Source organism: Haliotis rubra, unplaced genomic scaffold, assembly GCF_003918875.1.
Source record: "Haliotis rubra isolate DU_JTF1 unplaced genomic scaffold, ASM391887v1 Scf1103, whole genome shotgun sequence".
NCBI lineage: Eukaryota > Metazoa > Mollusca > Gastropoda > Lepetellida > Haliotidae > Haliotis > Haliotis rubra.
Genome location: NW_025765008.1, coordinates 173,223 through 245,311, shown reverse-complemented (window position 1 = coordinate 245,311; position 72,089 = coordinate 173,223). Strand labels below are relative to the sequence as shown.

General features: G+C 41.6%; 2 protein-coding genes and 1 long non-coding RNA gene across 5 annotated transcripts; 1 reads left to right on the top strand and 2 right to left on the bottom strand.

The window, feature by feature from the left end:
* The first annotated feature begins 27,302 nt into the window (after nucleotides 1-27,302).
* Nucleotides 27,303-31,501, top strand: LOC124286884. Of its 3 annotated transcripts, none has more exons than XM_046723332.1 (3): nucleotides 27,303-27,452; nucleotides 29,619-29,811; nucleotides 31,104-31,495. In XM_046723332.1, exons 1-3 carry the CDS (start codon nucleotides 27,423-27,425, stop codon nucleotides 31,187-31,189), a joined length of 309 nt encoding a protein of 102 aa, XP_046579288.1. In that variant the 5' UTR covers nucleotides 27,303-27,422; the 3' UTR covers nucleotides 31,190-31,495. The 3 variants fall into 3 exon arrangements, 2 of the variants coding, with proteins under 2 accessions (XP_046579288.1, XP_046579281.1); XM_046723325.1 differs by lacking the exon at nucleotides 27,303-27,452 and adding an exon at nucleotides 28,790-28,972 and having other exon boundaries at nucleotides 31,104-31,501; XR_006901144.1 differs by lacking the exons at nucleotides 29,619-29,811; nucleotides 31,104-31,495 and adding an exon at nucleotides 28,158-28,195.
* A 1,418-nt stretch (nucleotides 31,502-32,919) lies between these two features.
* On the bottom strand, nucleotides 32,920-34,393 carry LOC124286913. Its single transcript, XR_006901148.1, has 2 exons — nucleotides 34,326-34,393; nucleotides 32,920-33,408 (listed from the first exon to the last, which is right to left on the bottom strand). It is a non-coding gene; the product is annotated as an uncharacterized LOC124286913 (long non-coding RNA).
* Nucleotides 34,394-34,436: 43 nt separating this feature from the next.
* LOC124286903 (probable inactive 1-aminocyclopropane-1-carboxylate synthase-like protein 2) lies at nucleotides 34,437-65,584 on the bottom strand. Its single transcript, XM_046723345.1, is given in 10 exon segments — nucleotides 34,437-34,517; nucleotides 35,650-35,792; nucleotides 37,426-37,567; nucleotides 41,175-41,307; nucleotides 44,060-44,070; nucleotides 44,072-44,161; nucleotides 49,841-49,900; nucleotides 60,772-60,869; nucleotides 61,453-61,519; nucleotides 65,522-65,584. Coding segments are annotated over 8 exon segments (657 nt in total). The 5' UTR covers nucleotides 60,820-60,869; nucleotides 61,453-61,519; nucleotides 65,522-65,584; the 3' UTR covers nucleotides 34,437-34,487.
* Between the last annotated feature and the right edge of the window lie 6,505 nt (nucleotides 65,585-72,089).

The window sequence follows — 72,089 nt, the reverse complement described above, 5'->3', positions numbered from 1 at the left end:
GAGCCTTCAACCCTCATGAAGTTAGAGCTCTGGCATCAACACTCGCTCTACTTAGGAATCGCTCTATCAGGTCGATAATGGTGTGCTGCTTCTGGAAATGGAACATGGTGTTTGCCAACCACTACCTGAGGGACATCGCCACTGAGGACGGCTCTGACATTCACCATTTCGGCCCTCTTATTGTAGCACAACAATTGACAGTCCCACAAAGGCGCTGAGACAGAGTCTCGCCCTTTTATCACATGACTTACTGAGCTGACACTCGCAATGCACGTCTAACGACTAGCATAAGTGATATGACCCAGTACTTGTAAGGATACTTTTACAAGAATGGGTCGCTTCTCCACTTGGTGCTTGCATCAAGAAATGGAGTCACAAAATCCACATAAAATGTTAACAGAAGAAGGACCCAAAGTTAACTATTGTGGTCCCCCCATATAAAGGCAGCTGGAGCAGCAGAGATTAGCAGTTAATTACAGTGCCAACTCGAAGTTCCCATAGGGGGGTATAGAAGACGTAAATCACTACATGGAATCCAAAGTATCTTCCCCGCCGCCTTATCTGTCGGATTCTACAAGCAAATAAGCATGAGTCAGGATAAGGAAAAATATGTAATTTTCTGAATAAAATTGATATTTTATACTTATCCTGACTCATGAGGTAAGCCCTCCCAGCCTCCCCATTAGACACTTTGGATTTCCCTGACCGGTTCAGATGAAAGAGGAAGGTTCTTAAGGAGTGATATAGCCTCAAAACACGATTCGGCGAAAGTCCTATTTTGACCTCCTGGAGGCCGAAAGAGGGTACACCATGAGGTGAGAATAGGTGAAAAGGTGAAAATGGAGCTAGAGATGTTTCGACCGGTTCAAATGAAAGAGGAAGGTTCATGACGGAGTGCTATAGCCTCAAAACACGATTCGGCGAAAGTCCTATTTTGACCTCCCGGAGGCCGAAAGAGGGTACACCATGAGGTGAGAATAGGTGAAAAGGTGAAAATGGAGCTAGAGATGTTGAGGAGGAAGGTTCGCGACGGAGTGCTATAGCCTCAAAACGCGATTCAGCGAAAGTCCTATTTTGAACTCCCGGAGGCCGAAAGAGGGTACACCATGAGGTGAGAATAGGTGAAAAGGTGAAAATGGAGCTAGAGATGTTTTGCCCGGTTCAAATGAAAGAGGAAGGTTCGTGACGGAGTGCTATAGCCTCAAAAAGCGATTCGGCGAAAGTCCTATTTTGACCTCCTGGAGGCCGAAAGAGGGTACACCATGAGGTGAGAATAGGTGAAAATGGAGCTAGAGATGTTTTGACCGGTTCAAATGAAAGAGGAAGGTTGGTGACGGAGTGTTATAGCCTCAAAACACGATTCGGCGAAAGTCCTATTTTGACCTCCCGTAGGCCGGAAGAGGGTACACCATGAGGTGAGAATAGGTGAAAAGGTGAAAATGGAGCTAGGGATGTTTTGCCCGGTTCAAATGAAAGAGGAAGGTTCGTGACGGAGTGCTATCGCCTCAAAAAGCGATTCGGCGAAAGTCCTATTTGGACCTCTCGGAGGCCGAAAGAGGGTACACCATGAGGTGAGAATAGGTGAAAAGGTGAAAATGGAGCTAGAGATGTTTTGACCATTTCAAATGAAAGAGGAAGGTTCATGACGGATGGCTATAGCCTCAAAACGCGATTCGGCGAAAGTCCTATTTTGACCTCCTGGAGGCCGAAAGAGGGTACACCATGAGGTGAGAATAGGTGAAAAGGTGAAAATGGAGCTAGAGATGTTTCGACCGGTTCAAATGAAAGAGGAAGGTTCATGACGGAGTGCTATAGCCTCAAAACGCGATTCGGCGAAAAGTCCTATTTTGAACTCCGGAGGTCGAAAGAGGGTACACCATGAGGTGAGAATAGGTGAAAAGGTGAAAATGGAGCTAGAGATGTTTTGCCCGGTTCAAATGAAAGAGGAAGGTTCATGACGGAGTGCTATAGCCTCAAAACACGATTCGGCGAAAGTCCTATTTTGACCTCCCGGAGGCCGAAAGAGGGTACACCATGAGGTGAGAATAGGTGAAATTGGAGCTAGAGATGTTTTGCCCGGTTCAAATGAAAGAGGAAGGTTACGTGACGGAGTGCTATCGCCTCAAAACACAATTCGGCGAAAGTCCTATTTTGACCTCCCGGAGGCCGGAAGAGGGTACACCATGAGGTGAGAATAGGTGAAAAGGTAAGAATGCAGAGACATGTTTATAACAAATACCCAGGGCATGTTGGATATACACCTCGCCCATGTTGTATGTTGTAGCTACACGTCAACATGTGCATGTTGGATGCCTTGGCGCCACTTTGCCTGCATTATTTCCCCCCTTCCTGTTTCAGGAATTTTCAGAGATACGATATTATGAGATATCCCATGCCTTTTACAGTAGACAGTCATGAACATGTACGATACATATTCAAGTAACCGCGGTACTCATGTCCTGTCAAAAACAAGGGAGTACTTGTAGGGTTCGAGGGATTTATTTGGATAAATGGTAGTGCAGATCTGCCCTAAAACACATAATTCAATCATAAACATCGTGGCAGTACATTATAGACACAAGATAACGATATTACTTATAACGCTTTATAAGATTTACAGTTCATTTCTGTATACTTTACAAATCCCTTTAGATAAAACCTGTTACACTTTATATAGAGATGATGCACATGCAAGTAAACATAACTATACTGAGTCAAAAAAGAAACTTCACAAATGTAATTTGAAAAATAATGAATAGTTTTTCTCTGATGATACATCTATGTATTCCAAATGGGATCCCTATCTTTTGACTCTAGAAAAACGTTAGCAAAACCCACTCAAACCCATTCATTTGTCGTGCAAATGACGTTAGTGCCAAATCAGGTTTTGCACGTGAAGTCGATCACGTGATCTTCGCATCGAAGTTTTCTTCATATGCACGTGTTTGCATTGGAACTCAAGAATTGAAAAAACACTTTTAAACCATAGTTCTAACGGTACTTGAAATGCCACGATTGTCAAATGTGCAACGTGAACGTCCCTTTGGCATGTTGCAAGCGGGAAGATCAGTTATTGACGTCGCAAGAGCAATGGGATGCAGCCGTCGTACTGTGTATGACTTGCGAGGTCGTCTACAACAAACTGGCACCACTTCTGATCACCCAAGGTTGGGTCGTCCACATGTGACGTCACGAGCAGACGACCGTCAAATCGTCCTACGTCACCTACGTGACAGATTTCTCCCGGCTACACGAACCAGGACTGAGATGTTTAGAGGTCGACTGTCCTCACAGACCATTCGAAATCGGTTGCGGGCTGCCAATCTCCATTTTCGACGTCCATATCGTGGGCCAATATTGACGCCGTTTCATCAACGTCAACGTCTGCTGTGGGCCCAACGTCACCTTCGATGGACCCAGAGAGACTGGAATCAAGTCGTCTTTAGCGATGAATCCAGGTTTACTCTCAGATTCGCGGACAGCAGGCATAGAGTCTGGAGACGACGTCGTGAACGGTATGCCCAATGTTGTGTACAGGAAGGCGACAGATTCGGGGGCGGAAGTTGCATGGTGTGGGGTGCTTTCTGTGGGAACAACCGTTCCCGATTCTGGTCATCCGTGGGAACCTCACAGCTGCTGCTTACCGCGACCAGTAGCTCACCCCTGAACTCGTTCCTTTCATGGCGGCTCGTGGCCCAGGTCTACAGTTCCAGCATGATAATGCTCGGCCGCATACCGCGATGTTGACACGAAATTTCCTTCAAAACGCTGGAATCAACGTAATGGACTGGCCATCGAGGTCCCCTGACCTTAATCCAATAGAGCACGTTTGGGATGCACTTGGGAGAAGGCTTCGTGGTCTTAGGAACCAACCTCAGAATTTGTAGGAACTTGGCGCTGCCTTTGCAAGAGCAATGGCGCAGAATCCCCAACCACGTGTACACAAGCATCAGGCAGTCGATGAGGAGACGGTGTTTGGCAGTGGTGAATGCGCGGGGCCATACACGATATAGAACTGAGAAATTTCGCATTTTTATTCTTGTGACTTGACATTCTATATACCCATGTTTTGGAACTGATTATGGCACTGTCAGTGTATCGAGTACATCACACAGATCTCAGCAATGAAATAATAACAATTAAATCATCATGCCATCTCTTGTTCTTGTAGAAAGAATGTGAAGTTTCTTTTTTGACTCAGTATATATATTATCTCGTCTCAGGGATGCAGGCTGGAATACCTCATAGATGTACAGTGATAAGTAGTAGTAGAGGGAATGATTGTACGGGACCAAGTCCAACAAAAGCCTCTGCAAAGCCTTATTCCCCAAATAAGGCTTTGGTCGGACCCTTAGCTCTTGCTACCATTACCCCTACTATAAAAAAGTTTGGGACGCTAGCGGGATGCGAACGCACCTCTTAGCCGCACCACTAAACCGACTGAGCCACCGGGGACATTACTGAAAGTATGTTGGTATCCTGGGATTGCATCATCGTGCCGCTATGCCATGTTTACCTCGACGAAACAGTTTAATGTGAATCGCCTATGATCTCTTTGGTGTTCGTAATAAAGGCTTGCTGGGCTTTTTTCACCCCTTGTTCTATGTACTTTTTTTTCTCGTCCTCGCTTATAGCAGACTTACGAGACTTGGATCGAATCTCTTGTTTCATTCTATGATATTTTGCGAGTTCAGAGAGGACTAAACGAAACTCCTCCTCTGAGATCTTACTGTCAGTGAGTGCGGTGGAAATAAGATCGCTTATAGTGTTAAGCTTTGCTTCAGCTAGAACCCCGATCTCATTATGCTTCAATGCTTTCACGATGCAGTCTGCGGGATACAAGCTTAAGCACCACCCCAACACCCCTGTCACCCCAGCTGTTATTTCGAGCCCCATCACTATAGGTGCGGCCACGATGGTAGCTAACAACCCAACACCTGCCACCCCTAGGCCCATGCTGGCTACCATAAGGGTAGTATCAGTCCCGTCCACGGCATTGAAAGCTCTATGGTACTTCTTATATAGTGCTTTCCGCTTGTCGCCGGTCTTGTTCTAGTTGGCGTTTTACATCGCGATAACTGCCTCAAGCGGAACCCGTCACGGTTTCCAGGGTCTTCGCTACTTCCTCTCACGACTGGGTACAGCCCCATCCTGTGTGCCTATAATATATATTACAAAAGATATTTTAATTGGGTTTCAGTTAATAGCCGATCCGGTATACTATTATGATATAGTTTCCAACTAGTAGTTTGCTGGTATTAGTTTAGGGTATAGCTCAATCCTATAATATATTTTAATTGGGTTTTATTTAACCTTCGATTAATGTACTTAAGGCTGATAACACTTAGATTAACGTGCGTGTAAAAGCCGGGTCTTAGCTCTACTTCCATTAAGGAGACGAACCCCATCAAGGCTTGCTAAAGGTCTGTGTCCCTGTACCTTAATAATGTAACAACGTTGGTTATTACACCTGTCTTCCCAATGTATCACCATATCATCTATAATGTAAAGATACTTACCAGGCGACGGTCTATGTCCGAGATAGACGTCTATGATAATTGTGTAGTTTTCCGCGACATTTCTAAAGACTTCTTGGTCTTCGAGTAATTTGATCTCTATCTTCACCTTCCCACTGGAAGCTAACATGTTGCCCGAGTGGTCTGGTATTGGTACGACTTGTACACTAGATTCCGGAACGAATGATCCTATAATCATGCCGTTGTTCCTAATCTCGGAGATAGTATTATTTTGTTTCAGGGAGATATAAGGTGCGGTGAGAGTTAAGTTTAGTAACCATTCAGGCTCTTTAAAATCTGATAACGACACCCTCCTATACACGTTGTCTTTCAAGTGTAGGATGTATAAGGTGCCTTCCTCACCAGGCTGATCGAATCCCTCCGTGTCCCCTAGATCGTTAAGTGTAGTGTTGGGACGAAGCCAAGACATTGCTATAATACTATTACGATATAATTTCCAACTGGTTTTCTGATAATAGTTCAGGGGTGCACTTCACCCCCATGAAGTGTATGTTGTCGGTAGGAAGATCTTGGTTAGTGATATCGTGTCTTCCACGATCACGGTGACACCCTGCAGACTGGTTTTGGAGTCGACACCCACCCATGCGTAAACGTTGCAAACGTGATACTGTTGTTGTTTCCCCACCGGAGTTTGACCCTTCACGATTTCGACATCATCCCGCGATGGTTCCCCAAGGTAGACTTGGATGATAAGTGTTGAGTTCGCCGGTAGACTCTCTAGGATCTTGACCACGCCTTCGAATTCAGACACCAACTGCAATACCACGTTTTGCATCCGGGTTTACCCGATAGCATGTGGGCTGCCATACTGGCGAGTGGGCTGATGACTACGCTTACGTCTCTGAGTCGGGACGTAAGCCACGAGCAGGGTTCCGTTGTTCCGCGACTTTGTTTAGGTGGTTGTCTTTGTTATCCCGTGAACACGAGGGGGAGCCGAGCCTAATATTGAGAAACCAGTCGGCTTTATCGGGTAACAACACCCACTTATCATCATCGGTGAAGACGAGTGTATATGGCTTATTTTTGGTGATAGCCGTCACGTTGCTCTCAACATCGGTTAAGTCGAACAGTTTGCCTCCGAACGATGGGTATATTATCCAGTTATCGCCGGTGTTGACAAGGGTGTACTTAGTGTTGACTGCCGCTCTTGTGGTATCTACTATATCACTTAGGTTGCTAGTACCACCGGAGGGGACTTCAACGCGTTTGTAAATGCTGTTTTTCAGTTGCAAGGCGTACAATTTACCATCTACTCGGGTCGTCGAATCGCGCGGTGTCCCCGAGGTCGGAGATCCCCACATTGATGCATTTTTTCAACTTCATTCCGGGACCTTGTGCGCTGGTCATTTTATGTGCAGCGTTATGCTAAGGTATCCTATATTCACGGGATTATGATTTATATCTAACACCGATATTATCAGCTCAGGGATGTTGCCCTGGGTTAACCTCTTATACTGCCGAGGTGAAAACGATTCAGTTCTACCGTCGTTGTATTTCTCCGCTTTCACCGGTACAGCTCTCAGTATAGTGGAAGGGTGACCCCTTGAATGTTGTCAGTTGTGCTAACCTGGCTGAGATGAATGCACAGCTCTCGATACGGTACTAGGTCGGGTAACTTAGTGCCTTTGGTGGTAGTCGTTGGTTTTATCTCATCAGGCTGCATACCGAGTGTCCTCGCCAATGGTCGGCCAAGTCTCAAGGAGTTTCTCCGTTGTTGATTAACACCACTGTGCCGTTTGAGTCGTTCATCTTGAGTTCGGCTCCTAGGGGTTTGAAGACCTCGCCGCTTAGAGAACACACGCTGTAGTAGCCGGCAGTTATCTGGTTTGCGAGCACCACCTACGAACAGTTTATTGTTGCTAGCGCTGATGTTAGTCCATCGCGTAGGTAGGTTATATCGCACAGTGTGCTACCGAGTTGACCCGACGTATTATCGATCGCGTAAGGCCAGCTGAACGGCCTCACCGCCGTTATTCCTGGAAGTGTTATGTACATGTTAGAGTATATATGCTCATTATATAATAGTTTTAAAATGTACTCCCCTGGAGTGTTTTACCCTAAACTGGACGTAGATTTCCCCACATGAAGATCGTTGTCGCTGCCGGGTTGTATTTCGAGGCCCAGTTCATAGATGTGTTTGATAAGTATAAGTTTTCGGTGACTAACTCTAAGGTAGTTCACGCTTGGTTCAACAAACCGATGCAGTTCTGGCAGAATCAACTCAACCGCCGTGTGGTGCGCTACAACGGGTGTGGTGTGACATTGACCGACACTCGGCGTGGATCGCTGAGTCAGTCTGTGTTCACGTTTCACGTGTACTACCAGGTCAGGCGTATCCTCAAAGAGATCAGCCCGCCCCACAGGAAAAGGCGTGGAATGCAGTAAACAACCAATACGATAGACGGGCCTACGAACGTATTTGCAACGAATTCGAACTAAACACGAAGACGGATTGGCGTTTGCCGGGACCGAACCATGGGTTGGGTATCCCCATCGTTCACAATATGCCCCTCGTGGAAGCCAGCGAGAAGTTGAAAGAATGGGATTACGAGTCGTATCATCACCTCACAACCAACGAGTGGGATGACCGTTACATGGCTTTCGACAACAGTAAGGATTACAGAGTCTGGAGGTTTGAGCAGGGGCAGCGGATGACTGGAAAAAGTTCATGCTGGACACATCGAAAGGTTTTACTTCGTGCGGGTAATCAGGTTAAACGACTCGATTCGAACGCACGTGTGGGGCTGTTGGCGCGCAGACGCAAACGCGTCCAATATCCTCGGTAAGGGGACTGCTTACGACGCTCAGAAACAGTTCGTTGTAAACGTTGAGGATGCTATCAATGCTCCAGTTGATCTACCGAGTGCCATCAAACGCTACCAAAACGTGTTGGAATATGCCAGGTCGAAAGTCGACTACGTCTTCGACGTGGGGTTGTACATGGCTCCGAGCGATATACAACTGAGAGTAAAAAGTGGTGGGCTACAACAACGAAATAGTCATAGCCACGGCGGGTCAAAAGTTGGCGCCAACCTCGATGTCAATCGCCCCCACGCCCCACCACCCACGACCGGGTGAAACGGGTATAGTAGCGCCACCCCCGGAGCCTAGGATTCAAACACACCCCTGTGGGGTCACCCACTGTGGGTTCACAGCACATCAATCGTAAAACAGCCCTGGTGGTTGGTGGGGTAGCTTTGGGGCTTATTTGGTTAAAAATTCCTTAGCCGCTACGCATTACACCAGACCCACCACGGCGGCGATGGCTGCCCACAGGTTTTGACTGAGCCACGCGTGGCAGTTTTAGCCAGAGCCGCCCAACAACCACGCAGACGATGCTACCCAGGATGCCAGGCAGGGCTTCGGCAGCCTTACCAGCCAGTTTAGCCAGGGCCTCCCCGAAGTTTTTATCCAGTTCCCACCACTTGGTGGTGTGTGCCGCCACTTGGGGGTGTGGGGTACCCCCACTCAATGACACTACCAGGGTTGATATGATGAACCCCAATGCGTCAGAATGCTGGCGATGGTGATCCCTTGCTCCCGGAACAGGATCCGAATCCTGTCAGCTAACGTGGTGTCTTGGTGGAGGACTCGATCAACGGTTTCCGCATTAACGGCTGACCTGGGATCGAAGCTGGTCTCGGAAGGAGGATGCCGTTTCTAGCCGGTCTTCTTTCATCTTCCAAACTACATATTCGTTCCTCGATGGTGGCTTTCAGAGACTCGTCCTCCGTTTCACCGAAGTTTGGCCTTTTCATGGGCGATGTGGTCGTCTATCGCGTCCAGTTTGGCCGTGTTGTTCACGAGATGTCCGCGAATGGTTTGCATGGCCTTGTCCAGCCCCGTAGTTCCCCGAAAGCGGTAAATTCGAACCCGGGTAAGGGTTTGTTATGGTATGTGGTCAACAGCTTTTCAATGTTATCAGTCATATCTTGATCCGATGTGGCCCTGATGTCTTGCAGATCTTGAAGGGGAAGGGCTTTAGGTCGTGCGCCCGTGAATCTATGAAGCCTAGTTTATCGCGAATAAAGTTACCCCCATGGCGACTGGTGAGTGTTGATAAGGCAAGCGGTTCTCGCGGTGCTTATTCATGAGATCAATCTCCGGCGACCCCTCAGTCGCGAGCGTGCCATTGCCATCAACAAAAACTTGGAATAGTCTCGCCCCAACGGCTCTAACGTAATTTTTATCCCCTTTAAACCATCATAAAACCCGTTTGACGGCCTGCTGCACGAGTTCGTTGCCTTTGCGAGAATGAGGTTTCATCATCCTCGAATGCCTGGGTATTATCCCACATATTATCCATAGGTATGTCTTCATGACCGCCTTCAGCCATTATTTAGTATTAAAACTTATATATTTCATTTATATAACAATGTACGGTAGAAAACTAGATCCTTTCAGAAGATCAAGAGAGCCTCTAGGCGCCAGAGCCGCCAGTCGGTGACCATCACCAACAATCCCAGCAAGATAGACCAGAACCAAACGCTGCTGGTTAGATTTCCAAACCTTGGCGAGAATGACCTCATTGTACCAGGCACTGTTCGACTGGCGCTCAACCTCACGTTGACCTCCGACAACGACAAACGTGAGCTAGTGCGGGAACGAGGTCGAGCCATTATCAAGAAAACCACCATCAAGATCAGCGTAACGAGGTGCTGAGCATCGACGACAGCGGCGTGTTTCACTGCTACGGGGATCTCTGGAAAAGCGAGGGAGAACGCGTCAATGACGTGTACCAGGGTATCAGCAAATCGACCCGGTTGCGCATTGGGTATGCCTTCACGGCAGACCAGTTATCCAAGATCACGGACGGTGAAAAGGCCATCGCTCAAGCGTACGGGAACCGGTTCTGCGTGCCGCCGACTTCGAAGTTGCTTCACGGGACACGCCGCCGTTTTACCAGGGCGCGCTGGGTGATAGGCTTGAATAATGAGCTAACGTTTAACGACTACAGCAAAGTAGTGCGCATCGCCCGAACGGTGATGAGGCCAGTTACGCCATAGACAACATCTCTCTGGAGTTCGACATGGTCACTAGCCCGGAGCTGGCCAGGCAGGTTCGAAGCCAGTACTCTGGGAAGATGGCCATCCTGTACGACCGCATACTGAGGCATAGATCAGTCGTGCAAGATAAGAGCGACACTGTGTGGAATATCAACCTGAACGTGCCGGCGCGATCGATGAAAGGCATCCTGGTCGTCCCCGTGGAGGATTACGAGCCGTTCCGGAGGGACAGCGAGAAGTTTTTCAACCCCGAGATTGAAAAGGTGGAAGTGACCATAGAGGGCGTGCCCAACCAGCTGTTCAGTCATGGTATGAGGCCATACCAGCAGTGGGATGAGATAAAAAAGCTGCCGAGCAAACATCCATACATAACCAAGGACCTGGACCTATCCTCCGTGCAAATCGGTGAATACCTGGCCACCAAGTACGCGCTGTGGTTGGACATGCGATCCACGGATGACGATAAACTGCACGGTAGCGGACGCCGCATAGACAATGGCAGCGAAGGGATTACTATCCAGATTACCAAGAAGGCTCAACCCGCTGGCAAGTTGAAATTATATCTGTACGTGATTATGGACGCGCAACTTAATATAGACAATGGGAGATTCGTGCAAGCCATCTACTGATTTGCCCCGCGACCCACACTGTGCCATAGTGTGTGGGCAGACTGGCTGTGGGAAGACCGTTTTCGTGTTGGATATGTTGGAGGGGTACTACAGGGATGTGTTCGACCACATCGTTATCATGTGCCCTACTCTGAGCATGAATAAAACGTACATGGAAAGACCTTGGGTGATGACGGATCGGACGTACACAGAGTCGACCCGGGACCACGTCTGCAGGACTGGTTGAAAGCTTACCATATGAAATTTAAAGGGGAGTCGACGTTGTTCATACTGGATGACTGCAGCGCTAATCGTGAGATAACAAAAAAGAGAGACATGCTATCGTACCTGGCCTTCTCCGGCCGACACGCAAATCACAGCGTATGGGTGCTGACGCAGAAGTTCAACTCGGTGTTGAAAGACCTCAGGGAGCAGACGCGATGGGTGGCCTTATTTCACTGCAAGGACAGGGATTCGTTCGAGGAGTGTTTGAGAGAGAACGATGTGATGAGTAAATTAGAACGGGAACGTGTGAAGAAACAGCTCGCTGAAACTAAACACGCTAAGCTCGTGCTCAAGACCGACCAACCAGTAGCCTATAGGGTGTTTTAGCTTAGCAATGCTTAGCAATGCTTAGCAATGCTTAGCAATGCTTAGCAAATGCTTAGCAAAGCTAAGCAAAGCTTAGCAATGCTTAGTATAAATACTTAGCATTTAGTTATAGCTATGGTATTTGAAGTGTTTGTCGTGTGCAACTTAACCTTCATTTCCCTGTGTTTTGCCTGCATCGGGTATTATATTATTAAAACTAAAACTTACTTGTTACATTATAAGATGGAGTGTGATGAACTGCTCGAACAATTGTTGGTACCCCAATCACCACAGGTGGACGATGATAAGCGAGAGAAACTGGTGGCGTTGGCTGTTGGTGGCAAAGCCAAACATTACTTTGGGGAGTACACTCCAGATAAAATTCACAAAATGTCAGCCGAAGAAATCGATAAACTGTACGCTAGATACGAGGCTAGACTAGGTTCAGAAATGACAAAAACAATAGGATCGGCTATGACCCAGATATACACTGGTATTGCGTCATACTTTCTTCCCATCCCCCCGGAGCGCCGACTTTACCTGTGGGAAGACCTTGAGAAAGACCCTTTTATCGAACACGCCTTGAGCTCTATTAGCTGCGAGCTGTACCACAAATACGGTATGTTGTTAGCCCCGGTGACGGCGGCGATTATTACGGCAAAGCATTGTCAATTTGAGAGGAAAAATAATAATAATAGTATAGATGGATGCTGCACAGGAGACCCCCAAGGAGGAGACCCCACCTTCAGAGGAGACCCCACCCCAACAACTGGAGGAAACCTCCAGGGAGGTGACCCCTCCCACAGTAACCAGGCAGAAGAATCCTAAGAGAGTAGCTGCCGGTAAAAAACGGTGGTGTAACCAACATAAAATTATCAGGGTGACTCACCCGGAGCGACTCTTGTTAGTTGTATGCGCAACTGCTGCCGTGGCTATCTCGTGGTTATATACACGACACAGGGATCCCAGGGAGGGAAACCCTCCCCCCACAATTAGAGGTCAACCCACATATCATGTTATAATTTAATATATTTATATCATATACATAATGTCTGAGGGGAAAACGTTCGTCAACGACGCATACCACGCCACAGTGGTCGCCAGTCTAGCCGTAGGATACGCTCGGTTGACTAAAATGGTGCTTAAACAACCGACTATCAAGCTAGATTTCAACCTGCAGGATATGGGTATGCTCATAATGAACCTTGGTATGGCGATGGCTACAAAAGATATCCTAGTAAAACAAGGGATACTACCTGAAAATATTATGAAGTAAATATAGGATGGCTACGATTGCCATGATGGTTGGTGGGGCGTTAGTGAATGCCCTGGCATTTTCCGGGAGTAATTTCCTCTTCTCGAAACTCACGAGTCACTGCGCGGCTGAAATACAGGAAGAGAGGAAGCGCACGATCTCGCTATTGAGAAATTACAAACAGCACAGGCTGAGTACGCTAAAAAACGCCTCCAGAGGATCGATTACATTAACGAACAACTCAGGCGTGAAAACCATGCCGTTCAAACATTCCATGATGTCGACGATGCAGCGAAAGAATACTACTTATTAACTGGTAAACAATTGGAACCACTGAATAAACCCACACTCGCTCAGTACTACACACCATCCAAGGGGCAAATAGACCGTGAACTGGTATTCATAAGCTGGGTATTGCAGCGACTCGTTGGTTCGCGAAACAATTAGACTAAATACTCATATAAGTATGCTAAACATGAGACCTGCTCCATACCGATGTGAATACATACTTATGGGGAAGAAAGAAGCCTGTGATAGGAGATGCAGGACTCAGGGGTACTGTTGTTTCCACATGGGAAGCCCGAACTACACGTGTTCTGTGTGTGGCATAGGGGTCAAAGGGCACTACTGTTTATGTAAAGCTCACGGAGCGAACGTAGTCAGACATCACCTCATCTACGAGAATAAAAAGGCCTACATAAAAGAACGTAGGCGGCTTCTCAAGATAACAGTGTAGTGAGTACTGGATTGAAACAACCTCACTATATTTTTTATGAGTTACCTCCCTTTACTGTGGTCCAATTAGACATTAATTCTCTTAGGTGTGTATGCACCAATTATGACTACTATACGCGAGCTTAAGCAAATCGCCAGACAGAGAGGTGTGATAGGGTATTCTAGAATGCGGAAGCCAGCCTTGTTGAGATTACTAGGTTTAGAAACTCCTCTCACGGTAAAACAATTAAAAGCTCAAGCAAAACAGCTTGGGTTCACGGGTTATTCAAACCTGGGGAGAGCGGGTTAATTGCATTGTTATCACATGCCCCGTAGCAAAACCTCCCACTGTAAAACAATTAAAAACCCAGGTACGCGATTTGGGGTTAGGTGGGTATTCCCGTATGACGAAACCACAGCTTGTAGAACTGTTACGGCAGAATAGAGCTATTGACCTACAGTTCATACCCACTGAGCACGCTGTAGGTAATTATTTTAAGAGGCTGGCGCATGCATGTTGATAGGAACATAGACATTACAGATATTAAGCCACTGATAGCTGATAAAATAAATCAGGAATTAACCAGTCTGGGAAGCATCAAGTTTCAGATCACAGTTAAAATGTCGCTCGATAAGCAAGTTGGGGGAGGGGTCACTGAGTACGTTCAGCCTTACTTCAGAGGTAGGCAAGAGGTTGTCACGCATACAGAGACCATAGACGCATCGATCGATGCCAGTTTTCAGCAGATAACGGGGAATACCTAGAACGCTACACACACTTGGGGTCGGGTGGGCTGTAGATAAAATCGATAATGTCTATCTAGACATAGCTAACTACGATGCCGTTCAGAGGCGGGTCATACCTAGACTTGCCCCCTACTATAGGAAAAACAGGCCATGGTAAACGTCAAGAATAGAGGAGACGATTGCCTGAGGGTAGCTATCAGGTCAGCCTTGTTTCCAGCTGACACTCATTCAGACAGGCTTTCTAGCTATCCCCAAGATGATGGGCTCAACTGGGATGGTATAGATGAACCAACCCCATATCCCAGATCACTAAAGTAGAAAACAGAATAATCTAGCTATAAATGTCTTTGGGCACGAAGGTAACACAACAATAGTACACAGGGTCAGCCCATCGTTGGGGAGAAGGGTCGCCAAGTTATCAATATATTCATGATCCAACAAGGTGAAAAGTATCACTACACGTGGATAAAACATCTCAGCCCGGTTGTTGCGACCAGTCGAAAACACGTTGGGAAAAAACACTTTTGTGTCGCGATGCCTACACGGTTTCAGCCGAGCTGATTTATTAGAATCCCACCGGAGGATTGCCAAGGTGTGGGGCAGACGGCCATACGCCGTCGACATGCCCAAGGAAGGTGACAATATCCTAAAATTCGACAACCACAAGAACCAAATGTCTGTGCCTTATATCATATCACACGCCGACTTTGAAGCCTTGGTCAAACCTATTAAGGTTGTTGGGGATACCCCAACCACACTCAAAACACAGGAGCATGAAGCCTGTGGGTTTGGATATCGTGGTCGTCCGTTGTGATGGGGAAACGCGAAAGCTCCGGTAGTGTACAGGGGTCCCGACGCGGCTGAAAGGTTTCTAAAGTGTTTGCAGGAGGAAGAAAAATTATTAGGAATGCACTGTATAGAGTCGCTCCCATGCGTATGACCCGAGCCGACCGACTAGCTCACGCCTGTAGCACTAATTGTCACGTGTGCGACTCACCACTGAATGGTGATTCCGTGAGATCACTGTCACGTAACCCGGTAAGTATAGAGGCGCCGCAGCACAGCGCGTGTAACCTCAAGCTTAGAATCAACCCTAAGATAATAAACATCCCCGTTGTCTTTCACAACTTGAGAGGGTACGACTCTCATTTGATCATGCAGGCCATCGCGAAAATCGATGGTAATATAACGTGCATCCCCAACAACATGGAGAGATACATCTCCTTCAGCTTAAACGGCCTTAGGTTTATAGATTCAGTACAATTTCTATTGTCTTCATTAGACAGTCTGGTTAAGGCCAACGATACCTTCCCTATCACTGGCGATACACAGGCGCCGAGACTAGACCCTGCTTATGAGGAAGGGTGTGTACCCCTATGAGTACATGGATAGTTGGTCCAAGTTAGCGAGACCAGACTACCTCCCATCAGAGAATTTTACAGCAATCTGACCGACTCGAAATATCCCAAGGCGATTACTGCGCGCGATTAACGTATGGAATAAACTGGGTTGTAAGAACCTGGGGATTATCACGACCTGTACTTGAGGACAGATGTACTGCTGTTAGCCGACGTGTTTGAGGCGTTTAGGCGGACATGTTTCAAGCAGTATAAACTCGACCCCGCATGGTATTACACCAGCCCAGGTCTGTCGTGGGATGCCTTGCTTAAAAAGACCGGAGTTAAGTTGGAATTGCTTACAGATTATGACATGCACCTATTCATTGAGAAAGGCTTGCGAGGTGGGATCTCCATGGCAACCAAACGACACACAGCGAAAGCAAATAATCAATCGTGAAGGGTTACGACCCTAGCAAAGCCAACAAATCACATTCTCTACCTCGGCGCCAACAACCTGTACGGCTGGGCTATGAGCCAGTATCTACCCACAGGGGGATTCGAATGGGTGCCACAGGAGGTCGATGTTATGAGCATCGCACCAGATTCAAACAAAGGTTATATCCTCGAGGTTGACTTAGAATACCCCAAGGTATTACACACATCACACAACAGCTACCCCTGGCCCCCAGGCATTATGAGGGTTAACCCAGAACTGGATGTCTGAGTACCAACATAACTTGTTAGGTGGGCGGGTGACAGACGTTGAAAAACTCGTGCCTAACTTAATGAATAAGACCAAGTACATCGTTCACTATCGCAACCTACAGCTGTACCTGTCGCTGGGTATGAGGCTGACCAAAATACACAGGGTGCTCATGTTCGACCAGAGCCCATGGATGGAACCCTACATCAGAATGAACACAGACCTCCGAAGCTTGCCACCAGTGACTTTGAGAAAAACCTCTATAAGCTCATGAACAACTCGGGTGTTCGGTAAGACTATGGAGAACCTGAGAAACGCGTGACCGTGAAGCTGGTTCGGTCGAATGAGGAAGACAAGCTCAGGAGACTGATAGCCAGTCCGGCATTCAACCGTAGCAAGATATTCACCTATGACCTAGTTGCCCTACACATGAAGAAAAGCCACATAAAATTCAACCCGGCCTGTTTACGTGGGGATGAGCATCCTCGATTTATCCAAACACCTGATGTGCGACTTTTACTACAACGAGCTTAAGAAACAGTACGATGACAGGTGTGAAGTGCTGTACACTGACACGGATTCCTGCTGATGGAGATTCGAACCGAGGACGGTAATGCGAGGACATGAAAAACACCTCGATTTGTAATGACACCAGCGACTACCCCTAAGGACCATACCATACACAGCACGGTGAATAAAAGGTCCTAGGTAAGATGAAGGACGAGTGTGCTGGCGCCCATAGCTGAGTACATAGGGTTGAGGCCTAAGATGTACTCCATACTGAAAGCCGACAATAGTGAGATCCGGAAGGCTAAGGGTGTTAAGAAGTACGTGGTTAAACAACACATCAAACACGCCAGATTCAAGGAAGCCCTGTTCAAGACCCGTACCTTTAGACATAAAATGAACACACTTAGAAGTGATGGCCATAGGATATACGGACTGACTATAAACAAGACGTCCCTGTCGCCTATGGATACTAAACGTTGGATAGCTATTGATGGGATAAACTGCGACGCTGCGTCACGGGCATGAGAAAATTGAACCAAGAACATAGATATATATATATATGTCACGGAACCAGAAAAAGTTTGAGGCTATTTACTATAGCCCGCGTGGGTACTGGAAAGGAGCTAAGCTGTAGATAAGCTGGCTAAAATGGCGAGTAAGTACGCCGGAGGAAGCCAAAGCGTGGCTTGAAAAACAAGCCCTGTGGCAGATCTATTTGCCACCACCACGCCACGTGCCTAGAAGGAAGTTCGGTATTAACATACCTAATAGCGCGTTCACCAGGCAGACCTACTGTTCCTACCTTCCCACGATAAAAGGTACAAGTATGCCTTAACAGTCGCGTGGATGTAGCCAGTCGCTACAAGGAAGCCGAACCCTTGACCACCGAAAGATTCGGTCCAGGTAGCCAGAGGATTGAACGTATATATACAAACGCGCCAGTCCGCTGGCGTGGCCAACAGAGCTGCAAGTTGACCCAGGGCTGGAGTTCATGGGTGCCGTGTCACAACTGCTAGCCAAACACGATACAAAGGTCAGGCGTGGCATGGCCGGAGCCCATCGCCAGCCAAGCCATAGTTGAGAGATTTAATAGGACTTTGGCTGAGCGCTTATTAGGACATCAGTATCGCGAGAGATGGCCACCCGGAAGCGATCGACTGAATGGGTCACGAGGTTACCTAAGGTGGTGTCGGCAATCAACCATGAAGTCACCGTCTCACCGGTAAAAAGCCGGCAGGCGCTATCAAACTAAAATCAATAGTTGCACAGTCGGCCGCTCCTTTCGTGGGAAGGAGAAACAGATACCAGACAGGGTCCTAGTGAGGTATCTATACCAGCCGGGGAACCACGAGGGTGATAGCCGTAGCGAGCCACCGATCCTATATGGTCAGTCAAAACTTACAACATAGATAAAGTGGACATTAAAGCAGACGAGCCTAACTTGTACTACTTGAGGGATGGGCGGGCAGAGGTTTTGTGAGAGAAGAATTATTGATCGTGCCGTGCGGCACAGTGTTACCGCATAGTGTCGCGTGATCAGGAAAGTGCTAGTTCAGGATAGACCCGTTAAACCGAGATGATTCAGCTATGTCCCCGGTAGCTCAATCCGGTTGAGTGGTGCGGCCCATTATGTATAGTTTGCTTGAGCTATACATGTGGGTTCGTATCCGCCGTTGCCTCAGGAGATTCCTTGCAACTTTGTGTGATGTGAGGTGTTTCGGTAGGAATCAAAGATCATATCAGTTGGGTCGCTTAAAGCACTTAGCTGAGAGGGCACTCTCATGGTGAGAGAAAGGCAGCCGGCACAATTCCCAAGGGGAGGAAGCGCAACATCATCTTTCGATTTCACCCTTGGGGAATTGTGGCTGCCGGGGACATTTTACTACTTTTTAGAACCTTCCTATCTTTCTATGTCATAGCGGCACGTTATACACACTTCAGCCGCGGGAGTTCGTATCCCGCTAGCGTCCCAAACTTTTTTATAGTAGGGGTAATAGTAGCAAGAGCTAAGGGTCCGACCAAAGCCTTATTTGGGGAATAAGGCTTTGCAGAGGCTTTTGTTGGACTTGGTCCCGTACAATCATTCCCTCTACTACTTAAGTCCTGCACAAATAAATATACTATATAAATATGGTGTAATAGTTATGGTACACTTACAGATGTACAGATTACATTATACATTTTCAAAATAATATACATACATACATGATACATAGAATACTTGTAACCCATTTACACATAAAGAATGTATATATATCCTATGAAATACGCTTGACATATACTTCTGTTAAATACACAAGAAAGTTGAATTAAGATTACCTTACAATATAATACACTGCTAGCTTAGCATACTACATACATATGACAATGCTTAAAATACATAATAACCAAACCTATAAGATTCCAGATAAAGTAATAAATGAACTTACCCTATGTGATCTAGTGCAGAGAATATTCTCACAGCAGACAGGAGAAATATGCTGACTGATAAGCAAAGGTTTGAATTAGTGACTCCACAAGACTAAACTGATCATGTGACTCCACAAGACTAAACTGATCATGTCCCCCTAGAGATCAATAAGACCCTAATCACAAGCCAAGTGACAATGAAAAGGCTGAACTATCCAGCCTACCTATGAGTTAGTAGATTTGTGCAAGTGCTGAAGTTAATACAAGTATTTAAGGAAAATGAATGTTAAATATTTAGGCTTAAGTTATTAAATATTTAGGTTTAAGTTATTAATTTACTTCATCTAAGTTTACTATGATGGTGATATAAAATATAACAATATACTATTGACAAACATACTGCTACATTCATGCTGCAAGATTTGCTTTACAGCCAGTATTTCATATTCACTTCCAAGTTACATTTGTAAAATGGAGTATGAAATGACAAAAACAAAGTATGAGAGGACAAATACAAACTGTTGGTTCACTGACTTCAATGACACAGGAAGTACATATAAAAGTGCCTGTTGTTATTTCTGTTTACCAAGACTATGAATTTCACAATTAAACTTCAAATTTACATAATTTCATATGACCTTAATTATGAATGTGGTATTGTGTTCAGTCAGTGGCTTTTGGCTGTTATGATGAGGGGGTGAGGTTTATGTGCCATGGGGCATATCCAGCATCGTGTGCCATCTGAAGCATGTGATCATGCTACCAACTCAACCTGATCTTTGAACAATGCAGATTATTATCATAATTGAACAATGTTTTAACTTTGGTATATACACAGTTCAATAGGATGACAAAGCTGATGGTTCCCTTATATTAGGGTGTATATGTGTTCTACTACATTTATGTTTCAACTCTACAATGTTGAAAGGCCATGTATTGCAACATTGTTTGTCAATAATGACTGTACTTTACATGCTAACCTGCATGATATCCTGACAGCTAAACACAGTGTTCAACGTTATTTTAGTATGAGCAAATGTTGGAAGTGCAATATGTTTTATATTGCATAGCCTACAATTGATTTGCCTTGTCACTTGTTCAAATTGTACATGTTCAGTTTAGTTCATGATTTCCTGCTGCAACACTTGTACTTATGACTGATGAACAGCTGATCTCATATACAGCAGTATTTCTGCAGTATGTAGTGTATCGCACCATGCAGATCATGTCTGGGATACAGGAGCGCTGTGAAGTGGAGAAAACTGGAACAATAGAATCACTTTAAATGTGACCTTGTTTATGTTTAACATGACATTTTGTGGAGATTTCTGAACCAGTTGTGTACTTCTAATTCATGAATTCACAGATATTTGTTCATATATGGGTAACAAGGTTTTGACACAGGGTGTATTTCTCACACCTAAATCATGCAAGATTATCATTTTAAAACCACTTCCACAGATATTTTAACCTGATGATGCAATATTGAGACAGACAGTTTATGCATTGAGGGTTAGCATTTGTGATGTTTATTGTTGGTTAGTTTAAGATATGCCAGGTTATAAATATAAGATCAGGAATCAGGACCAATCAGTTCCTGCATTGACACTTTAACCTTTCACTCATGGATGATAACTGTAGAAAATAGACACATACAATGTAGGAGTGTCTGAAGGCAATATGCAATTACATGTGCGAGTACATATCTGTACAGCAATGCTGCAGAAAGGAAGTCTTAAGAATTTGTTGTATACATTACAAAATGTTAATACTATTTGAATAATAATTAGATAGCAGACATACAACAGTATGGTGAAAAACATTTTCCTTTATCATGGTTAGGCAAGTTCTTTGAATTAAATATAGCCCCATAACCATTTGTTTATTTTTTATTTTAAAAAATTAAAAAATTAGACTTTCATCAGCCACCTCGTTGCAGGTGTGCAACAACTGTCTATGTTATTGTCAGTGGAATTGGAGGGGCTCTGGCTAAGTTATGACACCACAGAATATTGTGTTCTGCATTACCTGTAATTTGAACAAGGAACATGGAAAGGCATCAAATGATGTTACGCGTGAAGTTTCAACAACTTTATTGATATCTTCATATGTTACACCAGTTGAGATGGCGTGAATGCAGATGAGCAGCAGTTCTGGTGTTGGGTGCTGCCTCCATGGTGTGTTCACCTGTGTACCTGTGTGTGGTGTTGGATGCTGCCTCCATGGTGTGTTCACCTGTGTACCTTTGTGTGGTGTTGGGTGCTGCCTCCATGGTGTGTTCACCTGTGTACCTGTGTGTGGTGTTGGGTGCTGCCTCCATGGTGTGTTCACCTGTGTACCTGTGTGTGGTGTTGGGTGCTGCCTCCATGATGTGTTCACCTGTGTGTGGTGTTGGGTGCTGCCTCCATGGTGTGTTCACCTGTGTACCTGTGTGTGGTGTTGTGTGCTGCCTCCATGGTGTGTTCACCTGTGTACCTGTGTGTGGTGTTGGGTGCTGCCTCCATGGTGTGTTCACCTGTGTGTGGTGTTGTGTGCTGCCTCCATGGTGTGTTCACCTGTGTACCTGTGTGTGGTGTTGGGTGCTACCTCCATGGTGTGTTCACCTGTGTACCTGTGTGTGGTGTTGGGTGCTGCCTCCATGGTGTGTTCACCTGTGTGTGGTGTTGGGTGCTACCTCCATGGTGTGTTCACCTGTGTACTTGTGTGTGGTGTTGGGTGCTGCCTCCATGGTGTGTTCACCTGTGTGTGGTGTTGTGTGCTACCTCCATGGTGTGTTCACCTGTGTACCTGTGTGTGGTGTTGGGTGCTGCCTCCATGGTGTGTTCACTGTGTCTGTGTGTGGTGTTGGGTGCTGCCTCCATGGTGTGTTCACCTGTGTACCTGTGTGTGGTGTTGGGTGCTGCCTCCATGGTGTGTTCACCTGTGTGTGGTGTTGGGTGCTGCCTCCATGGTGTGTTCACCTGTGTACTTGTGTGTGGTGTTGTGTGCTGCCTCCATGGTGTGTTCACCTGTGTGTGGTGTTGGGTGCTGCCTCCATGGTGTGTTCACCTGTGTACCTGTGTGTGGTGTTGGGTGCTGCCTCCATGGTGTGTTCACCTGTGTACCTGTGTGTGGTGTTGGGTGCTGCCTCCATGGTGTGTTCACCTGTGTGGTGTTGGGTGCTACCTCCATGGTGTGTGTTCACCTGTGTGTGGTGTTGGGTGCTGCCTCCATGGTGTGTTCACCTGTGTGTGGTGTTGTGTGCTGCCTCCATGGTGTGTTCACCTGTGTGTGGTGTTGGGTGCTGCCTCCATGGTGTGTTCACCTGTGTGTGGTGTTGGGTGCTGCCTCCATGGTGTGTTCACCTGTGTACCTGTGTGTGGTGTTGGGTGCTGCCTCCATGGTGTGTTCACCTGTGTACCTGTGTGTGTTGTTGGTGTGCTGCCTCACCTGTTCACCTGTGTGTGGTGTTGGGTGCTGCCTCCATGGTGTGTTCACCTGTGTACCTGTGTGTGGTGTTGGGTGCTGCCTCCATGGTGTGTTCACCTGTGTACCTGTGTGTGGTGTTGGGTGCTGCCTCCATGGTGTGTTCACCTGTGTGCCTGTGTGTGGTGTGTACTTGGTGCTGCCTCAGGTGGTGTGTTCACCTGTGTCACCTGTGTGTGGTGTTGTGTGCTGCCTCCATGGTGTGTTCACCTGTGTACCTGTGTGTGGTGTTGGGTGCTGCCTCCAAGGTGTGTTCACCTGTGTGTGGTGTTGGGTGCTGCCTCCATGGTGTGTTCACCTGTGTGTGGTGTTGGGTGCTGCCTCCATGGTGTGTTCACCTGTGTGTGTGTGTGGTGTGTGCTGCCTCCATGGTGTGTTCACCCTGTGTACCTGTGTGTGGTGTTGTGTGCTGCCTCCATGGTGTGTTCACCTGTGTGTACTGTGTGTGGTGTTGGGTGCTGCCTCCAAGGTGTGTTCACCTGTGTGGTGTTGTGTGCTACCTCCATGGTGTGCCTCACCTGTGTGTGGTGTGTTCACCATGGTGTGTTCACCTGTGTGTGTGGTGTGGTGCTGCCTCCATGGTGTGTTCACCTGTGTGCCTGTGTGTGTGTGGTGTTGGGTGTGTGCCTGTGTGTGGTGTTGTGCTTCAAGGTGTGTTCACCTGTGTGTGGTGTTGGGTGCTGCCTCCATGGTGTGTTCACCTGTGTGTGGTGTTGGGTGCTGCCTCCATGGTGTGTTTCACCTGTGTGTGGTGTTAGGTGCTGCCTCCATGGTGTGTTCACCTGTGTACCTGTGTGTGTGGTGTTGGGTGCTGCCTCCATGGTGTGTTCACCTGTGTGTGGTGGTGTTGGGTGCTGCCTCCATGGTGTGTTCACCTGTGTACCTGTGTGTGGTGTTGGGTGTGCCTCCAAGGTGTGTTCACCTGTGTGTGTGGTGTTGGGTGCTGCCTCCATGGTGTGTTCACCTGTGTACCTGTGTGTGGTGTTGGGTGCTGCCTCCATGGTGTGTTCACCTGTGTACCTGTGTGTGGTGTTGTGTGCTGCCTCCATGGTGTGTTCACCTGTGTACCTGTGTGTGGTGTTGGGTGCTGCCTCCATGGTGTGTTCACCTGTGTACCTGTGTGTGGTGTTGGGTACTACCTCCATGGTGTGTTCACCTGTGTACCTCTGTGTGTGGTGTTGGGTGCTACCTCCATGGTGTGTTCACCTGTCTCTCTGTGTGTGTCTGTTTCACACTACATTCAGCAATATTCCAGCTATAATGACGACTTGTCAGTAATGGCTTCTGGACCACACGATACAGTGATTGATAGTGTGACTGTGAACAATGATCAGTGTCATGAGGTACAATGAGGGAGGGGAATAGGTAAGGGAATATTGTTTTTGTGCTGAAAGCATGAACTAAGGTCTTATAGTAAAATTGAGTTTTAAAGGATTTAAGTGTTTGACCAACAGTGTGACAGTCTTGAGGACATGACCTTGGCAATCATGTGAATGGGAGTTAGCTCCCTTTGTGACTCTGATCGAATTTGAGCAAAGGCAGGTGTGAGGCATGCTCAGAGACATGTTATAAGATTCTTATTCAGCACTAATAATGTTACTTTGGCAAGATGCTGAATGTTTATGTGCCAGAATCATGCTGCCTGTAGGCACAGTTTTATTGAATGTTTGTAAATCTGTCATTAACAGATTGTAGGATTCACTGTGTGAATGTCATGTTTTCTTGACAAGTGTGAACTTCTGTGACAGAATGAGTCCAGTATGCAGACATGCCAGTGGGTGTTTTAAGGATGTTCATATCACACAGCATGACTGTTTTGCATTAGGTGGTAGTGCAAGGTCTGTGTGAAATATTTGTGACAAGTGTCTTTGAAAGACAAGCCCAATGGTTACTGGTACCTCTCTAGAAGGATTTTAACAAAACTACTTGTAGAAGAACGATAACTCCTGTAGTAAAACGCACTGGCATTTTGCTGTTCATATAAAAACATTGTTTCACTATATAATGATAGTAATAATATATACCTTCATGTGTGTTATTTTATGTGCCGTATTCACCTATATAGAACAAAGTGTGTTGCTTGTGGATAAATCTGGTTTACAACCTAACCAGCATACACTAAAACAGGACCAGGCAGGGTTAGCGTGCTTGGTGCACCTTCTACAGTAAACACTTTTATAGTTTTAGGGACTAGCCATTTGTATTGGAACTTCTTCGGTATTTCATATGCCATCCTGACCACAAAATATTGTGCTGCAAGCACTCCACATGGTTCACCACAGTTCAAACTGGCTATTATGGTATTCACCCATTTCAGCTACCTTGTATTACCCATTTTCACTATAATTGATTTCTCCAAGTTTAAGGTTTCAACTCTTGGAATAAAGTCAAAGCCACAAATACTCATGCAGTGCCCGTGATGTTTTATTCTTGTGATGTTGTATATTAAGAACCCCCAGGAAACTGAGACTACTGACAGCCTCACATGAACAATAATTTCAGACAATATGGTCGGACCTCAACTGCATCTATTTATCATTTATAATGGGAGTACATGGTTTCATTAATGTTGAGGCTCCTAATGACAGAATATATTGTGCCCTGTTGACACATGTATTTGTCTGGTGATGCTCTGGTGCAGCATATGAGAACTCGTGATCAAAACAAAGCATTCCACAGTTTTCATATATGAACCATGGATGTTTGACATGAACTCAGTGTTAGTGTAGATTCTGTTGATGGTTCTGTGTGTTCTGTGTTCGTGTGTGTGTGTGTGTGTGTGTGTGTGTGTGTGTGTGTGTTGTGTGTGTGTGTGTGTGTGTGTGTGTGTGTGTGTGTGTGTGTGTGTGTGTGTGTGTGTGTGAAGCAAACAAATGCCAATTTGGCACAAACTCAGTTTTTCAAGGGAAGGCTTTGTGATTTGGTTTTGTTGTTCCAGCTCTGGTCTGGGAGTGAGTATGGTTTTACGCCACTTTTAGCAATATTCCAGCAATATCACGGCAGAGGACACCAGAAATGGGCTTCATACATTGTACCCATGTGGGGAATCGAACCCAGGCCTTCAGCGTGACGGGCGAATGCTTTAACCACTAGGCTACCCCACCAGCGCTAGTACCACATTGAATAAAATCCTCTGATTTCATAACGTTGCTTCAATCGAGGCAACATATGCTGCACATCCCAAGTTATCCTGTATCTATGGTCATAATAAATAAACGTTTACCATTGTCTGACTATGTACATAACAGTGACTTTGATGATGTTACTCAGCATATTCTTGACTCTCCATTTAGTCATGATGGGATTGAAGTTGCCATCAACAACTTAAAGAATAACAAAGCAGCTGGTAAAGACCAATTAATAGCAGAGATGTTTAAATGTGCAAGCGATTTATTTGTGCCATTTATTACTCTACTGTTCAACGCCATGTTTGATGCAGCCATGTTCCCTAGTTCCTGGACAGTAGGTCACATTAACCCAGTCTATAAAAAGGGTGATGATAAGTCTCCGGGGGACTATAGGGGTATCACATTACTCACTGTTTTCAGTAAATTGTATATTTCGGTTCTAAATGCAAGGCTGTGATCTTGGGTTAAAACAGAGTTGTATCTTCATCCGTTATTATTCAGTTTTTTTATTAATGATCTAAACTCTAAAAGTGGTATTATAAGGGTCAGTTGCAGTGTCTCCCTTCATATAAATATCTAGGTGTAGTCTTTTTCAAAAAGCTTATCCTGGTCAAGACACATTGATAATATTGTTTTACAAGCAAAACAGGCTTTCTCTTTGGCATCTTACTCTCTTTTTCACATATTAAACCATTGCCTTTGAGATTTTCTTTCAGTATCTTCGACTCTAAGGTGCTTCCAATTCTGATGCATGGTGTTGACGTCTGGGGATTATATGCTTGTAAAGAAATAGAATCAGTCCATATTCTGGCCTGTAAACGTGTCTTGGGTGTAAAGTCAGCAACATCTAATGAAGTTTTTGGAGGGGAATGTGGCAGAAACTACCTCTACGCTGTCAGATACGCAAAAGTTTCAGAAACCCTCAAGTTGTACTGTGTATACGATGAGTAATTTTATCAAATGGTATGACATAAGGCAGAACATATATAACACTGCATATGGGCTGGTATATGTTCCAGGCCTTCATGTACTTGTATAGCACCCCGTAAAATGATGCATCACTGTACATGGACTGTTATATCGTCCATGGCTTGATACACTTGTATAAAACCTTATGAAATCTATTGTATCACTGCATATAGACTGCTATACCACCCATACATTGATGTACTTGAATGAGTGAGTACCTTACTGTATGTTTTGAATATTTATGATAATGTTTGGTCTTTATCTTCATTTATATATTAAGGTTGATTATGTAAGAGAATAATTTGATAATGATTTCTTCCGGAGATGTTTAGTTTAATGAGCACTCCCTTGCTTGGCGCCATATTGTTTTTTGCCGTAAAGTGTTGGATGTGAGATAGCATGCGAGAGGACAGAAGTTATAAATTCACAGAGATATATCGATGTTTATTGCTGGGAGACACACTCTTCAGGTATTTGATTAGCTGTAGAATTTGAATATGATGTTTATTATTATTGTCAAACTGTAGGTTTTTCATTATTTTGCATTTAAATGTGAGTGCAGTGAAACAGACTGAGATTTGGAAGAGTCCATTATGTAGAGTACAGGTATTGTTAGATATCAGCATTTTATGTACACGTTCCCTTGTCAAGATCATCTATCGAGTATATTAGAGAGAAGGTGTATATTTATAGTGTTTTAAATCAGAGTTATTTTCAGTGTATGACCTACATTTCAATATGTTTTGGCCACCTGTCACCCCTTTGGTCAAATAGAGTAGGACTTCCATTTCTTGGAATTGAGAGTCAGAGATGCACTGTTTCCAAGAATTTGCGTGTGACAGTGATGTTTGTTTACAAGTACATTGCAGTATTTTTGAGTGTAGATTGGAGTTGTAAGATATGTTATTAATTGTCTTATTATATTCAGGGTATGATAGATTATTTCTGGCAGTGTAAAGTTTAATCTCAATATTTTATTGTTCATGATTCAGAGAGGCATAGTTATGACGTCACATATATTATACAAACACTTCATTATATGAGAGATTAAGTGTAAACATTTCTGAATTATGAAGAAGTTATTTATCTGAGTTTTATGAGTGTACAAATGACAAAGAGAGAGTAGATAATAGAGAATATATTGTATACTTATGAGAGCTCATTATTGTTTTCAGAACTCCATGATCCATACTTCCTTGTGTTTGGGAATAAATGTTGTTGGAAGACGTCCCACAATAGACTTGTTCTTTGACCTGTGAACCACTGTATATGGACTGTTATATCTTCCACTGTAAAGTCCTGACTTGCTATATCCTCCATACCTTAAATCTCCGCCTTGCTGTACTTGTACCAACACTTTACAATGTATCACTGTATACATATGGCTGATGGGGCCCTGTGCAACTGAATTGGCTTTTTGAAGATCATAGAATGATATGAAAAATTACATCTAATGAAATTTCGTAATGCATGCTTTCGCTGCAATCCGACGTCCGAATTAGTTCCAAACATGTTCCTTGGGAGCTGTAACTGTTAAGAATGTGGATGTTGAGCCAGGTGGGTCATCGACATCCCACCTGTATCTCACTGTGCGTGGTCCTGGTGCAACAACTAAAGATGAAGCTGTACAACAAACATGGGGACTCATGTCTCACAGCATCTGCTGATCCTGCTCCGCTTGGCCTTGACAGCTGACAGCCATGGGTGCATGGGTGCAGGTGTTGTGGGGTGCAAGGTGCTTGACCCATGGGTGCGACTCTGTAGGTAGACCACAACGGTAGGCGTCCATGGTGACCCAGGCAGGTGGGCGACTGGTCACATACCTGGATTCATCCACGAGCCATTCTCTTGTGTATTGTGACTATTGAACTGGTGTTTGACTTAAACCTTTATAAAGGGTAAAGATCACAATTCATGTTTGGGGTTCATTGTTGATGGTTTTGTGACACCATATTGGATGCCCCAAGTTCCATACCGACTTAATGGAATGGTTAGTTACACTTACAACATTTCAAACAAATTGCAACGCGTTTCCTTTGCAGCACAGTGCATTACATACATCACATTAGAGAGTTTGGAAGTATGTGACACTATAAATGAGCCATGTGTACACAATTCTATATTTAATCATCAGTTCTGGTTGTAGGTGGAGGAAGTAGAAATAAAGTATGTGAACTAATACATTTATGTTCATGTCACTTTATTGTATTTACGGGTGATAGAAATACATCTGTAGTTTCTTTGAATTAATACAGATGATGAAATTAATTAACTGCCGATCTTCACGTACATGAACCCAAATCGCTCCTACATGAACCCAAATCGCTCCTACCCCAGGATAGAGGAGACGCGCATGACAGTAAAGCGGCTTAGTACCAAACTCCAGTGTAGTAACAGAAATGGTCCACAGTCAATCTAAGCAAATAAAAGGATGTAGTCAAACGTTCGGCTAATCAAAGCTGAAAATAGTACACAGTTTAACTTCTTTGAATGGAATTTAGATGTTGGTGTGATGAACAACGGGGAAAGTTGCAGTCACTTTTAGCTTGAAAACGGTTTAAGAACCTACATCGAAATATCGCTGTATGCAATAAACATGAAGTTGTCATCGATAAAGTTGTATGTTTCATTTTCAGACCACATACCAGCCAACTACTAGTGATTCTGCCACGGAGGAGGCACCTTCATCATTTATGAGGACCAGCTACTGGATGATGCAAGAACAGTTTGAGCTGGAACCAAAGTGTTTGGGAGGACCACAGTACATGGTCAAGACGTTGATCAACAACATCGGGAGTATTCCAGATAACAACTTCATTCCAGCTGGAGGTAACCCCTTTGATGAACCACTTTCTGTTTGCCAGTTCATCGTTTATGTATAATCAACACTGGTAACATACATGAAGAGACAAAATTTGGTCGAAATGGGACTGCTGGTTTCAGAGTTACGGGTGTTTGAAGTGTATTTGAGGGCTAGAAATCGTAAAGAAACACAAGCAAGAACCGCGAGAGGATCTTTGAAATGCAGCCGAGGTCGCATGGTGATGTACCTTCAAAGTAGTTCCGTTAAAGAAATAGTTCACTCGTTAACAGCTCGTTGCTCTGTTGTCTCTGGGTCTACAGTCAAAACAAAAGGCAGTGTATGAAATAAGCCAAAAACCCAGCCAGACATCAGGGCATGTAACTTTAAAATGTTACCAGCCCAAAATGGATTTAGCCAGACCAAATATGGTGAATATACTCAGATATATGGAACATCTACAATTTTTACCAGACCATCGGGCTGGCTAGCTGTCAATTTAGACCGTCCGTCAGAAATCTTGACCATCTCGGGCGGTTGGACGGGCCTTATTTCATACACTAACTTTCAATTAATTTTGAATTATCTGACGGCAAACAGAAAATGAGCCGAAGTTCCAAAGTTGAAAAAGTGCTCCAAGCTCTATCAGCCATTTGCAATGAGAGGAGAGGCAAGTCTTTCAATGATACAGAGTGTGTGTGTATGTTTGGTTCCTTCAGGTAAGTGAAATATTAACAAGAGTTACCTACCCCAGCCATGATCACTGATCAACTTCGTATAGCAGGTCCCAACCCAAACCTTAACCCTGAAACTCTTTCATTGCCCTGTCCACATTTTAATTTAAGAGGATGATTTTATGGTCCTTCAAGCAATTCAACAACTGACAAGAGTTACCTGCCCCTTTCATGTTATCTGATCAACATCGCATAGCAGCCCTTATCCTAACCCTAACCTCAACAAGAAAGGTTGATTTGTTCCACACTATTACTATCACAACCGACCCAAACACAAATTTCTGTCTGAATGTTTGATATATCAAGTATCTGCATTCAATAACACGACCGTCAATTTAAGGGACAAAGGCTAAAACCTGGGATTAGTCTTGCAAAATGACTCTAATGCTTAGACCTGATATGTACCCAGAACGCTTTAAATTGAAGACAGAAGGGTAGTGCTCATAAATTTCAATGATGTCATCATTTTCTCTGTCCGTCAGGCTCCCTGACTTGGTTGACACAAGTCATTATATCCCACTTGCATAGATCGATGCTCATAATATGTTGATCAAGGGATTGTCTAGTCCAAACTCTATTGTTTGCAGACCTCTGTCATTTTGCTGGATTATATCTGAGGGCGGCTTTAAACAGCCAACCAACCAACCATCCATACTACAAAACAATGACATGAACACATATGTCAAATATTACTTTATAATCATACCATAATTCTCAAAACTCCCTCAGAAAATGAGCCAATGTTCCAACCTTGGAAAGGCGCTCCAATCTATGTCAGCCATTTGCAATAAAAGGGAAGGTAACTTTTCTTTCCATTTCCTGTGCACATTTATGTATAAAAAGGGGATTTTATGTCCCTTCAAGTTATTAAATTTTGACAGAGTTACCTGCCCGTCATGATCACTGATCAACTCCTAATAGGAGCCCCTGCCCTAACCCGACCCCTAACACGGTTAGACTTGAGGCTATGTTATGTAGGAGCCCCTACCCTAACCCGACCCCTAACCCGACCCCTAACCCATCTAGTCTTGAGGCTATGTTATGTAGGAGGCCCGGAACATTTTGTTTCATTTGTAGTGCTTGTAACAGTATATGAGTGGATGTAACACATCAGTATAAATATATCTGTTTCATTTTAAAGTGAAAACAACGTTTGATTTGGAGCACACAATTGTGTGAACAGCAATCCAAACATTTTGACGGGGAAGGATATTTGTTGGTCATAAACTTGAGAAGTGTCTCTATTATCATCACCCACAACGGAAACAGCTCACAGGTGTTTCCGTTGGTGGTGATGTTGACAGTACCCACAATTCTGAGAACATCCTCTGGATTCATGCAATATGTCCGAAGTGGTACTGTCATCTTGAACGGTAGGGGTCGTTGTCGGCACAGGTACTACAGATATGTACCCCAGGTACGTTTCTGTATACAGACATGTACCCTAAAAAAGTCAAACTACAGAAACGTACCCGGTACCCTAAACGACGGACGAGTCCATATTCCACAACCCCAAACCAAAACCGTATGTAGTTGTTCCCGTTCAGCTCAATGCGGGTGATGTACGTTGTGCACCGTTACTGTGTATGCTCTTATATAACACAATCAAATGTAATACAACAGTATGACAGTTCCGATCAAGAAAACTCCACAATGCAGAATGGAATCGTCCAAGGGTACAATTCTGTATTATGATTTTTTCTACGGTACATTTCTGTATATAGAAACATACCTGGGGTACACATCTGTAGTACCCGTGCCGACGAACGACCCCTTCAGCCTCATTTGACAGTCATGAGTAGCGATCAGTATTGGAAGGAAGTGAAATTCAGTCAGGTGGAAGGTCGAGGTGAAGAGGGTTGAAATATGTATAACTGATGTTGAATCGTTTTAAGTCATCTGCTACATAAGTACAGCTAAGAAATAATTAACCTGTTGGGATTTGATAAGGTTTCTTGGAGCAACACAATCGTTCAGCCTATTCTGCAGTTTCCACACTGTCAACCCTAGGATGTTGAATCGTTATATTAAACTCGTCAAGTCTATGTATATTTAAATCATGAACACTGGAACTTGTTCTTACTGTGCAGTCTACCTGTAAACCCTTTTCAGGATATTCTGAGGTAGCTTAACTCTGTACCCATGTGTAGTTATGCTCTACAAGGGAGCACAGTTTTCAAAACGCAGCTGTTTGGAAATTTGATGCAGCCCAAGTGTAGATCAGACAACTTGAAATCTGTGTGCTAAATCACTTGGTTCAGACTTATAAACATAAAAAAGACGTATCTGATCACTGCATAAATTTCAAAGGAGGAAGTTTATTTTCCTAATGGATGGATGTATCTGAATGGAGATCAGTCTGAATGAGTGTACATTTGTATCAACAGATCAATCAAAAGACAATAACGCTGATTATTTATTGAAACAATGCATGTTATAAATAGGGGTGTGACGATACAGAAATTTCACGAAACGATATGTATCGCGATATTTTGGAACGATTCGATTCGATTCAATTCGATGCACACGCGATATGCTATCTTTAGTTATTTTCTTTAAAAAAGTGTATTTTGATAGCAAGTAACAGCGTAAATTCTGAAATAACGGTCAGTTTCCAGTAAAAATTAACAATTTTAAGGTCAATGATGCATATCACGATACGAAAAAAAGTATCGATATATATTTATCGTTAGATAAAGTATCACAATTTTTGATACTACGATATATTGTCACAGCTCTAGTTATAAAGGACTTGCACGACATTAGCAACGTGACTTCTTTCGGGTTATTACTACTAAAGCGGTCCTTGCGATATCTAAAGCTGGTGTATCATGCCTCAAGTACTCTATAGTTGACGAGCGCCTTGTAACACCGTCTCTATCCTGTCGATACCTGTGGAAAACATAATGGTGACAGAGTAAACGAACACGCAGAAAAAGCCATCATCCTAAAGAAAGTAAACGAACAAGCTGAATAAACCATCATCCTAATGAAAGTGTACACCTGGTGTTCATTTGAATCATTTGATAATTTGAAAAAAAACCAAAAAACATATTTTTAACTGAGTTTTGAATGTGACAAGCATTATGTATGTATTGCAATAACACTACAGATATGCAAATCTTGATTTGGTAAATCATATGAATCGAATGTTTTACGGTAACAGTAGAAAACACAGATGATTAAGGATGCTACTGGTATATGTGTTAAAGGAACACATCAATACGCCAAGATTGTCAGGAGCGAAGTGAGAATGAGCCATTGAATTATCGCAGAGAGGGGTCTGCTCAAATGTTTGGCTCTACAAGGGAAACCGTCATCAGAGAGGTTACTGCATTCTGTAGCTATCCGGACTCAATGACCACTTCGGGGCATGTGAAAAATTTGTCATCATCGACTGAATTGTCCACGTTGGACAAGGACCGTGGCTCTTTGGCAACATCATAATTATGTATGATATCTGTTGTGTTTTGGCAATTTCACAGCCAAAATGTTCATGACTTGCCACAATGACAAAATATCTTTTCAAAAGATTACGATGGTTGTTTTGGACAATAATCCCCTAACACCGGGGCCATATTGTCTTTGCTACGCCATTTTACTATGTCATAACTTGAAATATCAATCTCCGTTTGGGTGTACACAAGATGTGCTGATCATAATTTAATTGTGGAACGTAGAGCTAAGTGGTAACATAAGATAGTTCCATCTGGTTGGAGGCATGTAAGTGAGTAGTTCCATCGTTGGAGGCAACGTAAGACTCACCCAACTGGAGTAGTTCCATCTGGTTGGAACAACGTAGTACTGACTCATCTGGAGTAGTTCCATCTGGTTGGAGGCAACAATCCTGAACCAGCCTACTGCTCTGCACTGTAGACTCACCCAACTGGAGTAGTTCCATCTGGTTGGAGGCAATGTAAGCTAGAATGTAGCAACCTTTCCACTGATAGAAGCGAGCCTGGAGTTGGTCCTCAGCCTCGTAAGGTTGGAGTATCCAGGTACTAAACGGTATACACACATGCATGTATCTAGCATGTTTGCATGGAAAGGTCGATGGATGGATGTGCTTGCGTGTGTGAAACGAATGAACGAATAGATAAATACAGATATTGGTATGTACAAATGTTGCATATGTTGGTGCAAATGATTTGACGAAAAGACCAAGAACAATTATAGATAATAGCATATCATAAATATCCAAGAAATGAAGTCATCGCAACCATTTAGAGATAAAATATTTAGTTTGGTGCATGGTGTTTCCAGTCAAGTGTGAGTCAGCAAAAATCACAGGATCCTCACATGATCACCTACTGTGGTGAAAAATCACAGGATCCTCACATGATCACCTACTGTGGTGAATGGCATTGTGTAACAGCACTGTTGTGAAATTGTCGACCCTACTGTGGTGAAATTGTGTAACTACTTAAAGCTCAGGTCACAAATCGGTGAAGTTTGTGAAATTGTCGAGTCCTACTGTGGTGAAAGAGTTTTGTGTAACTACTGTTGTGAAAGTGAGTTTGTTCAAAATTGTCTCTGTTCACCTACTGTGGGTACCCGGTGGAAAAAGTTGTGACTATAACCTTATAGCGCCTAACAGGTGGGTTATCCGGGGTGAAATTGTCTTGATTGTACTGTGGTGAAATTGTGTAACTACTGTTGTGAAATTGTCGACCTACTGTGGTGAAATTAGCAAGTGTACTTACTGTGGTACCAGCACTGTGAAATTGTCGACCTACTGAAGTGAAATTGTAGGTGCAATGTATAGCACTGAGCTAACCCCTAACTCTGGTACCAGCACTGGATTAGTATAGCAAAATGGCAGCTTGAGGATTAGTATAGCACTGAGCTAAGTCTACCCCTAACTCTGGTACCAGCACTGGATTAGTATAGCACTGAGCTAAGTCTACCCCTAACTCTGGTACCAGCACTGGATTAGTATAGCACTGAGTTAAGCACCTAACTCTTCCAGCACTATTAGTAAGCTCTGAGTATGCCACCTGCTATCACCAGTACCTAGATTAGTATAGCACTGAGTTAAAGGCACCCCTAACTCTGGTACCAGCACTTGTGTGGAGAGCTTCTTTACTTCATTATTATTTCTCACATTTTGCCGATGTTTTGCTATCAGAGTACCTTCGACATGTTTGCCCATGCAAAAAAGCCAGCCTTGCTTTGATGAACTGTAATCCCCAACTTTGCTAGTCGTCCAGTGACATACGTCATGCTGTCGTTGAGACGTTGCTTGTATGTGGGGAAGTAGATGTGGTCAAGCCATTCTGTCCACACAGTAGCAAATTGGATCATAATGTGCATTATTACTGCTATATGTGGCAAGCAACAACACTTTCACCTGTCATTGAGGCACAGATACATGTACTGACTTTCTCAAGTATAGCGAGATGTATAGTTTGTCATGAAATGCATGTGGACCCGTTCTTTTGTAAATATCTCTTCATCCAATGACCCAATCGATCTCAAACAGTGCAAGTGGATGTTTTGTCAGACAACCTAATCACATTGTAAATCACCGATTTTATGCATTTGTATTAAAGAATCTGTCTATGTAACTGTCAACAAAATAAACAGCCAATGACCTGTAACAGTGATAGACTGTTTGGATCATTCACATTGACTATTTCTAGCTGTCATCATGAAAGCTTATTCAGATGATGCTAAATGTTTAATTAGAAATGTGTTTAATTTTTTAAAAAAAGAGAGCAAACGTAGCAAACCGATTTATAAGGTGTCGGATTACATGAAACATGCAACTTTTGCCCTTGGCATGAAAAAGAACATCGTGCTAACAATTGTGAAAAATAAACCAACAACCAATAAACAAAACCTTGTACAAAAAGGTAGGCATCCAAAGTTAGATTCTTTTGACATAAGGGTCATCAGCATAGCTGACCTTCATTGACAAACGTTGACCTTTATGACCCAACACTGCCGCTGTTACAGGTCATTGGCTCCCTCCCTCCGCAAGCCTTCTGCGTTCTGCTGTTTCTTTTGTTGACAGTTACATAGACAGATTCTTTAATACAAATGCTTAAAATCGGTGATTTACAATGTGATTAGGTTGTCTGACAAAACATCCACTTGCACAGTTTGAGATCGATTGGGTCATTGGATGAAGAGATATTTACAAAAAAACGGGTCCACATGCATTTCATGCCAAACTATAGACATTTGCATTGACTTTCAATAAGACGTCGAGTCGTAAATATAGGATGTGACAGACATAAGTACTTTCAAATCCCGATGAGTGGAATCGCTGGGGACCAAGTAATAAATTCGTCTTATCGATGTATTCGAGACATAGGTTTGTCTATGAGGGTAGAAAAAAGATGATCCAGTCCTAATTCCTCCACCTAATCATTTGTTTACCTAATGATTTCCCTATCACTAATAGGGACACCTTATCAGTTCCAGTCTGATTAGCACAGACAGTGATTTCCGTAAAATCACTAATCTGCCTTTTGAACTCACCTGTCAATGGCGGAAAGGTGAGCCGCGCTGGTTTGTTAATTTGATCAGTTTGCTACACCAATCAACTTCTCATTGACTGACTTCGGCTTATGTATACAAGATTGCTGTTGTTTGAATCTCATGGGACCAAATTCCCTTCTCGAGTCATCGTGTGTATTTATGAGACGAATTCGTGCAACCGGTATTCAAATGATGACAACTATAACAGGGAATGGTCGGGACCAACAGGTACTTCGAGTTATGCATAATATTCGAGACACCGGCATTCGACTCATCGGGATTTGACTGTATTATGAGATGGAGAGGCATCAAGTGACAGGTTTTGAGTGTCATCGATACAGTGAGACGCAGAAGACTGTGCTGACTTCCTCGTGCGTGACACCTTATACATAGGGAATCATGCATATGTATGTCAAGGTTCACCTTTGTCTTTGATAAGTTCCTGCAGCTTCAGTTGTACCGAGGCGGCTGCCTGCTGGAAAATCCCCACTTTTTCTGCATATTGAATGATCTTACGGTTCCTTGTATGGAGAACACCGCATCTGTACCCGGAGAGGCCAAGGTCCTACAGTATGTAATAAACGGTATTACAGGTCTATTCTTAATCATTGTGACATTCCAGGAAGAAGGTAACAAACTGACTCTTTCCTTTGTTAATAAATTATCTGTCATGATGAAGATAGCACAGAGACTGTCACCTGTTTCATAATTACCTACCATGACAAAGGTGAGACAACGATTGTCATGTCATGTCATAGTGAAGGTAAGACAACGATTGTCATCTCCTGTCATAGTGAAGGTAAGACAACGATTGTCATCTCCTGTCATAGTGAAGATAAGACAACGATTGTCATCTCCTCTCATAGTTAAGGTAAGACAACTATTGTCATCTCCTGTCATGGTGAAGGTAAGACAACGAGTGACATCTCCTGTCATAGTGAAGGTAAGACAATGATTGACATCTACTGTCACAGTGAAGGTAAGACAACGATTGTCATCTCCTGTCATAGTGAAGAGAAAATGATCGTCATGTCTTGTCATAGTGAAGAGAAAACAATTGTCATGTATTGTCATAGTGAAGGTAAGACAACGATTGTCATCTCCTGTCATAGTGACGGTAAGACAACAATTGTCATCTCCTGTCATAGTGAAGGTAAGACAACGATTGTCATCTCCTGTCATAGTGAAGGTAAGACAACGATTGTCATCTCCTGTCATAGTGAAGGTAGGACAACGATTGTCATCTCGTGTCATGGTGAAGGTAAGACAACGATTGTCATCTCCTGTCATAGTGAAGGTAAGACAACGATTGTCATCTCCTGTCATAGTGAAGGTAAGACAACGATTGTCATCTCCTGTCATAGTGAAGGTAAGACAACGATTGTCATCTCCTGTCATAGTGAAGGTAAGACAAGGATTGTCATCTCCTGTCATAGTGAAGATAAGACAATGATTGTCATCTCCTGTCATAAGGAAGAGAAAATAATTGTCGTGTCCTGTCATAGTGAAGGGAAGACAATGATTGTCATGTCCTGTCATAGTGAAGGTAAGACAATGATTGTCATCTCCTGTCATAGTGATGGTCAGACAACGATTGTCATCTTCTGTCAAAGTGAAGGTAAGACAACGATTGTCATCTCCTGTCATAGTGAAGGTAAGACAACGATTGACATCTCCTGTCATAGTGAAGGTAAGACAATGATTGACATGTACTGTCATAGTGAAGGTCAGACAACGATTGTCATCTTCTGTCAAAGTGAAGGTAAGACAACTATTGTCATCTCCTGTCATAGTGAAGGTAAGACAATGATTGACATATACTGTCACAGTGAAGGTAAGACAACGATTGTCATCTCCAGTCATAGGGAAGAGAAAACGATTGTCATGTCCTGTCATAGTGAAGGTAAGACAAGGCTTGCATCTCCTGTCATTGTAAAGGTAAGACAACGATTGTCATCTCCTGTGATAGTGAAGGTAAGGCAAGAATTGTCATCTCTTGTCATAGTGAAGGTAAGACAATGATTGTCATCTCCTGTCATAGTGAAGGTAAGACAAGGATTGTCATCTCCTGTCATAGTGAAGGAAGACAAGGATTGTCATGTCCTGTCATAGTGAAGGTAAGACAACGATTGTCATCTCCTGTTATAGTGAAGGTAAGACAATGATTGTCATCTCCTGTCATAGTGAAGGTAAGACAACGATTGTCATCTTCTGTCAAAGTGAAGGTAAGACAAGGATTGTCATCTGTCATAGTGAAGGTAAGGCAATGATTGACATCTGTCATAGTGAAGGTAAGACAATGATTGACATCTACTGTCATAGTGAAGGTAAGACAACGATTGTCATCTTCTGTCAAAGTGAAGGTAGGACAACTATTGTCATTTACTGTCATAGTGAAGGTAAGACAATGATTGTCATCTACTGTCAAAGTGAAGGTAGGACAACTATTGTCATCTCCTGTCATAGTGAAGGTAAGACAAGGATTGCATCTCCTGTCATTGTGACGGTAAGACAACGATTGTCATCTCCTGTCAAAGTGAAGGTAAGACAACGATTGTCGTCTCCTGTGATAGTGAAGGTAAGGCAAGAATTGTCATCTCCTGTCATAGTGAAGGTAAGACAATGATTGTCATCTCCTGTCATAGTGAAGGTAAGACAACGATTGTCATCTCCTGTCATAGTGAAGGTAAGACAATGATTGTCATCTCCTGTCATAGTGAAGGTAAGACAAGGATTGTCATCTCCTGTCATAGTGAAGGTAAGACAACGATTGTCATCTCCTGTCATAGTGTAGGTAAGACAACGATTGTCATCTCCTGTCATAGTGAAGGTAAGACAACGATTGTCATCTCCTGTCATAGTGAAGGTAAGACAACGATTGTCATCTCCTGTCATAGTGAAGGTAAGACAACGATTGTCATCTCCTGTCATAGTGAAGGTAAGACAATGATTGTCATCTCCTGTCATAGTGAAGGTAAGACAACGATTGTCATCTCCTGTCATAGTGAAGATAAGACAAGGATTGTCATCTCCTGTCATAAGGAAGAGAAAATAATTGTCATGTCATGTCATAGTGAAGGTAAGACATGGCTTGCATCTCCTGTGATTGTGAAGGTAAGACAACGATTGTCATCTCCTGTCATAGTGAAGGTAAGGCAAGAATTGTCATCTCTTGTCATAGTGAAGGTCAGACAACGATTGTCATCTTCTGTCATAGTTAAGGTAAGACAACGATTGTCATCTCCTGTCATAGTGAAGGTAAGACAACGATTGTCATCTCCTGTCATAGTGAAGGTAAGACAACGATTGTCATCTCCTGTCATAGGGAAGAGAAAACAATTGTCATGTCCTGTTATAGTGAAGGTAAGAGAAGGCTTGCATCTCCTGTCATTGTGAAGGTAAGACAACGATTGTCATCTCCTGTCATAGTGAAGGTAAGACAACGATTGTCGTCTCCTGTCATAGTGAAGGTAAGACAATGATTGTCATCTCCTGTCATAGTGAAGGTAAGACAATGATTGACATGTACTGTCATAGTGAAGGTAAGACAACTATTGTCATCTCCTGTCATAGTGAAGGTAAGACAATGATTGACATCTCCTGTCATAGTGAAGGTAAGACAACGATTGTCATCTCCTGTCATAGGGAAGAAAAAACGATTGTCATGTCCTGTCATAGTGAAGGTAAGACAAGGATTGTCATCTCCTGTCATTGTGAAGTGAAACAAGGATTGTCATCTCCTGTCATAGTGAAGGTAAGACAACGATTGTCATCTCCTGTCATAGTGAAGGTAAGACAACGATTGTCATCTCCTGTCATAGTGAAGGTAAGACAACGATTGTCGTCTCCTGTGATAGTGAAGGTAAGGCAAGAATTGTCATCTCTTGTCATAGTGAAGGTAAGACAATGATTGTCATCTCTTGTCATAGTGAAGGTAAGACAAGAATTGTCATCTCTTGTCATAGTGAAGGTAAGACAATGATTGTCATCTCCTGTCATAGTGAAGAGAAGACAACGATAGTAACCAATTCACAAATGTCCTAGCATTGCTATCATTTGCCCGTACACAAAATATAACATTGTGTTCAGTTGTTCTCAGTGTCATCCTTGTAATATGTAACATGGCAACGATTTGTGTGGCACAATGCTCATTAGCTATATAGTTCATCTACCTTGCTAAATCCCCAGAGAATATGCGTCTTCATGATGTCAGGCAGTGGAAGAGTCATGACGCTGGTGAAGGTGGCATGTTCTTGGAATACAGATAGAGCGTAGATCTCGTCCATGATGACATGCAAGTCATGGCTGCAAGCGTTTTATATTGAAATGCTCATATGCTTCTATAAATGGGAAATATGAATGCTGTATGTAAAAACAGACTTAACCTTTTATGCTAATACATAAACATGCATCAGAGATTTGAATATTTCGTGGGCATTCACATCACCACAGTTAGTGATTGCCAGTGCACTTAAATGAAAATAAATGGAAATTAAATAACTGGTAGGTTATTTGTGATGTTTAATAGAATCACATTTGTTACACTCTGGTTACTTTATTTGAATATGCATCTCGCATGGAGTGATCAGTTGCGAGATGTTTATAGTTCTGTACATGGGTATGATTGGTCGTGCACGGTAGCGTGTGAAGACGGGAAGTTGTTTATAGTTCTGTACATGGTATGATGGGTCGTGCACGGTAGTGTGTGAAGACGGGAGGATCTTTATAGTTCTGTACATGGGTATGATGGGTCGTGCATGGTAGCGTGTGAAGACAGGTGGATGTTTATAGTTCTGTACATGGGTATGATGGGTGGTGCACGGTAGCGTGTGAAGACGGGAGGATGTTTATAGTAGTGTACATGGGTATGATGGGTGGTGCACGGTAGCGTGTGAAGACGGGAGGATGTTTATAGTTCTGTACATGGGTATGATGGGTGGTGCACGGTAGCGTGTGAAGACAGGGAGGATGTTTATAGTAGTGTACATGGGTATGATTGGTCGTGCACGGTAGCGTGTGAAGACAGGTGGATGTTTATAGTAGTGTACTTGGGTATGATTGGTCGTGCACGGTAGCGTGTGAAGACGGGTTGATGTTTATAGTAGTGTACATGGGTATGATGGGTGGTGCACGGTAGCGTGTGAAGACGGGTGGATGTTTATAGTAGTGTACTTGTGTATGATTGGTCGTGCACGGTAGCGTGTGAAGACGGGTTGATGTTTATAGTAGTGTACATTGGTATGATGGGTGGTGCTCTGTGGCGTGTGAAGATGGGAGGATGTTTATAGTAATGTACTTGGGTATGATGGGTGGTGCACGGTAGCGTGTGAAGACATGTACATGGATACGTGCTACACGATACAGGTACATTGATACGTGCTACACGATACAGGTACATGGATACATGGGTACATGCTACACGATACAGGTACATGTTACATTATACAGGTACATGGGTACATGCTACATTATACAGGTACATGGGTACATGCTACATTATACAGGTACATAGGTACGTGTTACACGATACAGGTACATGGGTACGTGCTACATTATACAGGTACATGCTACATGATACAGGTACATGGGTACATGCTACATTATACAGGTACATGGGTACGTGCTACATTATACAGGTACATGGGTACATGCTACATTATACAGGTACATGGGTACGTGCTACATTATACAGGTACATGGGTACATGCTACATTATACAGGTACATGGGTATGTGCTACATTATACAGGTACATGGGTACATGCTACATTATACAGGTACATGGGTACATTCTTCATTATACAGGTACATGGGTACATGCTACATTATACAGGTACATGGGTACATGCTACATGATACAGGTACATGGGTACATTATACAGGTACATGGGTACATGCTATATTATACAGGTACATGGGTACATTCTATATTATACAGGTACATGGGTACGTGCTACACGATACAGGTACATGGGTACATGCTACATTATACAGGTACATGGGTACATGCTACATGATACAGGTACATGGGTACATGCTACATGATACAGGTACATGGGTACATTACACGATACAGGTACATGGGTACATGCTACACGATACAGGTACATGGGTACATTCTATATTATACAGGTACATGGGTACGTGCTACACGATACAGGTACATGGGTACGTGCTACATTATACAGGTACATGGGTACATGCTACATGATACAGGTACATGGGTACGTGCTACATTATACAGGTACATGGGTACATGCTACACGATACAGGTACATGGGTACATGCTACATTATACAGGTACATGGGTACATGCTACATTATACAGGTACATGGGTACATGCTACATGATACAGGTACATGGGTACATTATACAGGTACATGGGTACATGCTACATTATACAGGTACATGGGTACATTCTATATTATACAGGTACATGGGTACGTGCTACACGATACAGGTACATGGGTACATGCTACATTATACAGGTACATGGGTACATGCTACATGATACAGGTACATGGGTACGTGCTACATTATACAGGTACATGGGTACATGCTACACGATACAGGTACATGGGTATGTGTTACATTATACAGGTACATGGGTACGTGCTACATGATACAGGTACATGGGTACGTGCTACATGATACAGGTACATGGGTACATGCTTAACGATACAGGTACATGGGTACGTTCTACATTATACAGGTACATGGGTACGTGCTACATTATACAGGAATATCCTGTATGTATTTAGTATATAGGTACTCTAGGTACATAGGTACCTGACATAGGTGCTTCGACTATTTTGTCCAATAATGATAACTGCTACCGGACTTGACATTGAATTGAAACACTTTAACACAGATATCAAACACAGATATCTGACACAGATATCTGACACAACATCACAGATGGGTGTGTGCCAGGAGCTATCGATACAAGCACTCTAGACAAATACTCAAAAAATGTATGAGAAACAGATTGTCGACAATGGTACCGAAACAGATAAAGATGCCTTACACAGCTATCCGACATCTCAACAAACCTTACCTGTGTGCAAACGTGAGACAAGTCGAGGAGTTGCTTCTTCGTGTAGATGTCGCCAAGTGGATTATGGGGGTTGATGAGAAGCAGGCCGCGTACAGTGTGCCCCTGTGAGTGATAACAAACTGTATAGCATTATTTACATACACTATGTATTGTGATGAATTCAGTATTCAGGCTGAGTATAACTTCTTCCATGACCAGAGCTGCGGTTTATAAAGAAATAAAATCTACCAACAGCGTGTCACTTTTGGCCTCCCCTAATCTCTCTCTGTCTCTCATTATAGTGATACTTAACGTTACTATATGTATCGGCCACAGCAAAGTGGGGGTGAGAAATGAATGAACGGAATACATTAAACCACCAAGCCCACCAGGTATTCACTAGTATTGCTGTTCAGGGTATGCACACTTTTATAAAAGGCTTACGTAAAAAATATGCAACTGATAAAATTTGAATAAAGGGTTAAGTGTTCGCTGGAAGACGCCACACAATAGACTCTACACCCACAAGACAGTCAACTGACAGACCAGGCAGTCCAGTGACAGAATGGCATATTGATACATTCTATTGGACTAAAAGCGATAGTTTCATCATGAAATATGCCTTCTGCATACAAGCAAGTACATATATCCTGTATAGAATCTCATAATAACAGGCAGGTCTTCTAGGAATAATCCCAGAAAGTTCCTAACATCTATTGCACATTATTGTAATAAAAAACAATATAAAGATAACCAGACCTTTCATTATTTCATTAGTTACAATAAATATATGACAATGTACATACAAGGTGCCCGTTGTCTGCCTCACATGTCAGAGCATGTTTGTGTAGCTAAATTCATTCATTCTCACACAACATGCACATTTATTCTATTGTGTTGTCGCATGATTGTAAGTGCAAAAATATTGAACTTCTTCACAAAAGTTAGTTTGGAAATAAAGATACATTGTTACCGTGTTAATTTCATAATACATAATAATTTCATAATACCTAAACAAATATATTCTTACGATATGTAAAACATGACATACTAGTTGCATGTCGCCAGTGACTGTGTATATATTTGTTGCATCAAACTAACACTAGTGATAGTGAATGTTATCTTTTCAGGCATCATCTGGAAGATATCATGCTGAAGTTTACTGTAGTCATATAAGCTAATATGTGAAGGTATCAGGCAAATGTTAATGACATTCCACTGTTGCCAATTCTTTGGTATTTTACGTTATGCTCCAAAAGAAAGAAAACAACATCAAAAGAGAAACAAAGATACATCCAGTAATTTTAAGGAAGACATTGAATGACAAATCCATTTGTTGTAATAACTTGTTAAGGTATTAATATGCTGGGAAGATACAATCATATACAGTATAGATAAGGGTGTATTTTACGTTTTGTGACGTTACAAGACCTTATACATAACCTGAGCACATCTGTATGGTTATCTGGTAAGGAGTATGCAACCGAAGTCCTTTTCCTGTCTCTTATGTTCGCACTATATCATTTAACTTGCGTGGCTCATAATTATGACTGATGTATTTTACGTTACAGTTCCATATATACTATTTAACAAAACGTGCATATGTCACTAACAACTTTGATGACGTCATGAAAACATGTTGCATCATTCATGCTGATTTCAATGTGCGTGCTGCTCATGATCTGAAGCTCTGACGGGTTAAATCATCAGTATGTAAGTACTGAACTTTCAACCTTAGGATTCTTGTATATTTGTACAAGTCAAACTGTTAAACGTTTATCAATGCGTGTAATGAAGATGTTCTAATGAGATGTATCATGTATAAAACATACTGAAATTACCATATGGTTTTCGTAACGTGATATAAAATACAGTTGCTGTAACGTATAATACAATTGGATTGTACTGGCGTTAAATGAACATAAATGCCTATATAATCCAACGTTTATTGTTAAACATTTGTTAAAGATATGTCATTAATTTATTTGTATTTGCAGTGTTCTGAAAATGTGTACTGCAGCCGTTATGTTTGACTGTATTTTACGTCACAGTTGTATTAAATGTTTATTACCTTACAGTGATACATTGGATAACTACTATGGAGCAAATAATATATTTCCATGTCACATAACTCCTTGACGTTGTTTATAACTATAGAAATGCCAGTGTAAGGCATTCAATATTACTTTAGATGAACTAGACAATGTATTTGGAAATTCTTGTTTGAAGTTTCAGCAATTGTCAGTATAACGGTCAAATTCTACATAACATCGCATTACTCTTTTGATTTATTTGTGTTGAAATTAACTTAATGTTGTTAAAGGATTTTGGCAAACAATTAAAACAAGTTGTACTATAGTTTTACATTAATATATAACATTAAATTACTTTGTGTGACGTAAAATACACTAGTAAATACCCCCACTGCTAGTAAGATGAACTTTTCTTGAGTACAGTTGTCCCAAATGTGTCCGCAATAGTAAAAAAAACAGAAAGATGCATAGATAATTTCTAAACATTTATGCGATAGTCAATATTTCAAACTTCTTAAGCAGTTAATCAATAAACTAACTTTCATGATCATAGAATTGATGTGAATATCTGTTATTTTGAAGGATCAAGCGTAGGTGCTTGTGATTTTCTTCGTTTTCAATTATAAAAAACGTTCATTGTAAGCTGAGGTAAGCTGTTTTGTTTTCTACTAATTTGCATTGATTTCTGTTTGTAAGGAATAAATGAAAGCTTGAATATTTTGGCCCAATTTTAAATTCGATATATGGCATTATTTAAGCAGTCTGCCTCTATGTCAGGGTCATCAATTATAACATATAGAGACATGTCATCTGTGAAAAGTCTAATATTGCTTTCAGTACCATATGCAATATCATTGATATAGATATTATGAACAGTAGGGGTCCAGAGACTGATCTTTGTGTGACACCTGCTTCAATACTGGTCTAGGATTTGTTATGTGTCCATGAATTACAACTCTATCATTCAAATAACTTTCAAACCACTTTAGTAGGTTACCTTGAATGCCATAGGATTTTAATTTATGCAGGATTCCTTTATGCCAAACTTTATCAAATGCTTTACTAACATCACAAAATACCGCTCTTACTTCTTTTCTGTCGTTTAACGCTTTAGCTATGAAGTCATATAGAGAAGTTAGCTGATTAGTGTTTAGCTAGTATGATAAAACCATGGAACTCACTAAGTCAAAATATTGATACCTTATCCCGATAAAAAAATTTCGTTATGCAGACATATGCAACAACAAAACCATTATCTTTTAACTAAACTTTGAATCAGGAATATGCCATTCTATCTAATCTCGCCTCAGGCTCCGTTGGAGTGATTTGAATGTCTATAAGTTTGACAGATGTGGTGGCACATGGTTCTGTGCATAGCGCTCAGGTCACAAATCAGTTGAAATTAAGCAACGTTGGTCTCGGATGGGTGACCGTGTTGGGAGCTTGACTCCTGAGAGTTTCTAGGACTTCAGTCCTGCCCCACAACAAAGCGCATGTGATGCATGTGGTCTCACCTTAGGCAAGTGTGTTTGTTCAAAATTGCCTCTGTTCACCCAGCAGAAACTGGGTACCCGGTTGGGTAAAGTCATGTGACTATAACCTTCTAGCGCCTAACAGGCAGCTTGGGTTATCCGGGGTAATAATAATCAGGGTGTTAGCGCTTGGAGCATGCTTTGTTGCGTGGAGATTAGCGCATTATAACACTTCTCATTATTATTTATTATTAAGTGAACATCTAAACGAAAATACTGTACAAAATCTCTTCACATGCAATACATACACTGAATTATGACAAGAATCATCTTTCTATTTAAATGGATTTAGTGCTATGGGGATGTACATCGCTCACTAGCAATGACGAACATATATTATTGGAATCTACTTCATCAATACTTTGATATTGACTGCCAAACAAATGAATTGATATTCATGCAATATCCTTTTCTTAATAGCTGATAAATAAGAATGGCATCATCATTGAGCCATCTGTTTCTGTATTTACTTGTACATGTACATATACTTACATATGGGAGCTGCCTTCAAATAAGCTCCTGAGAGCTTGTCGGCCAAGCCATTCATGACTATACTTTGGTATTTCGCAGGCACCAGCGACTTCAGTATATTGACTTCATGCATATCCTTTGGATATATGTGTTCAGTACACTTAGTTATTGTTAAGTTATTAACAACAGGGGTATTGACCTAAGCAAACATAGCTTGTTAGCTGAACCAGATTTCCCCTGTGATAAACTCAACTGGAAAACAACTCATAGCTTTTTAGCAATGAACATCACCACCAACTGAAGGAAGAGCTGCATGCCATCCCTGATTTAAACACTCATCTATAATTCAGCTTATCTCACTTTAAACTCAGTAAAAAATATAAAACATTCGTTTTGTGGTATTTAGCACTTCGACATAGTTAAAAACAGTTATCGGGACTTCACCCTAAAATGCCGTAGAAGCAACTCTTTCCATATTGATAAGAAATCTATTCTAAAAGCAGAGTTGGTTGAACAATTGTGACTATACAGAGCTCCAGATAAGATTTACTTCATGTGGGTACTGTACCCACTGTATTTTTTTGGAGTTGGTATTATGAATGTTGAGCGGGTATTTCATTTTCCGTTACCCACTGCTTTCAAATACAGTATGTGCGTATTTCAGTCATTTTACTCACCTAAGTATTATGTGACTGAGTAAGTCTACTAAGCAGGTATGTTCTGCTTTATGACTATGTCATACCTAATCAAAACCAAATTAAATATAATGGAAATGAGTTCATAAAAAAATCACTCATCATAAATGGACAGTACAGCACTTGTCCTATACTAACAGTACAATTTGATAGCCATCGATGTCTTTTTCATTACGCAAGCGATTTTTATAAATATATTCCGTACGCATTTGTTTTAAACTTTTTGCGTATCTAACATTTTAAATGCATAATGGGTATGCAACAATTATTTTTCAATGCGTAATTGGAAATTTTATATGTGTATTTTACCCGGATATGCAGCTTATCTGGGCCTCTGATTATACCATGAACATATTTATGAGTCAATAATATATTTTGTATGTGTTGTATATAAAGTAGAATTCATGTAATGATAAATGATTGAAATTTCATTGCGTACTTTTAGTCATTTTATTTTATCATATTACTCAGCTTGCCTTTTAACTATCTCTTTGAGTGGCATTTTAGAAGTTGTGAAGATGAAGAAAAACTGATTTCTATGGATAGTCAACTTCTTTATTGCAATGAGTGCGATGTTTCGGTGTAGGTACTGACATCGTTATCAAGCAAGTGATACTTGTTAGTACCTACACTGAAACGTCGCAGTCATTGAAATAAAGAAGTTGACTATCCATAGAAATCAGTTTTCCTTTTACTATCACTCACAGCCAGTTCACTGAGCATGCTTACGACATACTTACAACATGAGACTGAGTTCTTTGAACTTACACCGAAGTGTGTCGCTGCATAAAGAAGTTGTACCTCCACATATTGCTATCCTGCCTTGTGGTTACAGTTCACTGCTCAACACACTACCATTAGCCCTTCCCTACTTGAGCCATTTTGTCTTTATGGCCAGCCTGGGGAATCAGCCATACTTGACACATTAGGTCTGTGGTCTGTGGTCACTCAATCTTTATTCGCCAGAAGAATAAGCTATCCCATTGATTTTCTTGGATTTTCTCTTTGGACATATGATTGGATCGTGTTCTGATGTAAGTTTTAGTATTGTATTGGATATTTTATACATACCTCACTGAGAGCTTTATTGTAAGCTGCCTCCAGCTTATCAGCTGACAGGTGGAACTTGTCCTGAAGCAAAGAAAATACTTGACATTGGAACCAAGACATTATTATCCTGCAGAACAGAAGGCCTTGCTAACACATTGGACGTCAAGGCATTTTCTTATTGAGGCTTGAACGATATCATTGACACTGACACAGATTATGTTCACACTGAAGCACAGAAGGTTTCATTGACATGTGCATTGCCTTGCCTTGTCTTAATATACATATTCCAAACAGGTATGGAGGCATGAACAAAAACAGGCGTGAAAATCTTCTCCAAATGCAAATCATCTACCTGTCTACCAGCATAGATTATCTTACTCCCGGAGTAACATATATTAGTAACATATATATGTATAACTGGACTGTAATCTATAGGAGTTTAATACTTGTTTTCTATTTTGCTAACCTGACTCTGATTTCGTATGCATAATAGATAAAACGAGCTAGATTGGTAATCATTTCATGTTTTCTTGTTCTTTTAATGATATTACTAATGTATATCATATTAACTTGCAAATTTGTAGGCAAAAATCTACCCCGAAGTTCTTTATATGCCGATCATTTCAACAAACAGTGATAATCATTTTCTAGATCTATTTTACACACAAGACACATTCTTAGATATGCAGCAATATTTTGCCACCTGCCTACATTATTCTTTAAACGTAAGACACCATCATGGAATTTGATCAATATGTTACAGAATATATATTCCAAATTGGAGGACAGATACCCCTTTGGCTCAAGAAAATACTTATATTCTGTATATAACTTATAACCATTCTCTTCCCACAGAGGTTACTCCTGTCATATCTTCCTACGTAACCTCTGTTCTAATACGGCCCTTTCATGGTGTGAGCGTTCAAGACTTGTGATTGGAGGCAATCAGATTTAGTTGTGCAATCAGCACGTTGTTTCAAAAGTGATCATTCACAAGGCCTCTGTAATTTCCGTATACTGCGAGAAAACTAAACCTCTTCCCCTGCACGATGCGCAAACGTTTCTTCTAGACAGAACTCAGTCATGTTATGGTGGATCAGTGGCGTCTCCATCGCCCTCATTGACAACAGACAAGCTAGCCATTAAACGTCTTGTGTGTAACAGAAGTCCCCGGCAGATGGGGGATATTTGTGGCCTCACATTTGCTTGTGTTAGTCAAGTTGAATCTAAGTCGATGTAACACGTGTTCTGATTGGATAGAAAGAAGGGAGATAATTCGTGTTGCGATCTTTTGCCGCAAGTGGATTTTACGAGAACCGGGAAATATGGCTGTATTAGAACAGAGTCAAGAGTAGTTATCTTACCTCACACACAAATGTCGCTTTCTGACTGGCTGAGCGCTCTTCTATTATTTTCAATGTACCCCGCTTACAAGCAAGTCAATGGCAACTCATTTGGTGCCTCATTTGGTGCTTCGTGGTAGTAATTCTTTATCTCGAATAACACTAAATGATGTATGATATACGGAAATTACCGATATTTTGTGAATGCAAATCGATGAAAAAGAACATAAACAAACATCGAGGGTACATCAACCCATGCCCCCCTCATGACCAGTGAACAACTTATAATGTCCAATTTCGGTAAAACAAGTTGCTCAAGCCTTCTGTCATAATGTGAATAAAAGCACATGGATCACCAACAGCTTGTGAAAGCCAGACACATCCAAACCCACGTGAGCAAAGTATATTGCATATGACAGACAGACAGAATTTAAAACATATTTATAACACATAGGTAAAAAATAAATCTGTGGCATAAAATGGGTAAAATAATACCTGAGAAAAGGATATAGGGGGTGTGGCGGGAGTTAAATGAATATTTGGCGTTTAAAAAAAACATATCTCGGACATTAACTGCAGTGCGTTTGATATTTTGGGGGGTTTTGTCACTCATGGTTTAAACAAATATACTCTCCAAAAAACGAAATGTTACACATTAAAATTGATACAATTATATATTTCTGCTATCACTCATGTTGGCAAAAAGTGGATGTTGGCAACAAAACAATTTTATAGTGCACAACTCTTAAGTCTTTTGTCCTGAAAGCCCTCAGTAACAAGTGTGCCCTCCCCTAGCCTCTATCACTGCCTGACATCAACGTCCCATGGAAGCGATCAGGTTGCGAACAGCTAGTCAGGGAATGTTCATCCATTCCTCTTGGACAGCCTGAAGGAGTTCCTGGTGATTCTGGGGTTGTGGGCAACGTTGACGTACCCCAAAGATGCTCAATGGGAGATAGGTCCAGTGATCTGGCAGGCCATGGCAAGATATGGATATTGTGAGCATGCAGGAAGCCCCTAGAAACAGAGGTCTGAAGTTGTCTTGCTGGAACACACCACCATGATGTCTTAGAAATGGCACGTCGTGGGGTTGCAAGACGTTATCTCTGTATTGCACCGCATTCAGATTTCTCAGGATTTCTACACCCACTCTGTCCTGAAGTTATGGTTTATCCCTGCCCAAACCATGACACTACCACCTCCAAAGCGATCAGCCTCCTGCACACAGTTGCGTTGATAACGTTCATTACATCAACGATAGACACGTGCTCTGCCATCAGCTCTCCTCAAAAGAAATCTGGACTCATCTGTGAACAAGACGGTTCTCCACCATTGCACTGGTCTAACTCGATATCTTGTGCACCATTGAAGACATTGCGGTGGCATTGTTTCAGGACATTTTGTCTTGCCAGGCGTCTTTGCGGATTCCATGTTCCCGAAGACGGTTACGGACAGTTTGACTGGAGATGTTCCTCAAACCAGGGATGCTTGCTGCTGTTGCGGTGGTTGAACGAAACTGATCACGGAGGTGTTGAACTTGGATGTATCGATCTTGAGCTGGGGTGGTAACTTTTGGTCTTCCTGATCTTGGTCTATTGGAAACACCTCCAGTGGCCTTGAGTCGCATCCATAACCTGTTTATGGTTGAACTGCCTTGCAACCTCAGCTTGACTGGTCCCACTCTCCAGTCTGCCAATAGCGTTGTTACGTTAAGCGTTGGATAATCTTGGCATTGTTTCGCACTTCAGTATGTTCAAATCTCAAAACATGCACAACGCAAACGTTGCTTTGAGTCGACATGAACTCCTGTGTTTTATAGCCAATGTTCAAATCTTTACATACATGCAAAATGTTTTATATACAACGCATTTTAAATCATCCAGTGCTTCCATGACTTCTGTTGGGCTGTAAATATATGTTTGTTTAATGTCGTATGTTTTTTAACCTTTGAGAGGAAGCGAATTTCGTTTTCAATTTTATTTGGGCAGAAGTTGCAAAACTCTGTGTTCCAATGGGTTGGAAGGTCTGTTGTAGCGGCCAGTTTCAATATGGAGGGGCAGGCTTCCACAACACAATCTGGATAAGTATTTCCTGTGGTTTCTTGACGTTATAGTTCTGACGTACGTTTCAGTGATAGATCCTTTTTAAAAAGTCTATAACAATGAAGCTTGTTTCCATATGTAAGATTTGATTTATCGTCCCAATGCTCCTTAATTTCATTTCTTTCTTCAGCTTTAACATGACTCATGGTATGGATTCTGGCATGTTAAGTATGTTGACGATATTAAGTTGCCGATTTTCAGAACAGTGTTCTAAGAACTTTTTTTTTCTTTTTTTTGTAACTTCTAAAATCCTGCGTGGTAATCCGTTAGTCACATTTCTGTTCATCTTCAGAAACCATCTAAAAGCTTTCAGTCTCTGTTTAATGAGGCAGGATTCCCATCCCATTTCTCCTTGAACAGCTCAGTTTGATGTACAACGTGAAACTCCCAAGAAGAATCTGCAAGCTCGGTTCTGTATATTGTTTATTTCTTGGTGACTGTAAAGATCTCAAACTGGAGCTCCATGGAACAGAAAGGGCTGTACAGTAGTTTCATAAAGTTTTGTGAAAATGTCATAAGCTATGTCCCCACATCTGTAATACTTAGTTCTCAATGAGGATAGTGCATGTCAGCACTCTTGGCGATTTCCTTTACCGCATACTTTATGTTAAGGTGCTCCTTGAACCACAGGCCTAAGTATTTATAAGCATTAGTAAAATCTAGGAATTCGTTGTTACAGGAAAATACATATTGGGAAGTTGGTATGGACTTATTTCTAAAATGCACAATCTTGTTTTTCTTCTTATTTACATGAAGTTGCCATTTCAAACACCAATTTGTGACTGCTTCAAGAATATGCTGTAGTTTATCTTAAGTGGGAGCAAGAACGACAACATCAGCGTAGAGTAGTAGGGATAGACAGATGTCATCGAGCATAACACCTTCCTTCAACTTGAGTCGTTGATGTAAAGTCCAAATAGAGTGGGCAAAATTAAACAGCCCTGCTTAACGCCCCAGAAATATCAAAACAAGGAGTCATCATGCGCAGAACTCTTGATATTGTCGTACATACATTGTCTTGAACATTTTACCGTTTATCCCAGCTTTTCTTAGTTATAGCCAGAGGCAAGATTTATCCACATTGTCGAAGGCTTTTTTAAAGTCTATGAAACCTGCAAGAGTTTGTTGTCTGGCGTCCAGTCTGTTCCTGACAACTGATTACAACTTAAACATGTCGTCGAAACAACTTCTATTCTTTCAGCAACCGTTCTGCTCTTCTACACGAAAATCCATAGACTCAAGCCAGGACGTCAAGCGTTGATTCAATATATTACAATAAACCTTGCAGGGTACAGACAGTAAACTGATGCGTCTTTAGCTATGGGGTGAATGACACTTGTCTTCCAGGTCTCTGGGATGATTCCTTTGTTCAACACACAAGATATGACAGATCTCCGACGCCGCCAGCATGGTAGCCAGCAGTATCTAGGTAATACAATCTGTCATATGCCTTTCTCAGAACTCGGCCATCATGTATTGTCGTTAACTTAAGCCAGTCTGCCACCTTTCGAATTAATATATGCTGGAAATCTACATTCTCCATATACTAGGTGTATATACCATTTGGTGCCGGACCGACAATTAAGAATATTTTACACTCCAGAATTTTATTTTTTTTCAATACCATCATATTTTTTGTCTTCCTACTGACCCGTACAAATATATTGGCTGAATTTGAAAAAGAAATACTGCCATAGGTATCGGTCTCAATTTCCTTAAGTTTATATCTAATTCCATTTAAGCCTTCTATAAAAGCAGCATATATCTTTGTCCTCATTCTCAATGATAGCATACAACTTGAAGATATGGTCAACAACTAAATAACCCTTTAGAAATCCAGCTTGATATTCAGAGACTTTACCTTAAAGGTCACATGCAACGTAAAACACAACTTTGCTGATTCTGATACCTTTCGGTATGGACATACCGAAACAACTCGTCGAAAATGCAAATTCAACTTACAAAGTTGAAAAATAACGCAACGAAAAAAAACGCGCGAAATCGGAGTTCAAACGTTTCACTAATTTTCCCCAGACTTTTCTGGAGAAAACGGGTTTCAACAGCTGGGCTGTGCTCATAGCACGTGCGCAAGTAAATAGGTTCGCGCAGCTTGGAAGCGGGTTGTCGGGTGAATACTCGGTGAAGGCTTTGGTGTGAGCTATTTTTCTAATGTTTTGTTAATATCTCACAGGCGCGAGCTTTTTATATGTTATGACAGTAAATTAACTGTTTATATAATTTCATTTGTCTATTTCACCACACGTTCTTCTTCCCGAGACACTTTCTCAGTTCGATACTTAAAACAATGTCATTATTTAGCATTGACAGAATTTCTAACTGTGATATAGATATGTCGTTGTCACAGACAAAACTCAATGTCTTGTTTTATTGACACCTGTGTGTCTGCCTGCCTGTCTGCTAATGACAATATTCAATACACAGCTGCTATCACTGACCACTGCAATTTGAACTTAACACCAATCACGCTATACACCATAAACAAAATGCATTGATTTATGGCCCGAGTTCGGTCTCTGTCACATTATGTAATTACACAGACAGGCAGGTGTGATACTTGAACACATGACATGTTATTATGTCTGTTGATTGCAAAATGTTATACACAAAAAAATGAGCATGTATTTACAAAACCCAACATCTCTCTCTATATATACACACAATGAGCCGTGAAGGCTTCTGCAAATGAACCAGCCGTTACACTTGAGTGCACACCCACCCGCTCTGACTGGGTTCGGTATCCCGGCTGCTTCGTTTCTTGGGAAGTAAACCGAAGTACACAATTTTGCACTTTTGATTTGCGATTGTACGCTTATAATTTTGTTTATATAGTTTTTCATAACCAGCAATGTATATTATATGTCATGAATAAGTGATAATTGTGTTTTAATTATATTTGATTTTTTTGGTTGCATGTGACCTTTAACATTTGTCCATTTTGTACATATTTTTCCAAGTGAGTGAGTTGAGTACAGATATCCCTCGATAATTATTGGGATTATTTATGCTTTTTGTGGGTCTCCCCTTCAGAATAACACCTTGCACCTGTAAGTGTAGTGTTCTGAGCTTCTCAATGAAAAGGGATTGGCGTCAAGCAGTGGCTGTGTAGTGTAGGTTTCCGTGTGGAATGAGAAAGGCTGGGTTTCGCACCTGCCAGCATATTCTTCCATGCTTCAGAAAATAAGGAGATTGACGTAATATATATTTACCCCTCGACTGTCTATTAAAAGCTTTTGATGTGATGATTGTACCAATACTACTTTATGGGTGTGAAGTCTGGGGATATGAACATTTAGCTGCTACCGAAAAGGTTCATCTGAAGTTTCTGAAACTGGCAACTGGACTTAGAAACTCCACTCTAAGTTTCATGTCATATGGAGAACTTGGTCGAATGCATCTGGCTATTTGCGAAAGAATGAAAGTTATTGGCACAAGCTAGAACTAACAACTCTTACTACAAAAATGTCCTAACTTGTTAATATACTCTGTAAAACTGATAATGTAAACTCCAGTTGGTTAAACTATGTACAGAAGATTCTCAATAACTTTGGATTAAGCTATGTATTTCAGAATCCTTTATGCGCTACCACTAATTACCTTATTATGCAGGTTGAGAGAATACTGAAAGATAATTTTTCCAAAGTTGGCAAGTAAGTGTTCGTAACAGCCCAAAAACTTCTTATTACCAATACCTGAAAAATTATTGCATCTTTTGAAAAATACCTTTTATTACCCAGCTTTGTTTCTATCCCAGTCCTGTGATTCAGATCTTGTAATCACAATCTGCCTGTTGAAACCAAGAGAAATCTGAACTTGACAACTTTGTAAAAGCCCAGCGATTGCTGACGAATTTCACTTTATTCTATAGATGTAAGTCATTTGCTGTCAAACGAAACCTTTGTATTGCCCATAAATTCAATACGTTTCCAAATTTGTATACTTTTCAATCATTATTTACATATAACAATTGCCAATCTTAAAAAAGCTTCCCAAGCTTTCTATCATCAACTCAACACTCAAGAAACTTAAAGGAGAATACTAATGAAAAGAAAACTCTTCATAGGGTGTAAAGGCATTCTAAAAGTCACCTTTGAACAAAAAGTTTGTAAGATCGCTATGAAATTATGAAAATCGTACTTGTATTTCCGCCTATTATTGAAACACCTAACAGTTAATGAGCAGTGGGGGTATCACGAGACATGACGTCATATGTGCCTTTTGCTGATGGCTTCCTCTTTGACTTTACCTCACAACTTAACAGAGTCCATGGATTCTGAAGCAATAAAAGATGTTCCTCATGTCATTTCAGAAATATATATGTTAGACCGGATCAATACGATCCGATTTTACATCTTGCAAAACAGTATTCCAGTGAAAATGCAGAAGAATAATCAAGCGAAACAGAGGCACCGCTTGATGTTTAAATAATTTTGAAAATAGACCATATAATTATCAGGAATATTTTTTGTCAGCAACATGTGATACAGTCCAAGCAGCACACCCACCCCAATAAATAAATTATCAGTCCCTAAGAAAATATTTTGTGAAATGTGATTGCAGTTCTTTTTGTGTCAAATGGGTGACTGCAGGGTGTCTTGGATTTAAAAAAAACCATTAAAGCTTCACACGGGGGAACATAGAAATTATCTGTTACAACAAATTAATAAATTTGTTGTAACGAATTATATGGATATTCTAAGATGCCTAGCGGTTAGAACAATCGAAAAAACAATATATTATCAGACAATAAAGGTATAGTTTTGTGATGATGTAACTATTGAATGACGTTATCCCATCACTGCGCCATTCTAGTGTGCCCCCTCGTAATCGAAACCATTTTACATTACGTCACAATGTAAGCGACGTCACGATGCATGTCAGTTGTTATCGCCTCGTACGGCCTCCTACAGTAAACAATGTGCATCCAGTTTCTTGGTTTGCAGTTGCTTCACGCAGCTAACATCACTGGTGGAAACATTACGTTTATGTTTTTCGACGGTTAAAATGTGTCATTTGGACTCACAAGTTTTCAGCGACACGGTAACGTTTGCAATGTTTACATTCCCACAATGCAATTGTGGAATGTCGCTTGACTACTCAACTTCCTCTGGATGTACTGATCTAACCTTACGCTGGAAGTAGAAATGCAACGTTCATATTGCCCCATATGGTTTACGTTAATGACAGATGTAATTAAAATAATTCAGAGAAGATATTTAATCCAAACGTAAACCGTCATCAAACTGTTATCATTTGTTTTTTTCTGGTAACGTTCGTCTTAACGTAGAGGGCAGACACATGAATAGAACAGCGCGTCAGTTGGCCCTGTGCGAGGATTCTTAATTTAGGTCACCGACACCGTCGTTTGTTTTCTGCCTTAAATTAATCGTAATTATCTTTAGAAAGTATTAAATTTGGCATCTTAGAAAAGAAATACTATGCATACACTATACATGGTGGTAGAGCGAAGTTTATTTCTTAACTAGCAGAGACCATAATCTATTATATGGTCTCTGATACTAGTCAGGACCATGTATATTTCCCTAGATTTTGCTTATGTAAATAGTTATGTTGCTCGGTCATAGCCTTAGAATGACATCTTGTCATCCAATGAGAATACAGAACAACTTTCATGGCAAACACTACCGATAAATAGGCAGTCTGATGCCGATGTGCGCAATTGGACAAAATGGAAAACAATGAATGTAACGTGCACTTCATGATTTGCCATTGTATTCAGCAATTTTTCGGGTTGACTGCAGCATTTATGGCTCCAAACCAGAACAAAACATTTTCAAGATTATGAGAAATCTCTTACTGATAGTATACGGTATCAGTCGAACTGCCCCAGGTACAGAATGCCGCAGCAAATTTGGTCATTGATCCTAATTTGCTAAAATTTATTTAAAATGATTAAATATATACCATAAATGCATAGTTTTTGTCAACTTTGATATTATGTTCTTCATATGAAAGTTATTAAGAAGTAATATTTCTGATAAATGTTCAATTAATAAACTCAAAACTATATACCCGTATAACTTTTATATGAAGAACGTAATATCAAAGTTGACAAAAACTAGGCATTTATGGCATATATTTAATCATTTTAAATAAAGCGGGGAATTTTGACTATCCCCTGGGGCAATTTGACAATTTGCTGGGGCATTTTGTAGCTGGGGCAATTCGACACCTACTTCATCATAATCGGACTTGATTTAATCTATAATAAAAATTAGTTGTAAAAGTAAGTTGTAACATGGAATGGTGTAGTATGAATAAATCTCTTGGGTACTGCTTCCTTCTTCAGCTTATATTTTGGATTTTCATACGCCATGTGTGTGTGTCTCTTTTCATATGCAGGGCGGTGGGGTAGTCTAGTGGTTAAAGCGTTGGCTCGTCACGCGGAAGACCCGGGTTCGAATCCCCACATGGGTACAATGAGTGAAGCCCATTTCTGGTGTCCTCCGCCGTGATGTTGCTGGAATATTGCTAAAAGCAGCGTAAAACCAAACTCAGTCAGTCAGTCTTTTCATATGCGCCCGACTTGAAGTGATTGGGCATTTCTCTTGCCAACATTTTTCTTTTTACTTGCAAAATGAAAGAAATGGTTGCTCTTTCCATTGTTCGATGATGCTGTGCATCACCAGGCAACCATACAACATCATACCATTTACAAAAACGACAGAAACAACACAATTTGTATTACTGTAGCGCTTGGTCTTTGGCAATAAGGCAGACTTGAGTCACATATGACGTCACAAGCGGAAAGGTCACTTGAGTTCCAGCGGAATATGCATAATGGCCGAAGCTCAAATAACAGAAAGTTTCAAACTTTTTCCACGATTAAAACATAAATAACCATATTCTTGAATTAAAAATTGGGGTACATGTTTCTGATGATTCTATCTTCTACCCAGCAAATTATTGAAATTGTCTAGTATTCTCCTTTAAACGAATATAACCCAAATTAACCTTCACCTTGTTTTTGTATGCATAAATTGTATGTCTTGTCTTCAATTGTACCACCGATGGTGGTTGAATGAGAATAAAGGAATTGAATTGAATTGGCGCCAGGTCCAAAGACAAGCCGTTCCAGTTTTGAAGCACAGAAGTCTACTTTAACAGGTGGGAAGCCCATCCCTTCTGATTCGGAACCAATGAATCGCCGCAGACAGGAATACTCATGAAACATGGGACCATGCTGACTACTGCCTGAAACACGGAGCCTATAACTATGTCGAGATGTTCTTACCTGGCAGAGTAGGGGTACAGGCCTTACCTGGCAGAGTAGGGGTACAGGCCTTACCTGGCAGAGTAGGGGTACAGGCCTTACCTGGCTGAGTAGGGGTACAGGCCTTACCTGGCTGAGTAGGGGTACAGGCCTTACCTGGCTGAGTAGGGGTACAGGCCTGAGTAGGGGTACAGGCCTTACCTGGCAGAGTAGGGGTACAGGCCTTACCTGGCTGAATAGGGGTACAGGCCTTACCTGGCTGAGGAGGGGTACAGGCCAACACTCTACGCCAGCGTGTTCCATGAAGTCGTTTGCTATACGATAATAGTATGGGGTCGGCACAAGGATGCAGTCTAAAGTGTGAAACAAAACAGAACATGGGCACATAACAGGAAGACACAAGGACTCAAAGAATATAATGTGGAATTTCATCAGTGGAGTACATACCGTTTTTACAGATGTGTTAAATACTACAATAAGAGCAAAAGTCATCAGGTTCACCAAATATTGCAAACACTACATCCTACAAATTCAAACCCACAAGAACAGAGGAAATAACATTGGCTGATTTGCTCCTTGAGTTCTAGTTTTGTCGCCTCTATTGACAGTAGAAATAATGCAGTATTTCATCAGTCGTGTGACAATGTTTCATTCGCTCTCTGTTCTCATATTATCACTCATTATCTTGAATAAGTCGTCTCATAACTTGGGTTCAGATGGACAGACGGATGAATATTCATTGTGAATTTTCCACTCGGTGATGTTGATTTATATAAGTGTGACTCCCCCACCCCAACCCCTTACACCCTGCATAAATAATTTAGGTGCAACAATATGTTTCTTATGATGAGCATGGTGTGTTTTTGTAAAGGTGTCAGTGAGGTATCAGAAGAATACTCAAAACAACATGGAAGGATGTGGAGTATATATATTCACCGCCATGTTCAGCAATGGCGAATGCTAGGGTCTCGAGAATCGAAGTTGTACCACTTGATACCACTAGCTAAAACAGAGGTGAAAATCAAAACCATTATAGATAAGATACATGTTGACACATTTTCCAGGATTGGACTTTTCTGAAGGAAAATATGGGAAGTTTATTTCAATATATATTTATTAACTGATAGGAGACTGTTGAACATTTAAACATGCATTCAAGTCACTCAGCAGGAATTGAACATTTACTTATATTAGGATTACATTAGGACATGAATAAGAGATGTAAGCATTTTAGGATAACGATGAATTAAAACTTAAACATTAACCCATGGTAGGATAAAAACAGGGCATGACTTAATCACATCACTTCTAAACACTAACCTATTACAAGAAGTAGACGTCGACAGGACAAGACTTAATCACCTATTTGTATATAAACTAGATAGATGGAAGAGGTAGAGATATATATGTTACACTGAATATATCAAATCAGTGATTTTGTATAATCACTGAAAATTTCAGGGATTTTATAAAAATTCCTGATTTACTCGGTGGTTTCACAAAATCCCTGGAATTCCTAGGAATTTAACAAAATCCCTGAAAATCACAACAATTTTTTTACATATTCCCTGAAATGAATATGTTGCATTCTCAGTGGTTGTTTTGACAATACTGCTTGTAATAAGTAAGGACAAAATCGTGTAAAAAATTGTTAATTATTTTTCTGCATTGACATGAAAATGACCTTTATAGATTTCAAATAGTTGCATAAATATGTAAGTGACAAAGACAATATCTATCACTATCAGATGTCGCATCAGTGTTCAATTACTATAATCATGCAGTGGGTCAGAGTACCTTCTGTGAGTTAGTTAGTTTAGTTTTACGCCACACTCAGCAATATTCCAGCTATATGGCGGCGGCTGTAAATAATCAAATAATCGAGTCTGGACCAGACAATCCAGTGATCAGCAGCATGAGCATCGAACCTACACATAACCTGAGCCTTGTCACATTTGCACCTTGGTGTCTGACATCTTTTGTGCCACTACAGTTATGTTTCACAAAACCTTGTCCACCACATGGAAACTCTGACTGGACTGCAGATCTCAGCAATACAAGTTTCTCAGTCGACATATCTGTAATTGTGTAGAGAGAGGTGGCACACACATCAAACTGGTTGCGGGAATACTTTCCAAATGAGACGTCGGCTTTTACAGCAAGTGTGTACATGCCGTTGTCAGTAATATCCATTACAACTCCTATGATCGTCTCTCCCCTCTGTCAACACCAGGAATTAGTATTGTCACATTGTCACCCACTGCAACCTCAGAGAGAACAGTCTTGCTCCGTTTCGCCATTCTTTCTGCTTGAAGAATCTGCGACTCTGCTGCCCTCTTCCTGTGTTTACTGATGTCTTTATGTCTCACAGCAACAAGGTCTGTTGATGGAGAGTGTTCTGGTTGTGGCTCTGGTTCTGGTTGTGGCTCTCGTTGTGCTTGTGGCTCTTGTTGTGCTCTTGCGTCTCTTGATTGCTCTTGCTCAAAATGATCGGGTTCTCGTTGTTGATCTGCCAAATGCACTGTATCTGACGACATGGGGTTGAGTAGGTCATTTGAAGTCTAGCATTAACCTCTGCTGGGAGACTGGACGAGTTGAGACCACAAAGGCATCAGAGCCAGTGAAAACAGTGAAGGGTGTCATCTTGATGTCACTGTGATAACTGGAGTTCTTCTGGAACTGGACGAACTTCCAGCCGATGGCAGTAAGCATATACACTAAACGCCAAAAGAAACGTTACCCACCTATCTTTATGATGTACTGAAAAACTATCAAAGAAATGTTAGAAAGTATTAGTTTACAAGAAAGCTTTATAACACAGCTTTATGCAAATCATGAAAAATATTGTTCAAATGCATCCATATTTAGGTGATAAAGATAAACCATTTAAAGTCACCATTATTCAACTATTACAACAAGAAACAACCGTTGTAGAGTATGTAAAATTGTAAAAGAATCATTCATATGATTTCAGTCTTTTTATAACATTTTCTGCTGATTTGCATTAGTGAAAACATGTACAACGTGTCTGTGATATTGTAAAAAAGTGTTTAGGAACACCTAAAATTATTTTTCCATTTTCTGTTTACACATACCAGAATCAATCGCCAAAACGTAGCATCAATTTCATGTATAAAATGATTGTTTAGGGTATAAAGACAGCCAAGAATGCATGATATGATACTAAAGTACGAGAAATATGCCTCGTCTAACAGCAGAAGAGATAGAAAGAGCCATTGGGATGGTGCAGATGGGGTCGATGTCCAATGCTGTTGCCAACACCCTCGGATGCCACCGTATCACTGTTATAAGACTTATGCAGCGCTACAGACAGACTGGGGTCACCGTAGATAGGCCAAGAAGTGGACGTCCACGCATCACCAGGCCAGGTGAAGAGAGTAACCTCCGTCAAATACACCTGAGGAACAGACGTCATCAGTAAGGACAGCTCTGGGATGTCAAATCAGTTCGACAACAGTTAGAAGAAGACTTCGGGTCCAAGGTTTATGGCCATATAGACAGGCAGGGGATACAGCTGATGCGGCAGCACTGTCTAAACACGGTTGTGTGGGCACATAATGTCCGACATTGGCAGAACCAGACCTGGCGGTGAGTGATGTCCACCGTTGAGAGAGATTCTATGATCCACCATGCAGATAGGAGAAGGAGGGTGTACTGTCATCGGGTGAAAGAGAAGACCCATGCTGTGTTCAGGATGTCATTCCACAAGGGGGAGGCAGTGTGATGGTTTGGGTTGGAATCAGGGACGACATTGCCACCGACCTTGTCATCATTGATGGCAATACAACCGCACGAGCCTACAATGACCATGTTGTCCAGCCTGTGGTTCTCCCTTTCTTGCAGCGTCACCCAAACATGCTTTACCAACAGGACAATGCACCCCCTCACATTGCACGATTGACGTCTAACTTCTTCAACGCCAACAACGTTAACGTTTTGCCGTGGCCTTCAAAATTGTAAGACATGAACCCTACCGAACATATATAAATTGCAGGGTTTGCTCACATCAAGAACAGCCCCACACTCGACCGCAACTGATCACTGCTCTGAGAGAAGAATGGGCCCGTATTCCAGCTGCCTTCATCAGACGATTGCCATTTTATGTGAGGAGACGTGTTATGGCATGTTTGCATGCCAATGGTGGCCACACTAAATATTGAAGAAGTCATGAAATAACAAAATTATGAAATTTACATTGTTTTGTTGTCCTTTTGTGTGTGATCGAAAACTGGACTATGAAATTAGCCTAATATATCATTGCAGCAGCAGAAAAATCAACCAATGTTCTCAAAATCTTAAGTGACCATATGATTCGATATTGTTTGGCCATAAAATGCAGCTGAAAGTTTCATCCTCACTTCAGCGGATTTTAAGAAATTCATTCAGGAAGGAGGGTAACGTTTCTTTTGGCGTTTAGTGTATGTAAAACATAATGCGTATTTTTAACTTCCTTATATTGTTTATCTTTGGTTACTGTATACACATGCAATATTTACAAGCAGTATTGTCAAAACAAACACTGAGAATGCAATATATTCATTTCAGGGAATATGTAAAAAAAAATTGATTTTCAGGGATTTTGTTAAATCCCTAGGAATTCCGGGGATTTTGTGAACAGCACCGCATATAGTTCTCAAAGCATCAAGATGTAAGTTATCTAACTTATCCTGGGATGAACTTTACGTACAATATCATTGGTTTGGTCATTCCATGTTGGATGAAAATAGATTGAAGAGGTAAACAGGTAATAAGGGTGCATGCAACAGATAAAACACATACACGTGTTGGAGTAATGAGAGGTTGAGGAATTACATGCTAGATAACGGCGGAGAAGTATTCTGTCTTAAGCTAAATATGTTTTTATAATTGTAATTCAACTTCTAAGATCTATTGTTGGGTGATCACATTTACCCGTGTCATGTCATGAGTAATGATTACATTGGTATGTTGTTACAAGCAGTACGTTGAAGGCAAGACAGTATACCTCTTCCGGATCGATCTCATAAATTGGTTGAAATCGTTCCTCAAAGAAATACTTCAGCTCCTTCCTGAAACTAAACACATCGTCCAGGATTAGTCCATAATGCCTGTTTGATATCAATGCAATACAGCTATTGTTGATCGTTAAATTTACAATACCGTCTGGTTGCATCCAATCACTACTGTACTGTCACATCAAACATGAACAGCTCGTGATATGTGTACACTTGAGCATTTTTAATGCACCTACATCTTGCAATATTGTAAGTGCTGGGCCAAACAGGCGGTTGTATCTTTGTATACTTGAATACACATGTAAAGCATATCTCAAAACATATGGTCCGTATGTTCCCGAGCTGCAAAGCAGCCCAGCACAGTTGACATGTCAAGATGTAGACGTTGAGAAAATACAAGATGACAAGTTATGGCAGTGCATGATGTAGATGTTCAGAAAATACAAGATGACAAGTTATGGCAGTGCATGACGCAGGGATGTCCTGTCGCAACATCGGTGCTAACAGTAACCACAATGTGAATGTATACCCAATAATATCATTGTCGGCAGAAATCTTGAACTGTAAGATAACACTTCCAGACCACATAGTTAGTCAGGGTAGTCACTGATTATAATCTACTCAATTGACTGGCCCTAATTTCACCTGGCAAGGGCATTTTGTCCTCTGGTTATTAACACATTCACCTCTCTTGTCCTCTGGTTAACAGTGTCAAGCTTAGTTTCACTTCTCCTTTCCTCCGAATGACAGAACCATTCACCTTTCTCGAAATAAAGTGACTATTGGCTTTGACTTTCTGCATCCCTGTGTCACAATTGTCCCACAAGTATCTTGATATCGCCATTGATATTTTACTCATTGCTCAGGCCTATGTATTACTTAGCTTAGTGGTCTTAGACAGTGTTAATAAGAGGATATTGGAAGTGAATGGGTGGATACTACTAGGGTGGACTGTGTTAGAGAGAGAGAGGACAAGGGAAGTGAATGGCACGGATACTTGGCTGGACCGTGTTAACAAGAGGACAGGAGAAATGAATGCCGTGGATACTAGGCTGGACTGTGTTAACAAGAAGACAAGAGAAGTGAATGGCATGAATACTAGGCTGGACTGTGTTAACAAGAGGACAAGAGAAGTGAATGGCGTGGATACTAGGCTGGACTGTGTTAACAAGAGGACAGGAGAAATGAATGCCGTGGATACTAGGCTGGACTGTGTTAACAAGAGGTCAAGAGAAGTGAATGGCATGGATACTAGGCTGGACTGTGTTAACAAGAGGACAAGGGAAGTGAATGGCATGGATACTAGGCTGGACTGTGTTAACAAGAGGGCAAGGGAAGTGAATGGCATGGACACTAGGCTAGACTGTGTTAACAAGAGGACAAGAGAAGAGAATTGCATGGATACTAGGCTGGACTGTGTTAACAAGAGGACAAGGGAAGTGAATGGCATGGATACTAGGCTGGACTGTGTTAACAAGAGGACAAAGGAAGTGAATGGCATTGATACTAGGCTGGACTGTGTTAACAAGAGGACAAGAGAAGTGAATGGCATTGATACTAGGCTGGACTGTGTTAACAAGAGGACAAGGGAAGTAAATGGCGTGGATACTAGGCTGGACTGTGTTAACCAGAGGACAAGAGAAGTGAATGGCATTGATGCTAGGCTGGACTGTGTTAACAAAAGGACAAGAGAAGTGAATGGCATGGATACTAGGCTGGACTGTGTTAACAAAGAGGACAAGAGAAGTAAATGGCATGGATACTAGGCTGGACTGTGTTAACAAGAGGACAAGGGAAGTGAATGGTGTGGATACTAGGCTGGACTGTGTTAACAAAAGGACAAGAGAATGAATGGCACGGATACTAGGCTGGACTGTGTTAAGAAGAGGACAAGGGAAGTGAATGGCACGGATACTAGGCTGGACTGTGTTAACAAGAGGACAAGAGAAGTGAATGGCACAGATACTTGGCTGGTCTGTGTTAACAAGAGGACAAGGGAAGTGAATGGCATGGATACTAGGCTGGACTGCGTTAACAAAAGGACAAGAGAATGAATGGCACGGATACTAGGTTGGACTGTGTTAACAAGAGGACAAGGGAAGTGAATGGCACGGATACTAGGCTGGACTGTGTTAACAAAGAGGACAGGAGAAGTGAATGGCACAGATACTTGGCTGGACTGTGTTAACAAGAGGACAAAGGAAGTGAATGGCATGGATACTAGGCTGGACTGTGTTAACAAGAGGACAAGAGAAGTAAGTGGCATGGATACTTGGCTGGACTGTGTTAACAAGAGGACAAGAGAAGTAAATGGCATGGGTACTAGGCTGGACTGTGTTAACAAGAGGACAAGAGAAGTGAATGGCATTGATACTAGGCTGGACTGTGTTATCAAGAGGACAAGGGAAATGAATTGCCCGGATACTTGGCTGGACTGTGTTAACAAGAGGACAAGGGAGTAAATGGCATGGATACTAGGGTGGACTGTGTTAACAAGAGGACAAGAGAAGTAAATGGCATTGATACTAGGTTGGACTGTGTTAACAAGAGGACAAGGGAAGTGAATGGCATTGATACTAGGCTGGACTGTTATCAAGAGGACAAGGGAAATGAATGGCACGGATACTTGGCTGGACTGTGTTAACAAGAGGACAAGGGAAGTGAATGGCACGGATACTTGGCTGGACTGTGTTAACAAGAGGACAAGGGAAGTGAATTGCGTGGATACCAGATACAAAGAACTAATTGGTCATGGACTCTATTGTTGTGACTTTCCATTTTGGAGGTATCCCTTTGTTTGGTGTCCGTGTAGATACAGTCCTGATCCTTTTCTCACAGCATAGCACCGAACACTCTCCTCAGTTAATAAACTATCTCTTCTTTCCATAATCTTGTCACAGCATACTTATTTAGCATTATATTACCTTATTGCTACATGACCCTTCATTAATGGCACTGAGTATAGATCATTTAATGGAAATTGCTTGGATTACTCATATGTGTTTTTTTCTCAAGTAGATTCTGAGTGTAGATAATTTCATGGCTTTAACAGAAGTTTTAATATCTTTCATGCCTAAACCCCTTTCTGTAATCTTGTTTGAAACTGTTCCTTTTGATTTTGTCACTTTTGACATTCCAAATATATATGGAAAATATTTCTCAAGGGAAGTGATAAATTCATCAGGTGGGTTAGGTAAAGAATTGAAAATGTGAACTTATTTTGAAAGAACCAATGTTGCCAATCAGTGTCAAAATTGTTGCCAGTAATCAATTTCGTCAAGTCTTTTTCTTGTGTTGATTACCAAGACGTCATTCAGATCAGGAATTTAATACCCAAAACTTCAAATTCCTTTCTTTGCTATTCTTTGCCTATTCAATTCTTGACAAATTATATATCTGCTACCTGCATTGGAGCCTATCCAGGTTGCTTTAGTCTTATCTATATGTATCCTCACCCCTGGCATACTGTAAAGAATTAATGGTATCAATGGCTCATCTGAGCCATCCAAAAATAATTCAGTATTATCAGCATATTGTCCTAGTTTATATTCCTGAATATCAATTACAATACCGTTTATATCATAATTTTGCCTTATCATACGTCCAAGGATTTCAGCAACAAAAAGGAACAAATATGATGATATTGGATCACCTTGCCTGAGCAACTCCGCTCATTACGGAAGGAATCAGAGAGATGTCCATTCTGAGTAACACTTGAAGGTGTACCATAAGTTTATAAATTAATCCAGCGTATAATCTGTGGCCCCAAACCAAAGTTGAGTAAAACAGAGTTGATAAAATGTTTAGAAACTGTCAATTAAAATCAACAGAGTAGGGATATCTCTGTGCATTGTTTCAGACATAAGATCATATCATAATCTGTATTTTCACTAAGTGTTCTACTCGGTCTGATTATTATAGATCAAAGAATCTGAGATGATTATTAAAGAACCACTAAACTTTGTTTTTGGTTACTCTTTTAACCATTACATATGAAAGATTTGTGGTTAGTCTTATGCGGAACACCAAATTTATTCTTTAAAAACTTGTGGTTAATTAATACAGAGCGATTAAAAGTGGCCAAAAAGTCGCCTGCTTCCCTCTCGCCCGCCAACGAAACCACAGACAGGTTACGTAACTCTGTCGCCAGAGCACTGCAGTGACGTCATATGAGGAACGATTTTCAGTTAGTTGTATAGAAAATATGTAGCACGCTCATCATTTTGATGATTTCTCGACATCAACGACGACATGCCGAATCGTTGCTTTGTCGTCAATTGCTCCTAGGGGTCGGGCGATGGTGTCCCCATGCACAGATTTCCACAGGACCCCGCAGTTCGTGCTAAATCGGTTATCTTTGTGAGTGCGAAGCGAGCGTTGTGGAAGCCTGAAACATATCTTATTTGTGTTCAGATCGCTTCACGGAAGTTAAAGAATCAAAACTACTTACTAGTTGTAGTAAAATATGCATATGATTGATGACCATAAAGATTTTCTATGAGACAACTTGTAACATAACGATTTCTTTCCTCGGAAGTGAGGTTGTGGTCGAAGTAACAATAATATTGTAAGTAGTATTATTGATTCACCTCGCTGCCACGAGAGAAATTGTTATGTTATACGCTATGTCCGCGCAAAAATCCTATTGGCCATCAATAACATACATATTTATTACCAGTAGAAAGTAGTTTTGATTTTAGAGACTCGGTGAAAACAAACCTAAATACCATTTATCCTCAGACTGGCGGATGTTCCCGACACAGGGCGACGCCATTTTAAAAATAAAAAATCTGTTAGAATTAATGAGATTATAGTTTGTTTTCATCAGAGTTAGAAAATCAAGACTACTTTCTACTCGTAGTTAAATATGTATTGGAATCATAACCAAAATGGATTTTTGCATGAAACAACTTATAACATAACGATTTCTTCCACGGAAGCGAGGTGGGGTCGAAGTCACAATACTGCGCGATAAATTTCTTGCTACATTCACATGGTTAATGTCCACTCACCAGTATGTAGATACTAGTCAATGTGCGTCTTTATATTTGGTCTTATAATCCTAATTAGTTTATTATCATACTTGTATGCATTTTGAAACTAAATAAAAAAGCAGACGATCTGCTGATACTTATAGTGAATTTATAACAGAACTGTAATATCTAGACATTTTATAGTTTGCCAATGTGAATCATAATCTCCGCACACACACCCTAGTGCATGTTGTCTGTCTTATTACACTTCACGGCGAAAACAATGATTCTGTTGAATGCTACGACAAATGAATAAAAACAAAATGCAAATATTAAAATTAAAATAGATTAAAGTTATAGGAACAATATCAGGCCATTACCTTGTTCGAGGAATGCATCCATCAATATCCACAAAACTGTTCCAAATGATGTGTCTTTTAACAGTTTAATATACGAAAAAGTGATAAATCTATTCAGGTATTGGTGTATAGTCTCATTGGTCACCCAAGATAGCACACCTGGCAACTAATTGCATAATGTCCGCCTTTCTTTAAAAACAGTAATTTAGTTAGCCAATAATGGGCAATCAATCAATGTATTGCCGGTTAATCCTTTGAAAGAAGGACGTTGTTTTTACGCAGACACCGACACGACAGAGTGTATTCAGTATAGATTAGTAAATCTACATACATAAACACTACCTTTTGACAAATCCGCTGTGTAAGATAAAAGTAATTAATCAATCAGCGTGTTATCGGTTAATCCTTTGATCGATGTTTATAATGTTGAATATTTACTCCAGACACAAGAAATGCCAAATGGGAACCTTTGTCGGGTAATCTACGTGTGTTACCACTAATTATACCTGTTATAAATTCATTAACTGACCATCAAGTGAATGATGAAATAACATGTGTAGGTTTATACCACCTAACACGGGTTACAACAAGAGAGTATTAATTGCTGTATTGCATGTGAAAACTTATGGGCCGACACTGTTTTGAGAATACAAACAGATTTTTACATGACATGATTAAATATCGAGGTAAAAAAACACAGAAATGGGATCAATTTGGATCAGTCATTATACAAATAGGGCCTAACGACACCAATCGATTTTGACAGAATCGTCTATGAAAACAAGTTGTAACTCGGAAACTAGGCAAAGCAGGAGACAAAATTAAATGACAGTAGATTGTGAGAACATATAGCTTTCATTTTCCACAACAATTGTCACGATTTCAGGTTTATACAAGCCTGTAAACAAGATAATTTAACCCCTAAAATGTAGATGAATTCTGCATCGGCCCTCAAAGCTATTCCTCATATGACGTCACAGAGGCGCGCCGCTCTGATTGGTTGAAATTTTGTTCGCGGGTGAGAATTGTGCACTGTTGTCAAAAAGGTCGATTTAAGTCAATTAAAGGTCGAAATGAGTAGTTTTAATGACGGGGTTTCATTTATAACGATGCCACTTAGTGATTTATGTATTTGTACCCCCTAGGGTTTATGTGACCTTTAACCGGTTAGAGATACATGCCCTAAATATTTTATACAAAGCATTGAATAAAGTAATTTGTCACCA

What these genes read in the sequence shown, in the direction of transcription:
- LOC124286884 (XM_046723325.1), top strand. Translation starts at nt 28,940, where the DNA reads ATGCCCCAAGTTCCATACCGACTTAATGGAATG. An exon ending in CATACCGACTTAATGGAATG is followed by an intron (nt 28,973 to 29,618) that starts GTTAGTTACACT and finishes TTTCATTTTCAG; the next exon opens with ACCACATACCAGCCAACTAC. An exon ending in CAACTTCATTCCAGCTGGAG is followed by an intron (nt 29,812 to 31,103) that starts GTAACCCCTTTG and finishes TATTGTTTGCAG; the next exon opens with ACCTCTGTCATTTTGCTGGA.